The sequence below is a fragment of the Glycine max genome, chromosome 8 (assembly GCF_000004515.6).
Source record: "Glycine max cultivar Williams 82 chromosome 8, Glycine_max_v4.0, whole genome shotgun sequence".
In the NCBI taxonomy this organism is placed as follows: Eukaryota; Viridiplantae; Streptophyta; class Magnoliopsida; order Fabales; family Fabaceae; genus Glycine; species Glycine max.
Window position 1 is genome coordinate 39,443,653 of NC_038244.2, and position 72,089 is coordinate 39,515,741.

The 72,089-nt window shown below is 30.9% G+C and overlaps 4 protein-coding genes, 2 long non-coding RNA genes and 1 pseudogene across 15 annotated transcripts; 5 read left to right on the forward strand and 2 right to left on the reverse strand.

Moving 5' to 3' along the window:
• The first annotated feature begins 4,456 nt into the window (after positions 1–4,456).
• On the forward strand, positions 4,457–13,104 carry LOC100812978 (spermidine synthase 1). Of its 2 annotated transcripts, none has more exons than XM_003531964.5 (9): positions 4,457–4,698; positions 10,806–10,882; positions 10,983–11,105; positions 11,208–11,312; positions 11,539–11,611; positions 11,703–11,774; positions 11,860–12,055; positions 12,507–12,633; positions 12,737–13,104. In XM_003531964.5, exons 1-9 carry the CDS (start codon positions 4,530–4,532, stop codon positions 12,800–12,802), a joined length of 1,008 nt encoding a protein of 335 aa, XP_003532012.1. In that variant the 5' UTR covers positions 4,457–4,529; the 3' UTR covers positions 12,803–13,104. The 2 variants fall into 2 exon arrangements, with proteins under 2 accessions (XP_003532012.1, XP_040874437.1); XM_041018503.1 differs by lacking the exon at positions 4,457–4,698 and adding an exon at positions 10,686–10,715.
• A 5,737-nt stretch (positions 13,105–18,841) lies between these two features.
• On the reverse strand, positions 18,842–22,554 carry LOC100813882 (serine/arginine-rich splicing factor RSZ21). Of its 8 annotated transcripts, none has more exons than XR_005892688.1 (7): positions 22,380–22,532; positions 22,082–22,190; positions 21,640–21,728; positions 21,264–21,489; positions 20,550–20,669; positions 20,186–20,432; positions 18,842–20,050 (listed from the first exon to the last, which is right to left on the reverse strand). XR_005892688.1 is itself a non-coding variant. In XM_003531966.5 (6 exons), exons 2-6 carry the CDS (start codon positions 22,168–22,170, stop codon positions 20,426–20,428), a joined length of 531 nt encoding a protein of 176 aa, XP_003532014.1. In that variant the 5' UTR covers positions 22,171–22,190; positions 22,380–22,554; the 3' UTR covers positions 20,131–20,425. The 8 variants fall into 8 exon arrangements, 4 of the variants coding, with proteins under 4 accessions (XP_003532014.1, XP_014634806.1, XP_014634807.1 ...); XR_005892689.1 differs by having other exon boundaries at positions 18,842–20,083; XR_001389593.3 differs by having other exon boundaries at positions 20,509–20,669.
• A 1,652-nt stretch (positions 22,555–24,206) lies between these two features.
• LOC100814419 (putative potassium transporter 12) lies at positions 24,207–31,339 on the forward strand. The gene is made up of 9 exons (XM_003531967.5): positions 24,207–24,697; positions 25,315–25,543; positions 25,639–25,887; positions 26,156–26,206; positions 26,903–27,163; positions 28,120–28,172; positions 28,290–28,404; positions 28,535–28,789; positions 30,013–31,339. Exons 1-9 carry the CDS (start codon positions 24,443–24,445, stop codon positions 31,068–31,070), a joined length of 2,526 nt encoding a protein of 841 aa, XP_003532015.1. The 5' UTR covers positions 24,207–24,442; the 3' UTR covers positions 31,071–31,339.
• Positions 31,340–36,764: 5,425 nt separating this feature from the next.
• On the forward strand, positions 36,765–38,129 carry LOC121175333 (uncharacterized). Its single transcript, XR_005892690.1, has 3 exons — positions 36,765–37,060; positions 37,515–37,653; positions 37,754–38,129. It is a non-coding gene; the product is annotated as an uncharacterized lncRNA (long non-coding RNA).
• A 2,491-nt stretch (positions 38,130–40,620) lies between these two features.
• Positions 40,621–42,143, forward strand: LOC106799607 (CBL-interacting serine/threonine-protein kinase 12-like; annotated as a pseudogene).
• Positions 42,144–52,047: 9,904 nt separating this feature from the next.
• LOC100817411 (potassium transporter 6) lies at positions 52,048–58,967 on the forward strand. Of its 2 annotated transcripts, none has more exons than XM_006585893.4 (8): positions 52,048–52,457; positions 52,568–53,060; positions 53,152–53,205; positions 54,997–55,257; positions 55,346–55,398; positions 56,756–56,879; positions 57,067–57,321; positions 57,711–58,967. In XM_006585893.4, the coding sequence occupies exons 1-8, from the start codon at positions 52,419–52,421 to the stop codon at positions 58,784–58,786; spliced, it is 2,355 nt and encodes a 784-aa protein (XP_006585956.1). In that variant the 5' UTR covers positions 52,048–52,418; the 3' UTR covers positions 58,787–58,967. The 2 variants fall into 2 exon arrangements, with proteins under 2 accessions (XP_006585956.1, XP_025985535.1); XM_026129750.2 differs by having other exon boundaries at positions 52,052–52,457; positions 52,568–52,968; positions 53,123–53,205.
• Positions 58,968–69,183: 10,216 nt separating this feature from the next.
• Positions 69,184–71,880, reverse strand: LOC121175334 (uncharacterized). Its single transcript, XR_005892691.1, has 2 exons — positions 71,323–71,880; positions 69,184–69,450 (listed from the first exon to the last, which is right to left on the reverse strand). It is a non-coding gene; the product is annotated as an uncharacterized lncRNA (long non-coding RNA).
• Positions 71,881–72,089: the final 209 nt, after the last annotated feature.

Genomic DNA, 72,089 nt, shown 5'->3' on the forward strand with positions numbered 1-72,089 from the left:
AATAGAGGTTACTTTGGAAACATAATGGTTCAATCAATTTAATTAAAATTACAGGACACACAAATAAATGGAAAGGATCCGTAATGGTTAAATTTGCATCCAATTGTGATAGCAGTAAATGTTTGAAAAACTACATCATGGTAAACTAATTACGCACCCGAAACAAACATATCACGGTACTATCACAAATTTATACTAACCACATGAATAACATAAATTATCAGCTTGTCACCGTTTTAAAAAAAAAATAGTTGGCTAAAAAAAATTCATTCATATAAGACAAAAGACCATTGTCTTATTACTGATTCATATAAACAAAAAATATATATTTATGAAATTGTGTCATGTATTAAATGCCAATGCTGGATACGTAAAACCTTTATCCCAAATAGAATAAGATGCCAACAAACGCAATACAAACAAAAAAAATGTACAACCTCGTAAATCAAATGCATAGGCCTTTTATTAATTCTTAACAAGAGAAAAACTTTATGGCCATAACACATAAATTTAGGGGTTTTACAATTTTATTGATCAAAATAGTTTCTCCCCAAAATAAAATTAGGATTCATATAACCAAAAAAGATCCAGATATAATACATATCAAACAACAACTTTAAATCTCAATAATCTAACAGTAATGGTGGCTCTGATACCACTTGTTGGAATTTCTAATAAATCTTATAAAATATCAAATGAGCATCAAAACACATTACGTCAGATTATTAAGAGGTTTTAAGGAATACCTGGATCCATAGAGAGCTTGATCAACACGCAACGGAATCTGACAGCGGTCACGAACAATTGGTTTAATGACCTTTCTCAACCAAATCACCTTCTTCCTTATGAGACCTTCGTTTTCTCTTCAAATGGGAAGAAGAGAAACTGTTTATTGATTTGATGTATTGGAGACCATAACCATGACTTAGGTTTTAAACCTATTAGGATTTTCATTATCTCTTAATGGGTCAAATTGGTTTCCGCTCATTAAGCTCATATCAATTTTCTGGCAGTCTAATGGGCTCACTTAAATAGATCATTTTATATTGAACCCATTTAAATGTAAATAACTAATATAAATGTTATAATATAATATGTAGCCCATATTAATTAATTAGGAATTATAAAATTCCTAACACCCAACGAACACAAATTGCACTTCAAAGCACATGCTTACGGTATTCAAAATAGAACTAACAGGAAATTCAGTTCAGTGGATTGAGACGGTCGTTTTAGGGTGATTGAGTGAGAGAGGTAGAGAGACGAGTAAGGAAGCACGACGCCACAAACAACTTTTAGGTTTTAGGAATTAGCTATTAGGTTTTTAATATATATGGATTTTTTTAATGTTATATATAAAAATTCGAACTTGAATCTGTACCTGGTCAACTTAGGTATTTTTCATCAAAGTCGGAACAGAGTCGGGCGGGTACCCACAGTACAGGTTTTGTTGCCATGTCTAGTAAATCATTAAAAATGAATTGATGATGAGGCATTTAGATACTTTGAATTTTTTTTAGATTTAAATATATTTTTAGTTACTTTAATTTAGTTTTTAATCTTTAAAATACTTTAGATAATTCTTTTTTTTACTGTTCAAAATACTATTAAAACAAAAAAAACTATAATAATAAAAAAAATCTTTAAATTGCACGTAAAGAAAAATATTTGAGCCATTTATATATATATATATATATATATATATATATATATATATATATATATATATATAAGTGAAAGACTAATGTATAAAATAGAGAAATATCATATGAGGTTTCGTCAATTCTTTTCTGATATTCCTCCTTTTTTTATTCTTACATTAAACCACCTTAATTATTTAAAATATATTATACTTTTTTATAAAAAAAAATATTATACTTGTGTCCATTTTTTTAGGAACTTTTTTTATCTACGAAACGTATTATACCTTATACCTATATAGCTATAAGTTAACAATTTAAAAATATGGAGTCGCGTACAATCTCAGAAACCTCAGAAAATGTTTGATTTATAAAATATTAAAATAAGACAAAAGGTTAAAGTGAAAATGTGAACAATATTTATTTTGCATATAAATTAATTAAGATCGCATTACACTGAGTAACCAACACATACCGGTGAATGAGATCATAAGATTACATTTCAATACGTATGATTCTATGAAAGGGGGAATTTTTAGTTTCTATACCCAAATAACTTGGTGTTGTAGCTGGAGAATTATTCTCTCAACTTTTTAAGAAAACATTCAAGTTGATGATCTCTGAAAAAAATTACTCAACTCAATATAGTCTTTAAAGAAAAAAAGAAAGTTATTAAGTAGTCCCTTAAAAATTTTAATATGAAATATTTTAGTTATTTAGTTTATTTTTTTATATTTTAAATACTAATTATCTCTAAAAAAAATAGTAGCAATTTAGTTTGTTTAAAAAAATATTAATGATCCAAATTGATCCTTTAAAATATCAACTTAAATAAGTGAAGATTAAATTAAAAGATTATATACTACCAGTTTCCATTGTCATTGAATTATAATTCTTATAATAAGTTTATTGAATTTTATAATAATTAACTTAAAAATTATATCAATAATTATTTATAATTAAATGACAGTACAAAATTAATTTACAGGATGTGATGTGGTTAGTGGATGTGCATTCAATTCTTAAAATATCCTATATTTATAATATTTTTTGAATTGACTCTTTTTTTACCGAAATTAATGTTGACTCTAATTTTTTTTAGAAAAGCTGAACTTAAAATATTAAAATATTTTTCAATTAACTAAATCTTACATGTAAAGTTAAGTAATTATCATTCTTACTAAATTGTTTTGATAAATACCATTAGATAAGTTAGTTTCTAGGTAACTCGACAATACATACATATTATGAGTTATTCGTGTATCAACATAATCCATAAAAATATTTAATCTCAATTACAAATACTCAAATGTAATTCAGTTGATAACATATGTTGAGTTTATATGAAAAAAAAAAAGAATTTGAGTTTTATTTCAATGTGACTAGGACATCTCCAATGATCAAAGCTTAAGATACCTGCTTGTAAGATACCCATGCTAAAACTTAAATACCGGCAATGCCAATTAGACTTACTCCAACAATAATATTTTTAAAAAAAAACTCATGAAGCATCTTTCATTGGAGATGACCTAAGTCTTGAATCCGAATGACCGAATTTTGGGGATACATCGAGTCTCACCATAACTACAATGGTTAAAAAATATCTGAATTATAATAAATAAATCAACTGAGAAAGAAAACAAATTGATTTTGTTTTTTTTTCAAATGGCAACTTTTATAAAATAAGAAGAGGATACATAAAGCTTTAGGTTTGATTGAGAAAAACATCATAAAATAAATAAATAGCTTCATAAGATTTCTATTAAGTTTTGTCGTATTAAATGAATGGATAAGAATCAGGGTCGTCGAAACCATAAGGCCAATGAAACCTTTGTCTTAGGCCCCCAAGAGTTTCATTTTATTTTTTTTTATATTTTTAATATTTTTTGTCAATTTAAATTATTAAGTGGTAAATTTTGTTAAGATATAATTTATTATTTCTAATCATTTTTTCATTAATAAGACTACATAATCTTAAGTTATGAATGTAATGGTTATCATAAATCATTTATCTAAAAAGTCTGATATTGATGATCTTGATTTATTTTCAGAATTGAAAGTACTAAGAGAAGTGTTAAGAGAAGAAATTAACACACCAATAGAAGTATTGAGTTATATTAAAACTTTAGACTCTTTTTCAAATATTTACATTGCGTATAGAATTTTATTGACAATCCCTGTAACAGTTGCTACTGCTGAAAGAAGTTTTTCAAAATTAAAATTGCTTAAATCATATCTAAAATCAACAATGTTACAAGATAGATTGAATGTGTTAGTTATTTTATCTATTGAAAGTGAAGTGTTAGAATTGTTTGATTATAAAACTCGGATAAATGATTTTGCAGTTAAAAAAACTAGAAGATTAATATAAAAATTGATATTTTATATAATATACTAAGTCTCTTTAAAATTCTTGTAAAAAAAATCCTTTTAACATTTTCGTTTTAGATCCTAAAATGTTTGTACACGACCCTGATAAGAACTAAGGTGGGAAACAAGGTGGGAAACAAAGATATGGTGAAACTAGCATTATGCAAACCAGAAGAAGAGACTCACACAAAAAAGTACCCTAATTCCAAAGAAAACCTAAATTGTAACTCACATCCCTTTCACATGTACTTGACAAGAAAACACGTAACATGCATATCCTAAGGCAGCGTTTGGCAAGCTAATAACATTCCCTCAAAACACCAATCCCAAACCACAGCACCCCACAAACACACCCCTTAAAAGCAGATTCCTTTCTATATTCCCACGTGGCTCACACCCTTTTGCCCTTTATGCTATTCCGTTTCCCCAATAATATATCTCACGAAGCCGAGAATAGCCAAACAGAGTGCTATTTGAAAAATTGTTCTCTCACCGTGAAAGAGAGAGAGAGGTTAGGCTATGGCTGATGAGAGCGTTGTTGAGTCCCCAGTGAAGAGGCAGAGAGATGATGGTGAAGAAAATGGTGTCTCTGTTTCCATGGACGCGGAGGGTGGCAAAGACCCTCTTAGTAACGGTTTATCATCTGTGATTCCTGGGTGGTTCTCTGAAATCAGTGCAATGTGGCCTGGTTAGTTCTCTTTTTACCTTACCCTTTTGTTTGTTGCTTCCAAAAGTTGTGTCTTTTCCTTGTGGGTTTTGTTGCTGGAGAATAAATCATTTTTTTAACTTGTTAGTTTGTGAGTGTGTGGAAAACTAAACTTGTATCAATTTTATTTATTTTTTCTTCATCTTATGGGGTTTGTCTCTGTGTGAAGAGATTTGAATTTGATTATCTGTTTGGATTTTACGGTTCAGATGTCTTTTGTTGGTTTCTGACAAATTTGGGTGTATCATGTGTTCTGTTTTTACAATGAGCAATGGCCATGCTCATTAATATCTCTGCCATGTAGCAGCACATGTGCACATGTATATGTTGCAAGCTTCTTAAAATTTCTATCATGCAGCAATGATTTTTTTTTTTATGGTTGTTATTTGTAACTGACTATGTATAAATTATAACCCTGTTTTTTCCTACCCTTTATCTGCTGCATGCATGATTTGTAGAGTTCTGGTTTTGTTTGTTTTTTATTTTGACATATGAACATATGGTATTTTAGCTCACCATGGTGCTGAACCAACTCTGCTAGATGTTCTGGCGCTATTTTAAGACTACAAGTTGATCATCAGAGAGTGTTCTAATATGAAATTTACGGGAATATAAGAAATTTAACTTTCTAATATGTTGGAATGAATTCCCCTTAGAAGTTGAGTTGCTATTTATCTTCTTTCTCTTTATCAATGTTGTTGCCTTTGGGACTTGCTCTACTTAATGTCTATTATCCTCTGAGATCTTCAGGTATTTTTAAAAAAAAAAAAAAGTGAATGATGGTTGTATTAAAAGGTATTGATTCCTCTAAAGTAGCATGCACTTTAGAGGTTAAAGTAGAAAAAGTCATAACCATTATTGAAAAATCAATGGAGTTGATTTTAGCAGTTTCATTGTTTATTGTACTTGCATTATTTTATCACTGTATAAGTTGTTCCAATCTAACACTTTTTAACTTCATACTTTATCTTCCGAAGTGCATCTTTTGCTTTAAAAAGCTATATTCATGTAAAAAAAATTATTCTGATCTTTTTATCTTGATGCATGACTATTTTTATGAATGGGTGTCTAAATAGAAATGGATGTACAAAAATAAATACTTCATATATTTAAATAGGCAGGTATCATATGCCATCATAGAAAAGATCTAATCTCTGTCCTTTCAAGACTTTTTCCCCCTTTTAATCATACTTCATCAATTATCATTTCTGGGATTGATCCTTCCCAGTTGTTTGTTTTGTCCCAATTTCTCTTGAGTTCATGAGAAATCAGAACTTACTTTTAAATGACTGAGATGCAATTGCCACTAAAGAGCATGCTTGTGACATCTATCTCAACATCCATATGAATGAGAAAACGTATAAAATGTAAAATTTAATTAAATCATTTTTATTCAATAAAATTATAAGTAAATCCACATGGATAAAAGGTCTAGATTCATTTCACCGTTGTCAAATTAAACTTATAAGAAATATTTTCGGCTCAAACACAAGGTTGTTCAAATTTACAAAAGAACTCAAGTTAAACAACAGAATAAAGTAAAGTAAAATAACATGTTCGGAACATCATGTAATTTAAACAGAAACTCAGGCCCCAATGTCACATCCTATCAGAGCATTATGTCTCGGCGTCCTCCAGCACAAGGTTCCTTAAACCAATGCACCTAATCATCTTCTTTCACGAATACAAGGTTCGAGGTCATCACAGGATCCAAACACAAACAATACACATGGAGTAAGTTATCGCATTTCTAAATAAAGTACAGATAAACAAAGACATAAGCAAAATATATTACGAAAATATTTATTATATAGTTCAACTTAATACAATCCACTTCACTTCACCACTTTATCATTTAAAATTCATTTTTCAATATCAATCATATTACACATGAATCACACACTCAACTAAAGACGTAACAACATTTACCAATTTCATAATAAACAATTCATAGGCGTTATGTAACAATTATACTAAGACTCAAGCTTATGTGCAATGTGATATCATGTCAGAGAAAAACAACACCAGGACCCCCAGGAGTACATAACAAGACACGCCACACAATGAGTATGTCAGATCACTCTCACTAAGTGAAATCATAAGGCGACCAGTTAGGGTCACTTTGTTTTGCGAGAAAGCTCCAACCATATGCGATCAATATAGGCTTAAAGGAACACTCAAACCGAATGTATTTACTCCCAAGGCCTAGACTCCGAAGAATCCATTAGGGTCTTGCTTTCCTGATTCAGGTCCAAACACTGCTCATGAATTATACAATACCCACGACTTTGAATTTGTTTTCAGACACGTTTAATTCATTGCGCTATAATTTAACAACTCAAGTTTCTAACTTGAAATCCTACACTTTCCTTTTAACACATCACGTATAAACACTTTTCTCAAGGTAAACACTAGTCGGTTTATTGTATACTTCATAATTCATAACACAAGTAATATCACATCAAGTATTAACCAAATACTTATTCACAACCATATTCCATGTCCACAATTTAACATTTCACAACGTCACAATCCACCATCACATGTTTACGTGTATCTCACAAATTAACGCATGCTTAAATTGCCACTTATACTCAATCTCAATTACAATTTCATAATCTCAAAATGACATGTCATTATGTCTCATGAATCTTATACATATCACACAATAATAATATTTACATGACACAAAACATATATATATATATATATATATATATATATATATATATATATATATATATATATATATCATACAATAACAATTTTTCAATATTTAAGACATATAATCATTCACTTATTCATTCAATTAATAACAACCACATGCACATGTATAGTAAACAAGTATATCCTTACATTTCCTCCTAAGTTACTACAACCTTTGTAGCATAAAATTACAAGTACATGGGATGTACTGATCCTATTAAGTTCATACTTATCTTGTTTGAAAGCTAAGACAATTATCTACAACTATTATGTTGATCACAAAAACTGGTTTCACCGTTAACTATGTCTAAACCTAAGGTAAACATTGGATCATTGTTTAATCCTGGCAGCTCGACCTTTTCTCAGTAATTTGACTCTCTAGGGGTCTATACAGCTCCGAATTGGGTGAAATCAACGACATTTGTTAGCTAACATCCAAGAATACAACTTTCATGAATACCAAAAAACCTAATTCAATCATTTTCTTAGTCATTTTTAGGCTACAAGTTAGCTCACATTGTTAGGAAAATAGTACGGGCTTAAAACAACTGATTTTCACTAAGCACAGGCATGCTCTCATTAACGACGGTTGTGCTTCGCGAAAAATCTTCATTTTGTGAAGTAAAAGAGGCACAATTCAAAGCTCAAAACACACCCAAATTCAAAACAAATAACACAGAACATGTGATCACATCATAGGAAACAAAACACCTTAATTAATTTTAAGAAAACATGCAAGAATCAAGAATTCCCAAATTTCTAGGTTTCTAATATTCAAAGTCAAACACTCAATTAAACCATCCAATTCACATGAAGTCATCAATTGACCTGTCAAACATGAGCAATTTGTAGTTATCATTGTACAGGCAAAATTAAAACGCATAAAACACCCTAAAATCAACCCCAATTTGATCATCTAAGGATCCATGCACATGTTCTCTCTAACCCTAATTGTGATAAACTCATCCCTTATATCTAAGTTGGCTCATGTGTGTAGTCCGGTAGTGATAGCGACATCTCTAGAGTTTCTAGGCGTTAGAGATGAGAAGGGATTTTAACCTCAATTTCACTATTTCCTTATGAGGGACATTTCTCTCTCTACTGTCATTATTTTACAAATCTCAATAGTAAAAATGTGTGAAAATAAGTTCTGAAAGTGGTGTCTGAATTTCAAGATGATCAAACGGTTAATGAGTTCAAGATCATAGTTTTATAGGGATAAGTTTGGGTATATGCAGAAAAAATAAAGGATTTTGGGAGAGGAATAATGGAGAACGAATTTGGAAGGAAGAGAGAGCGTAAAATATATTGTAAATATAAAAACTGATCTAATATGTTTCTATTTATAACTAAGGTACTCTAAGCCGATTATTTACTCTATTTTCTTTATTTTATTATTTTATAAAAAAGAACTCTATTTTACTCTTTCATTAAATAAATAACCAATTAAAATATTCCTTTATTTTTAAAATATCATTTTACTCTATTTATTTTCTAATACCATGAAACTCTTATTTTAATTAATAAAAACTCTTTTCTCCCATTTATTTAATTTTAAAAACTCTATTAATTTTTAAATAAAACTCTTTTTATTTATTTTACGAAAAGCGGGATGTTACAATTCCTACCTAGGAAAACAAAAAGAATCTTCTTATTTTTCTAAGTGAAATATTATTTGTTCAACTAATTTTACAACTAAGAGAAAAGAGAGAGAAGTATGAGATGTAATAAATGATGTGATTAATAGAGATAGAAACTAATAGATGACTATCCAAGAGCATAAGGACCTAGAAGCACTTCATGAGTTGAATGGTCCCACGACAAGGTCCAAAGCCAAGCTTCTAGAATAAGAAATGACCAAGAGGATCAAGGATGGACTACTCATCAACGACAAGGAAGGAGAAAATCACAAGAAGCTGAATTGGAGTACATTGAAGATTGTTGAACAGCTCGCTTAGCCGCATCAGCTCACTAAGTGCAATTCCAACATTTAGGCTTAGCACAAATGTCTGGCTTAGTGCAATTCCAACCCAAGGAGAAATTAGGCTTAGTGTGAATGTCTTGCTTAGCGCAATTTTATCCTGAGGAGAAATTGGGCTTAGCGCGAATGTCTAGCTTAGCGCAAACCTTCAACGAAAATTTATGAAAACTCTTGTTTACCTGTGTAATGGGCTTGAACTTGATGTAAATAGGCCTTATAATGAGCATTTAAGGGGTTATTAGAGGTTTAATTATCTTCTTAAGCCTAATTTTATAAATACTCAGAAACTCTTATTTGTAAGAACTTTTGCATAATTGAAATTAAACTTATGCTTAGAGAGAGTTTTGCCTCTTTTTGGTTTTTGACTAAAAATCAAACTAATTCTTATCAAGGAAGCTATTCTTTTTTGGTGAATCCTCCTTCAGCTTATCGGTTCTTCGCGGATTGTGGTGTCGTTCTATTCATCTTCTCCATCTTTACTATTTTTCTGTTCTTGTGTTCTTAAAGGTCATCAATGGTGTTCTTGAATTTGCATCCGGAACGATCCGAATCAAGCATTCATGGATTTGATTGCAACATAAACATACAATATTGTTAATGTTATCAGAACCAGACCAGTTATTGAACTGGTGAAGGCATTGGTTCAAGGTTCAATGATTCAATTGGGGATGAACCAGTTTTAATAAAATACTATTTTTTTTTTAATTTTATATAATATATTATGTAATATTAAACAAAAAATAACATGGTATGCATAAATTTATAATATTAAAAATTAAACTTCACTTCAAAGTGTCATAAGTTATGTCATATAACAAAAGTAAGTTATATATGAAAATAAATCCAACACACCATAATATTTTAAGTAACAAATAAAATTAATTAGCAAAAAAAAGAATAAAAAAACTGTGATTTATGTCGAACCACCAAAACCTGTCCAACCACCAGTTTTTAGTGGTTTTTCCGGTTCATGACCGATTCAAATGCATACCGGTTTTGAGCTTTAAACCGGCTGTACAGGCCACTGGTTCCCGGTTCAACCAGCCGGTCTGGTCTGGTTCAGACAACCACTATGAGTAACAGTATAAGACAAATCATTTCTTTTTCTTATAATCTTTTGTCTTGGATGTCATGCTAATTTTACAACCATTGTGTTTGGTCTAAAATGCATCTTGTTACATATTGGCTGAAGATGCATCTTGTTTGTTAGATACAAAGGTAGCTCATCAAATTGTATTTAAGTACACATCTTATGGCATTATTTTTTTCTAAAATCAAAGCAATGCTAAAGTCCTAGAAATATTTGCACAAAGTAATCTCTCTTTGTTGGATAAACTCGGAATATTTGGGTTTGTCTTTTGTAATAATACTCGTGAATTAAAATATGGTTGTAATTTTGCAGGAGAGGCTCACTCCTTGAAGGTGGAAAAGATTTTGTTTCAAGGAAAGTCAGAATACCAAAATGTCATGGTCTTCCAGGTACATGAGGTTCCAGTAAATTGTGAAGTTACTGTTACAAATTTCTCTTTTTCGTGTTCCTATCTTTATTGTCAATGCTCTGCTGTGATGTCTTCTGCAGTCATCAACATATGGCAAGGTTCTTGTTTTGGATGGAGTAATTCAGCTAACAGAAAGGGATGAATGTGCCTACCAAGAAATGATCACTCATCTTCCTCTTTGCTCTATTCCAAACCCTAAAAAGGTTTTACTTTTGATATATGTCTAGATTACATGTTATGTGTCTGGATTGTATGTTTAGTCCTCAAACTTATATACTTTTTCTCCCTGTAATTTTCCTTTTTAGGTTTTGGTTATCGGTGGAGGTGATGGAGGGGTCATACGAGAAGTAGCACGCCATTCTTCAGTTGAAAAGATAGACATTTGTGAAATTGACAAGATGGTTGTTGATGTGAGTAAAGCACACCAAATTTTACTCTTCTTTCTTCTCTAACCAAAGCTAGATTATGTTGCTGGCAGGCTATTATGTTTCACATATAATAACTTCTTCTCTTTATCTACTTAAGTAAATTGCTTGTAGTTGTTCTGTTCTTTTTTAGTTGGCCTAAAAGGTCTACTTTCTAGTGCTCAGAGGTTTCAAGCAATTTATGCTCAATATCAAAATTTAATTCTTTTAGGTCTCCAAACAATACTTCCCTGATGTAGCTGTTGGGTATGATGATCCTCGTGTGACACTTCATATTGGTGATGGTATGATCAATTATTCTATTTTTTTTCCTAAAACATTTTGCTCTTTGTGGAAAAGTGTTGTCTCATGATGGGTTTTCTCACAATGGTCTAGGAGTTGCATTTTTGAAGGAAGTTCCAGAAGGAACTTATGATGCTGTTATAGTGGATTCATCCGACCCTATTGGTATACCATATTATAGTTTTTTTGTCTTCTGTGATATAAAAATAAAACTGTTTGATAAAGGGATGTTACATTTGGTATCCTTAAGGTCCTGCTCAGGAGCTTTTTGAAAAGCCCTTCTTTGCGTCAGTTGCAAAGGCTCTTTGTCCCGGTGGAGTTGTGTGTACTCAGGCAGAAAGCATTTGGCTTCATATGGATATAATTGAGGACATTGTGGCCAATTGTCGCCAGATTTTTAAAGGCTCTGTCAACTATGCTTGGACTACTGTTCCTACATACCCAAGGTATGTTTTTTGAATTTATTTTAATTCTATTTTCTTATATGAATTCATTACATGTTATAGGTTTATATTAATTCTTCCAGAAAATTATTATTTGAAATTAAAATCCACTCATAAACAAGACAGTTTAACTTTCTCTTTTTGCATCCTCTAGAAGGGAAGGTTGTTGGTTGTATATGACAATGAGTTCCACCAACACACTCTCTAACACACCCTAATTTATTAAAAAATGCAAAATATGAGAGGTAGTCATTAAATGAGAAGTGAGATCCGCCAAAATTTGTGATTTCCAATAAATTCCAACCTTTAATAAAGGGTGTGTTTAAAATAGTGAGTTAGATAGTGTGTTGCCATTTTTCATATGAGAATATTGTATGATGTGCTTTTGTGTCTAAGGATGTTGAATGTATATGATGACTATCCATGTTTAAGTTGCTTTTGTTTTTCATTTCAGTGGGATGATTGGTTTTATGCTTTGCTCAACTGAGGGACCACCTGTTGATTTCAAGCATCCAGTTAATCCCATAGATGAAAATGAGAGTCAGAAGTCAGTAAGACCACTGAAATTTTACAACTCTGAGGTGTGCTTCCCCAATCATCTTCTGTTTGAGATTTTGCATTCTTCCCTTTCTTTGCAGGACTGCTAATTCTTATCTAAATATCCTTTTTTGCCTTTAATTCCAGATTCATACAGCAGCTTTCTGTTTGCCGTCATTTGCAAAGAGGAAGATTAGTTCTAAAGCAAATTAAAAAGATTTTCAGAACCTTTGAAGGAGCTCAAGTGGCTGTTGTAGAAGTCCAACATTCATCCTTGCTGTATTGGTCCATCTATCAATGAGCCTTGGAATAAGTCAGATTAAATTTGGCATTGAATAGTTAAGTTTATTTCTGGAAATCAATTAGCAATCGGATTAAGAGTCTAGGCAATCCTAAACGGGGTTTAAAAGTGATGGCAATTATCATTATCAACCCAAGAATTACCTGTTTTATAATCTATCTTTATATTCTTATTAATAAGTTGGAGAGGGGACCAATCGATTGACATGATTAAATCAACTTTGAATGCCGATCACTATCAATTGGATGCCATAATTTTGAAGCCTTTTTGTCTAAATTTTATTAAAGGAAAGGAAGCACAGATAAACACTGTGGGATAAATAAAAATAACAAGGGTAACGCTTTGTTACCTTCATCCGTAGATGCAACCTTTCTTCTTAGAATATCATATATCTATGCTTACTTCCAGTTGTTCTCGTTAAAGAAAATGATGAAGGGAAAATGGGAATGTGGGGGACCGTGTAAATCACATACCCTTTTCAAATAAACTATTGTAATTTTAGTGGATTCCAAGGAAAACTTGCTTTTGTGGAATAATGCTAGTTTCTTCATATTGTCTGGATAATCTCAGCATTCATTCACCAGGAAGCGCCAATAAACCATGCTATATATATTACTTTGTAACTGACTAATCACAATGGAAAAGAAGAAAAAGCATAGTTAAGCTGATTGAAATAATACAGTCATAACAAAGTAGAAGATAACATTTATTGACTAATCATCTTAAAAGGCTGCTTAACCAGCTAGCCATCTTGATCCTTGTTCTGAACTCAAAGTGACTCCCTTATTTTTTGTGCACAGCAACGACTTCTCATTCACAAACCATTCTTAACATCTATGCCTGATTCCTCATCAGTTTTCTTTTTCAACTTCCTCTCCTTGCAATCATGGAAATAGATCATGCAGGCCACCCATTTCAGCGGATTTACCATGCAAAACAAGCCAACTTGTACAAAAATTGCATTCCCTTGCTCATAGCCTCCAACATGGTAGCATGGAAGCCTCAAAAGATGTCCCCAAGCAAAGAAAATCATCATCAAAAAGAGCCCCCTCCTGTGACATCCTCTGCTGAAATAAGTCGAACTGCTAAATGCATCAACACCGTATATCCCCTCCAACACCGAGATGACAAGACTCATGTTCCACATAGCACTCCACTCCAAATACATTCTTAGGACCTTAGCGAATGCCACGCTGCAATTACCGCGAACAACACGTAAAAACTCAAGTCCTTCAAGTAAACATGGTAATTTAGGACTATAAACCGTAATCCAAGCTGGTGAGTAGTTGTCAAGAAGAGAACATAGACAGAAGTGACAAATGAGCCTCTCAGTTTTGACAGGTCAAAGGGTTTCTGAACCATCTCCTTGAGAGTCATTTTCTTCTCTTTGGAATGCAACTTTGAAGCCAAAGTTATAGTAATAATTGCAGACACAAACTATAAGACAAAGAGTGGCACCATGTAAATGAATCCAATTAGAATCAACTTCAGGACATAATCCTTGTTGAATTTGTCGATAATAAGATCTGGCCTGTAGCTGTTGCGATAATCAATGAAGTCATAGTCAGCAAAGATTGTGAAATCATCATCATGTGATTCATGTGGCAGGTTAACAATATTGGAGGTTTTAACCAGGATTTCTTGGAGGTAAATTTCAAAGTAAACCATGACACAGAAGAGAGGAATAGAAGTGAGAAAGGTGAAGATGATGAAGTTGAGATTTTTGAAATAATCATAACAGATTCACTGAGGATATCAGATACTTCAAGCTTCTGCTTCTGCTTCTGCTTAGACTTGTTGCTTTCTCTCTCCATGTCTCTTCACTTCCAAGAACAATAGTGAAGTTTACAAGGTGAAGATGATAGCACTCCCTAAAGATCTATAGAAACCATTGTTTTCTTTTGTTTGTGCTCTATTGGAGAAAGAATAGAGAGAAAGTTGACTTATGACAATAGGAGAATGGAAAAAGATCCTCTCCAACTGGAAGAGACTTGACCATAATTTTAAAATTTAATAACTTTATTTTAATATATAAAAAAACACACATTAAATGGTGAGATGTGTAGACAGACACTCCAGTCTTTTTTTTCTTTATTAGGATGGTTCTTGATGCAATCTCATCCCGCAAGGACATTAGATAGAAGACTCCAAGAAGATTGGGCCAGAGATGCAAGAGAAGGCCTTAGGGTAGTATGAGTCTGCTTATCTTTGTACATATTAGATTAAGGTTTCATTATTTTTGGGCCTTGTATTTAGGGCTCCATAATATAGGTAAGGTACCCTAGAAATGTAGGATTTTTCAGTCCTTGCATTTTAGGGCACCTAGACTAGTTTTTGTATTAGGGGTAGTTTTGTAATTTCACATGCATTAAGTGAATATTTGATGTGTGTGGTTGAAAATAAATTTAATTGAATTGAGAGAAGTCCAATCAATTAAATTTTAGAAGGAGAGGGGAGCATTTATTTGCTACACCTCATTGTCACATCATATAGTCACACTTTGTGCATGTCCTTCATGCTTTACATGCCTCATGACACCTAAGCACACTTAGTAGAAAATCTTCAACTTGATCTTGGATTAGTGGGCTAAACCATAGCTAAAATTCACTAATCATAATTAGTGAAATTTTGGCTCCACAAATTCAATTTCAAATTCAAGTGAAATTTGAATAGAAATTCAAATTTCCCTCCAATTTTGTGTGACACTTAGGTTATAAATAGATGTCATATGTGTGCATTTTTTCAACTTTGATCATTTGAAAATTAAACTTTAGATTTCAGAGCTCTTTTAGAGAACAAAATTTTGTGCTCTTCTCTTCTTCTTTCTTCATTAATCTCCTTCTTCCTTCAAGCTCTTATCCATGACCTCCTATGGTGGTGAGTTTCTTCTAGACTCATCTTCTCCTTGAAGTGGCGTCTCCTCTCTCTCTTCCTTCTCCATTCTGCTGCCATTCATCTTCCAAGAAGCAAAGGAATCCATTGATGAAGAAGATCTTAGGCCTACAAGTTCCACATGGAGCTACATTAATTCTATGTGGTTACCCTCCAACTCCAAGGCAATTCTCTTGTTACATTGACTTTGTCCTATGAATGTTGACCATGTCTAAGAAAGTAGAAATATACTACCGAAAAGAAAAAAAATCCCCTTTACTGAAATTATCTTATTTGAATTTTCTCTTATTCTTGAATAGTGGGACATATTCCAGCTGTAGAGATAAAAATACAAAAGAAGAAAAGTATAATTAATTAGCTATATAATTAATCATACTAATTTTTGTTCTTGTGTCTTTTTCACCCAAACACGACCATTCTATTATGTTAAAATATTCAAATAAAAAATTATTTGTTGTTTAAAAGTTTTCCTTTATTTTAAAACTAGCATAATATATGTGTCTCTGCACAGGTGACTCAATTGTTTTCACAGGTTTTATAAGCAAGTAAATAATGTAATATATATTTAATTTCTTAAGATTATTGATATTGAATGAAATAGTATTTAAATGAATCAATGTTTATGTAATGAGAGCATATGATTTGCAAAATTCTAAACTATATTTTTGTGGTCAATAACAACATAACAATATGATGAAAACCTATGAATAGGAGCAAATATGAATACAAATTTATATATTTAAAAATACGATACCATGCAAAATAAGATGGAGTTCAAATTTAGTATATTACAATCAATAAAAAAACAGACATGATAAATTGTGTTGTATATAATAATATAATGGTATATGATAAATTTATGTAATTAGGACATGCGAATGGATCAATGTATTTTTTAATTTAGAAAAAAAAATAAAACCAAAAAATACAATAATTAAAAGATATTTTAATCTTATCCAAATATGTAACTATTTAAAATAAAAAAATGTATAAGCGATGATTATGAATAAACATAGCAATGAGATAAGACAGGAAAGAGTACATTCCCGTCCCCATCCTCACTCAATAAATTAAAATAATTAAAAAAACTAAAGGGTATTTTAAGATTATCCAAATCTATAATTATTTAACACTTAAAAAATATAAGTGATGATCATGAAAAGGCATGATAATGGGACAAGATGAGAATGAATATGTCTTTCCCATCTCCTTTTCTACTTTCCTTTCCATATAATTGTCAATGGTGAAATTTTATACCAACCATCATCCCCATCCGGGCTCTGTTACATGCACCTAGCGAAATTGCTGGTACACTCAGTAATTTCACAATTTTTCCATTTTTCCCTTCTGTGAAAGGATACGGATCAACTAATTCGTAAGTTTCATACCAATTACTTGATTCGTATGAGTCATATGAATTAACTCATACAGATTATGTAATCCGTATGTAATCCATATGACTCGTACAAATTACTTAATCCGTATGAGTTAATTCGTATGACTCATACGGATCATGTAATCCGTAAGTGTTTTTTTAAATTTTTTTAAAAATATTTTTTAAATTTATTGATATATTACATTTTTTAATAGTAAATATTTTTTATTTATAAAAAATATACGAATTAAATAATTCGTATGAATTATATCAAAATTAACTGTTACAAAATTTATTATTTAAATTTACATGCGCATTAAATATAATTAGATATTTTAGTATTATGTATAACAACATTATTTATTTTAAAACATAAGTGACTTATTAGCTCAGTTGATTAGAGCGTTGTGCTAATAATCTGAAAGTCAAATGTTTGATTCTTGCTTAGACCATTAATTTTAAATTAATTCGTAACACATATTTTTGAAAAAGAAATTAAAAAAAATTGGATTGGACCTCATACGGATCAACTAATCTGTGGGCTTCATACGGATCAATTAATCCGTCGACTTCATACAAATCGGTGAATCTATGGGCCTCGTATGGATCAACTAGTCCGTATGAGACTTACGGATTAGTTGATCCATATCCTTTCACAAAAGACCAAAATGAAAAAATTACAAAATTGTTGGATATACCAGCAATTTCGATGGGTGCATCTAGAAGTCCCCTCCCCATTCAGATTGGTTATATCTGCCCCGTCCTTCTTATCCACTAAAATTGTCTAAAACTTTAAGCACAAAATATCTGCAGACATCTTAAAAAATGCAAAAAGAATAAGAGTATTCACATGGAGGAAATATATTTGATCATAGTAGCAAAATTATTTCTTAGTTTAAATTATATATATTTAACAAATTAATTCTAAACATAGAGTAAAATTTATATAAAACATTGACTAGATTTAAGTTAATTCTTACTATAAAATCTCAACCTTATAATATAATTATTAATCAACAACATATTTATTTATAAAATTATTTAAATTTATTTTATACCATTTCTAAGTAAAAATAATCTGAGTTAAGTAAATTATAATTAATTTTATTAAGTAATAAGTAATTATACAAATTTAGATTGAATTAATATAATAATAACATTTTTATAAGCCAAATAACCTATTTAATTCTTTATCTATTAAAAAATTCATTTTGATCCTTTATATTAAAAAAATATCAAAATAATCATTTATCTATTAAAAAGTTTTTCTCTTCGGCTTCCGCCTTCTCTTGCTCCTGTTATTCCCTATTTTTCTTCTTCTTTGCCCACAACCGCAGTCAAGGCACCACCGACAAAAGCAAGGATGAATGATGATGGTGACGGGCAAGGATAATTTTTTAACATAAAGAATCAAAATGAACTTTTTAAAAAATAAAGGATCAAATTGAATAAAAATAAAATAAAATAAAGGACCAATCATTTGGCCTATTTTTATATAATATCAAGCATATTATTATATTAAATGTTTTAAAATAAATTAAACATAATTTCAACAAAACAATAATAATTTTTTTATGATCATACATACCAATATAAATCATCAATTATATTTTTTATAAATAAAAAACATAAAACAGTAATACAAACATTAAATAAATAAGTAGTTATCATAAAAATACCAAAATTAAAAATCAACACTCCAACAGATGCTCATTAAAGATAATCTTCACTCTATACAACAATAATTTAACAATTATAATTTTTACCCTAACAGGTGGAACATACAGTAAGAAATCTCTCATGAAACACATTTGACTGCACCTAAAAGTTCTGGACAAAGAGGCCTCACATCAAATTATATATATATATATATATATATATATATATATATATATATATATATATATATATATATACACACACACATTTTAGTATTCGCATTTAGTTCATGACAAGTCAATACTTTTTTTTTACAAAAAAGGTACTTAATACTTAAAACATAATTAACCAGATCAAAATCAACTAATCTTAATGGAGCTATACGCAAGTGGCAACACTAAACTCACATTCTAAGACAAGGACAAGAAGCAACGAATTCCTCAAATTCAAACATCTTAATGCAATCAATGCTTCCAATCAACCGGAGTTAATACACTTGATTAGGAGCGGACGATATTTAGCAAAACAAAACTGCAGATGGGAGACAAAGTGACAGATCCCAGTAGCTGAAGATGACACAAAATTCCATACAGAAGCATGCAAAAGTTAATCAGTCAAATGAGAAAGCTGTGGACACAGATCACAAAGAGCAGAGCAGCAAGTGGAGAATGAAAGACATTTGGCAAGTACTCATTTGGTTAAATGGAATCACTCTTTCTAGTCCCAGTCCTTAGAGATCATAGATCAACAGGTGATTTGCCGAAGGAGGATACACAATACAGTGTCCTACACAACCAAGATGATGACCATTGCTCCCAAACGGCAAGCATATATCAGAGACCACGGATGAAACAAGTAACATTCTAATCAAGATGCAGACAATTAGAAGCAGCAACCATCAATATGACCATATAGAATGGTGTGAAGCAGACACTATATGCAGTTACTCGCTAAATAATTCCTAATTTATCTTAATTTCATGAAGATACAGCAAGCCAATGACTACATTCTATCATCCACCTTTAGACTCCTCCAAATCCTAAGGGGGATGCATATGTAGCATTCCTTTCCTGAACAGTAAGCAAAAAGGTCATACACAACCAACTTGTTGACATTGAACTTTTAGTCAACTTAGATGCAGAAACAAGATGAGACGATTGAGGGGGCATGAAGCAGAGAAGCAGGCAAGACGTAGTAAGTGGCAAAATGGTGCTGTTTTGGCCGGTAATCACACCTCAAAACAAAGAAACGTGAACATTTTAGGCACCTTTAATGCAAAAATATATCAAAATTACCATAGTGGATTAGTAAGACTAAAAACAAACAATTAACATAACATGCTATATAAAGTAGGGAAGACTGAAGCAACCTTCAGGTTTCAGTAAGCTGAAGAGAGACAGCCAATGCAAAACAGTGTCCAACGCACCCTTTTGCCAGCTACAACCCTATGTAGTTCCATCAAAAGCCAAGTTCTTAACAATACCCATTGTCATGACATCAACATAACTAACATGTCTGTGGTATGCTCAACCAATCCTAGAGGAACTACACTATAGCAGAGAGAACATCCTAACAACTATTCAGCACTTGCTCCGTTCACATTCTGATTTTAATCTCTGTAAAAAGAAAAAGAAATCATAAGAATTTAAATTAATATGGGTACTAAGTTATGATGTCATTCATTTAACTCACACTCTCAGAGTAAAGAACAACTGAGTTGAACATAAACATACGCATTGGCATAAGGTGAATCACGGCGAGGACGATATGGAGGGGACCTGCTGTAGTTGCGACCCCAGGGAGGTGAAATGCTACGTCGTCTTGGAGATCTTCTCCCACGAGGGCTATAACTACTGATAAAATAAAGCAAATCCAAAAGGAGACGTGAGAAGATAAATAAACTATCAAAGGAATTGCTACTAGAAAGCGACATATGTCCAAGAGATCTAGCATGCATTTAGATAAATGTAGACTGAAATTTTATATACTATGAAAGTTAATTTGACCGGCTGTCACACCCATATTAAGATTGAGATCTCTGGTCACTCAAGTTTGAATTTATTTTAGCTTATGAATATTCTTTTCAGTCAGAATGCCATGACAAACTAACAATAATATCCTGCAGACCGAAGACAATTAGATAACTCCAACAAGAGAGAATTTTAAGTTGGGCAGATAATGCATATTATACATTATACATATTATATATAAAGTATAATTACAAAGAGAGTGAGTATCAATCCACATTTAAACAGAAACTACAGTAGAGGGTGGTTGTCCACATAATGGGAAAATCAATCGCAAGCCTCCCACAAAAGACCAAAGCACATTTCTATACTTAGGCATTCAATCCCAACAATAAACAAAGGGAAAAGCTAAAAAGGCTTGGATATTTTAAATGCATAATTTTTTAATTCATGTATAGCATGTGCATATAACAAACACACCTGCGATCATAACCATAACTCGGACTTCTACGACGCCGATAAGGACTTGGACTTCGCCTCCTTCCACTTCCAAGGCCACGTGATCCAATGCGCAATCGGCACTCCCGAGCAAAGTGTCCAGGTTCACCACATTCATAGCATTTTGTGTCTTCACCTCCACGCCCACGCCCTCCTCGGCCACCACCCTTGGAATTATGAGAAAGCTCTACACGCCAACCATTTTTTCCTGTATGACACCCAATTTAGCCAAACATTAATGCTAACCCAAAATTTAGATAATGCAATAAAAAAAAAGGCACAAGGACAAATGCTCAGCATGGACAGCAAACACAGAGATTAATAATGACAGATTGATAAAACAGTAATGCATACTTACCATCCAAGGCCTGAATTGCATCAAGTGCATCCCTCCTATCATCAAACTCAATAAATGCATATCCCGGTGGTCTTCGAGCAACCCAGACACTATATTTATAACCAAAGTACCAAACATCAAAATAAGACTGGTAACCAACAAACCATACATAGAACACAAGTGATGAAAATGATCAGCACAAACAAAATTCAATATTGTAAATTCCAATAACTGAAAATGTTCATTTTGTCAAATAGCAAAAGAAGGGACCTTGGCACCTACAGAATATATCATTGCCAACCAACAGAAGTACATGGATTCCTCATTTCAAATAAAAGGCTGTGAAATGATCATGCTTTTAGGAACAACTAATCACATAATTAAAATCAACAACTTGCAACTCACTAGCCAATATTTTAACAGTTATTTTCCTTTGGGAGAGAGAGAATGATGAAGAAATTACCTCCTAAGAACACCATATATACGAAATTCATCTTCGAGGTCCCTCTCACTGACTCGAGGGTCTAAATTCCCAACATAAACACGAGACATTGTCCAGAACCAAAATCACCCTAAACAAATTTAAAAAAAAAACAAAAAAAAATCAACAGTTATCTTTAAAAAAAATATTAAAAAATGAATCAATAAGTGAAAGAAAAAATAGTTAAAGTAGCGCGGAAAACCTCTTGAGATTTAAATTAAAAAAAAAATAGTATGGATGAAAAAGAGATTTGGAGGAATGAATAGCTCTGAATCCTTACGCTTACAGAGACAAGAGTGCGTGGCGAAGAAGAGAGAAATGAGTTCAATCGAAAGAAATCTCGAGGATTCGGGATGATCGGAAGGGAAATTGAAGAGTTCTTAAATCCTAAAAATTCTAATTTTTATAAGAGTAATTAGTGATTCGTCTAAAAAGATACTCACAAATTGATACATGTAAAATTCAAATATAATATTTTAGTATTTAAAATTTATAAAAAAGGTGATATATTAATCATCATATATAATTTAATAATGAAATAATTAGTAATATTTCTAACTTAATATTAAATTAATTATAAAAAATAGAACTTATTAAATTTGTTTTAAACCTTAGCTATAAGTATCACAATTTGCTTACTTTTTATATATTTAAGAATTAAATTTATATTTTGATTTTTTAGTGATCAATTTAGTATCATATCTTTGAACATCAATTTCACTATTTATCCATTTTATAATTTGTTCTTTGGGAGTTGCTCTTGGCCCAACAATATTGCTATTGCCCTTATCAACACTCAAAAATTCCAACAGAGACCCTTCCACATTTAACATATTTTCACTATAGTAGTGGGGATGTTAAAATATTGTGCAATAAAAGTTTGATTCTGTTATTATATTATACAACAAAATTATATTTTTATTGTATAATTTTTTCATATTCTCATAATATAATAGAAGTGTGATTTTGTTGGGTTGTCAGAAAATAAAATAAAAATTACATTGACAAACACTAAAAAAATATCATGAACTGATGAGACAAGGATGGAAGAGAGAGGGAAAGAGAAAGGTAGAAGGAATGAATGAAGAATGGGAAAAAGGAAAGGAAGGAAGAAAAGGTCGGTGTCAATAATTGGAGGAGGAAGGGTATTTTGGTCTTTTTCATGTGATGGTAGGGACAATAACAAATTTGGAGAGGCCAATATCAACTTCCTTTGCTTTTAGTTCCTAATAAATGTTTTTCTTAAGAACTAATTCAAAATGAAAAAATATTTTTAAGGACGAAGCAGTATATAATCATGTTTTAGTGATAAAAACATATTCAAACCTATTATTTTTGTGGGTTACTGTGACGGGTTTAGAAATAGTTTATAGCGTGTTTGACATTATTATTTTTATTTATTTATTAAACAAATTACTAGAATTAGTTTAATTAAAAAGAAGTCGGATAATTATTTTTAATCTATCATATTGTCTTATTATTATTATTATTATTATTTTTGACAAATTATTATGAAGATGAATCAATTTACTTCTAAAGTAATTCTTTTTTATTCTTAGTGTTTATTTTCTTAAAATCTAATAGATAAAATTAGTGATTTATTATAATAATTAAATTTTAAGAAAATAAATGATTAGACGAAAGTAATTCTAACAAAATTATTATTATTATTGTAAATACATAGTAAGGTCCACCATCAATTTTATGTAAAGATGCTTGTATATATATATATATATATATAAAGAGAATATTTTGCATAACATAACAACAAAAATCCCACGTAGTCAGTTTGTCATGTGATACACATACACTGATATGATATTCCACCGGGTCCCATATAAAATTCGTGAATTAACAATTAAATCATTATTTTGAAAATTTCCCATTGGATAGCTGTCTTGATTCGGACCAGAATTCCGTGTAGTTTAAAAGTAAGTGCGGGACCTACAGTTATGATCAAACGGTTCATGTTTTTCTGAGTTACATTTTTCTGTTATTTACTGTGTAATAATTATTTTTTATGGTCATGATTTCAGTGGTCACGGAAAAGTGACTGCAGAGAATCCACACTTGTCACTTGTTTCCATATATTTAATGATTGTGTCCCATGTCTTTGGCTAAACTGGCTCTTGGATTGGAATGCTTCAATAGAAAAACAACACGAGCCCTCAACTTCACACTCCTATGGTTTTCCAAGGTTTTGCAGTAGGAGGAAGAAAAGGATGAACTTTTATCTCAAGAATCATCAAAACCTGCTGATAAAGTTCCATTCTTTCAGAAGCTGATTCAATTTTGGGAAGTGGGTTTTTGATTTTGTGTGGGGTTGTTGTTGTTGGTGGGAAAATGAGGGAAGATAGGATTGAAGAGATCAGCACAAGGTTGTTGTTGGGTAGAAGCAGCAGTGGTGGGAGCAGTGAGTCAAGGTGGGTTGATGGAAGTGAAGTGGACTGGGATGAGGTTCCTATGTGGTCAAAGCATGATGATGGCAGAGAAGGGTATGGCTCAATCAGGAGGAGGCTTACCAAGAAGCCCAAGAGGGTTGACTCATTTGATGTTGAAGCCATGGAGATTGCTGGAACTCATGCTCATCACTCCAAGGTTAGTAAATTGCTGTGATTTTTTTATCGACCAATATTAATGGTTAATTGTTAGTATTTTGTTAATGAAGAAAATCGAATCCACAACCTTTTCCTTCGTCCCTTTTCCTTTTAGCATCAAGTTAACCTTATAACTCCTAGTCATTTGTTTTCATTTCTTTTTACACTTTTGCCTGGAATAATTTTTGAATGTTCTAGGTCTTGTTTAAATTCTTAATTTTTAATGTGTTATCAAATATTCATGACTTGTGTCTGTTGTGTTAATTTTTTTTAGGACAAAATATAGATACATTTTTTAGGTGCTTTTGGTGGTATCAGGACTGAAGTTTTACCTTGGTAATCTTTGTTGACCATTAAAGGAATCATTTTTATGCGGATTACTGAGGTGAAATGATTAGAGAACAACACTAAAAGCACTTAAGAAACTGCATCTAAATTTTGTGATTTTATTGTTGGTGTTAAGAGTTTTGTTTTATGTTCATTGTTGGAATGTTGGTTTTTCTGTCTTGGTGTTACCACTTTTAATAGACACTCAACTGAACTAACTTCTACTTCACCATGTATTCATACAAGAGAGCCACTTCCCTCTTCTTAATCTTTTGTGCTTATGTGAATCAGGACCTTTCCCTCTGGCCCACTATTGCATTGGCATTTAAGACTCTTGGTGTGGTATATGGTGACATGGGAACAAGTCCTCTATATGTTTTTGCTGATGTCTTCAGCAAGGTTCCAATTGGATCAGATGATGATATCTTGGGGGCATTATCATTAGTAATGTATACAATAGCACTTATTCCATTAGCGAAATATGTTTTTATAGTCCTCAAAGCAAATGACAGTGGAGAAGGTAAGAGATTCACTTTCCCCCTCAGTTATTTTGCTTTGGTTCATTTCAGACTTGCTGTAATTCACAATTTCCATACATTAATGGCTCAACTGTAGGAGGAACGTTTGCACTATACTCGCTGATTTGCAGGTATGCAAATGTGAGTCTGCTTCCAAATCGTCAACAAGCCGATGAACAAATCTCTAGTTTTAAGCTCAAACTGCCTACTCCAGAACTGGAAAGGGCCTTAAGAATAAAGGACACTTTAGAAAGGACACCATTTTTGAAGAACCTATTATTGGTGTTGGTTCTTCTGGGAGCTTCCATGGTTATTGGAGATGGTATTCTAACCCCAGCAATATCAGGTACATAAGCAAGCAACTTTTGACATGGACTTCTGCTGTAAGTTTTTTATTTTTATCATATGATCAATGCTGTAATGAAGTTTGATCATAAGCATTTGTCATACTCATGTATGAGTATAATAGAAGTCCCTCTCAGATAACATACAAACATTCCTCCTTGGAATTTTTATTCTTTGTTTATCTTTTTTCATGTCAAAGTAGAATTGATGTTAAGAGAAAATTTCTTGTGGTGTCACTTCTGTATAACCATGATGCTTCTTTGATGCAGTGATGTCTGCCATAAGTGGTCTGCAGGATCAAATAGATGAATTTGGTACTGGTAGGTATATTTTCCTTTGTTTTTTAAGGTTTTATTTTCGGGACAAAGAAAAGAAATAATAGATACATAATATCAATGAAGATGAGAAAACTCATAAAACTTGGGAGCATGTTTGTTATGAAATTCCAAGGCACATTCTGTTTCTTTCAGATATGGGAAATACAGGAAAATTCTTTCACATATTAGCTTTAGATCATTAGATGTATATTCTTTTGGTGGCTGCTTCTTTCTTTCAGGAAAATTATAACTTTATGATCGAAGTCTCCACATATCTCCAAAGAAAAGAACTTGTGGCATTTGATAAGAGTTGGTTCAGCTACTTAAAGTCTACATAATTAATAAACCATCAAAAAATTGCAAAATATGAATCCTTTTACGATATTCTGGAGTGAATGCAAGATTTCTCAACTTCAACTAATTAGCTTGGTGTACGTTGATCTAAGCAGTTCAAATATGGTTCTCTTATAAAACGCCTAGTTAACATCTTTTCTCTTATTTATTTGCTTTGGAAGAGAAGTCAAGTTTTTGCTTCCCTTTAAGCCTGTCGTTCAGGATGTTTAATTTGAACTATCAACCACTTGTATTTAGATTTTTTCAAGAATGTTGACATTTAGTTATCTTATGAAACTATGGAAATGAACAAATTCGCATTCCGCACACAAAGTTGAGATTTGTATTTCATTTTCTTGCTTGCAGGTGAAGTGGTTGGTATTTCTATTGTAGTCCTGGTGGCTTTGTTCAGCATACAACGGTTTGGTACCAGTAAAGTCGGTTTCATGTTTGCCCCTATACTTGCCTTATGGTTCTTTTCTCTGGGTGCTATTGGAATATACAATATACTTAAATATGATATCACTGTTCTAAGAGCATTCAATCCGGCTTATATTTATTATTTCTTCAAGAACAATGGCAAAGATGCATGGTCAGCTCTTGGTGGTTGTGTTCTGTGCATTACAGGTATAACTTTTTTGTCATTTTCATGCTTCAAGCTGTAAGTATTGGAATTGATTGGCATACGATTTGGGCTTATTTTGTTGTCAACGTAGACTTGAATGATCCTATGAACATGACCTTGACTTCTTTCCTGATCTCATTAGAGTGTTTGCAATAATGAACATATTGTTCATTTCTATCTTGGGTTAACTCTTCAAGTATAGCATTATGATTTATGAGCCATTAGATGAGATCATATATTTATGTGGTTCATTTATCCGTTAATGTTTTTGTATAACAGCTATGAGGATAAGCTCTTTTGTACAAGACACAAGTAACACTTAGTGTACACCCTCCTCCCCCTTCCCTTTTCCAAAACACTTGCACAGATATATATCACGTAAATGGGTTAAAAAGGGGGAGGATGGATATCATGTTTAATGAGTAATACAGTGATTATAGAAAATCAATAATAGTTAGTTTCATTTTATTTATAACATTTTGCCATTTCTGGGAATTATTTCCAAAGATGTTGAATTTCAACATAATTTACTCCGTATCAAGTTTTTTTTTTTTTTTTTTTCTGTTTCCTGTTGCTTGATGTGGTATGAAGCACCAAATAATATCATGCCTAATGAGAGTTGTAAACCAAACCTGGAAATTAATGATTGTTGGTCTCACTTAAGTTATACCATTTTTCCGTTTCTAGAATTGTTTATGAAGGCTAAGGTTCTGTTCTGTCGAGATAATTTACTCAAAAGTAGGCATTTCTGTATGTTCTTGCAATTTAAATCTGGCAGCAAAAACAACAGAAGCTATTTACATGATCCGGAAACTATCACAAATTTACCTCTGAAAGTCTTTTTACTCATTCAGAATTCAAGTGATGCATTCTTCTCCATCTTAATGAGAAGTTTATCCCTTTAGGACTAGTGTAAAAAAATTATATAACTTTCTTGTATTTGTATATTCCTCTACAGGTGCAGAAGCAATGTTTGCAGATCTGGGTCATTTTTCTGTACCAGCAATACAGGTTTGCGAATCCTCAACTTGTTTCTTTTCAAAGAGCAAACCATAAAGTTTGTGTTATTAAGTCTCATGCAATTATTTAAATTTCCTCTCTTAAACCTTTGTATAATTGCTTAAACAGATTGCCTTCACTTGTGTGGTATTTCCCTGTCTCCTCCTTGCTTATATGGGCCAAGCTGCTTTTTTGACGAAGAACCCAAATTCTTATGCAAGTGTATTCTACAAGTCTGTTCCAGGTGATATTTTCTGACACAATGACTGCTTGTGTTTATTCTTAAAGTCAATGTCCTTAAAACTATAAGTTTGTATATTTGTTATGCATAGTAATTGTGTTGGTACCTGCTGTTTGTGCCTTGTGTGAAACAGAGAGTCTCTTCTGGCCAATGTTTGTGATTGCCACACTTGCTGCAATGATTGCCAGCCAAGCAATGATATCTGCTACATTTTCATGCATAAAGCAATCTATGGCTTTGGGATGCTTCCCCAGGCTCAAGATAATTCACACCTCAAAAAGGTTCATTGGCCAAATTTACATCCCCATAATTAACTGGTTTCTGATGATCATGTGCATAGTTGTGGTTTCCATCTTCCAAAGCACAACTGATATTGCAAATGCATATGGTTAGTGTCCCTCTTCTCAATTTATTTCTTGCAGTATTCTTTTTTCTCATTTTCTCATTTTTGGCTCTGGGGTGACAACTGGGATGCTTATAGAAGTTTTATATGAAATGATCAACTATATCGAGATTTTATTTCATCAAATTTTTATATTCTGGATTTGCCTATTTCTGTGGTGTCCATGATTTCAGTTTTTAATGTGGCAAAAAATTATGTAACAACACCAACCAAACAGTGTATGCCTTGTGCATTGACTAACCTGTAAAGTATAACAGCACCAGTAAAATGGTAAGTGCTTGATTAGGTTAGGTTTGGTACTTAAGACTTTGACAGGTAAGCCTTTGGAGGCGGTGGACTCTATGATTCAAAGAAGGATTAACATCACGTGTCTTCAAGAAACTAAATGGGTTAGAAAAAAGCTAAAGTGCTAGACATTACAGGTTTTAAATTTTAGTGCACATGGAAAGTTCGAAAGAATGGAGTGAGTATTATTGTAGACAAGAATTGGAAGGAAAATGTTGTGGATGTAAAAAGGATTGGGAACGAGATTTTATCTTGAAAGTTATGGTTGTATGGGAGACTATCAATATCATCAATGCTTATGCACACTATAGGATTGCAAATACCTTTGAAAGATAAGGTGGTTGTTGTTGCATATCAAAAACCAACTTGCACTCCATTTGTGTATAAATGCATGTTTTATGTGTTGAAAAAATTTATCTCAATATTTTGATTCATAGTATTGTGAGCTTTTTTTTATAATTGATAGAGCCTAGTTCTTCACAAATATTTTGATGGCCATAATCCAAAGACATGAATATATAACCAAATGGTTTTGATATTGTTATGAACCAACTATTCCAAAAGCTTAAGCAGTTAAAGTGAAGACACATGAATGGTTTAATATTATATTTCCAACATGCCCCTTCATGTAAGAGCCTTTGGGCTTGGAGTGTGGACAATGTACAAACCCACCTACCTTATGCTTAAATTAAACATTTTTGTTAGAAAAATGGGGCTGGCAAGGAGCAAACTGTAGACCACTTCATCATAGAGATTCTGATGCCTTGTCATGATCCAACTATCTATATAGTTTAAGTTGTTGGGTGAAGACACATAAATGATTTTATATAATTTCTTAAAAATTTCATAAATCACATAAGCCCTATACTGAAGACAATTTGTAGTACATCTGTACTAAATGCGTTTCAATATCATTGTTGCAGGCATTGCTGAAGTTGGTGTCATGATGGTTAGCACCACCTTGGTGACCCTTGTGATGGTTTTAATTTGGCAGACCAACTTATTTTTGGCATTTTCTTTTGCTCTTGTATTTGGTACAGTGGAGTTAATTTACCTGTCTTCTGTGCTATCCAAAATCATTGAGGGTGGCTGGCTTCCACTTGCCTTTGCTACCTTTTTCCTCTCTGTGATGTACACATGGAACTATGGGAGCGTATTGAAGTACCGAAGTGAAGTTAGAGAGAAGGTTTCAGTGGACTCAATGCTTGAGCTTGGCTCCAATCTTGGAACAGTAAGGGTGCCAGGAATAGGATTGCTATATAATGAACTTGTCCAGGGCATTCCCTCCATTTTCTTGCAGTTCCTGCTCAACCTTCCAGCTCTTCACTCTACTATAGTTTTTGTCTGCATTAAATATGTTCCAGTCCCTGTGGTTCCTCAAGAGGAAAGATTTCTATTTCGACGAGTTTGCCCCAAAGATTACCACATATTCCGCTGTGTCGCCCGATATGGCTACAAAGATGTAAGGAAGGAAGATCACCATGCATTTGAACAGCTTCTTATTGAGAGTCTTGAGAAATTCTTGAGAAGGGAAGCTCTAGAAACAGCCTTGGAGTTGGAGGGCAACTTAAGTGATGAAATGGACAGTGTCTCAGTGAATACAAGAGTTTCAGATGTTCCTGTTGATACTACGGCTGAGGAGCTTAGGATTCCACTGGTGCATGATCAGAAATTGGAAGAAGCAGGAGCTTCTTCTGCCTCTCAGGAAGTTGCATCAGCATTGCCATCTAGTTACATGTCATCAGATGAAGATCCTGCTCTTGAATATGAGCTTTCAGCCCTTAGAGAAGCATTGGAATCAGGATTCACCTATTTGCTTGGACATGGGGATGTGAGGGCAAAGAAGAACTCTTTTTTCTTTAAGAAATTGATGATAAATTATTTCTATGCATTCCTCAGAAAGAACTGCAGAGGAGGTACAGCAAACATGAGAGTACCTCATACCAATATCATCCAAGTTGGGATGACATATATGGTTTGACTTGGCCATATTCTTTCTGATAATTATGCAATGCAATCTCAGTCTGGAACGCACATTGTTATTGGTATTTTTCTTTTCTGTGTACTGTGATTAATAAAATTTTCGTAGTATATGTTGGCTCATAATAGTAAATTGTCTTTAGAAAAACTCAGTTTGTATTGCCTGTTACAACAGTGATGGAGCCAACTTGGTTAATGTATGAAATTGTTTCAGATACTGTACTTAAAATTGTGATCAGAAAGGGATCTAAATTAGATTATTGGTTTTAATGTACATTAATGTATTTGGGCCAAGCTAGCGAAAGTTGTACTAGTCTCCTTGGGACATTACCTTTTGTATCACATTTTTTGGGTTAATTACAGAAGAGTGTTTAATATATTTTAGAATCTTTATTAGGCTAAGATATAATTTTGGTTGGTCTATTTTACTCGATCGACCTGTAATGTTGATTTTTTATTTTAAAATTAAGACATTTAATTTTAATTTTTAAAAATAATAGTTTCTGACATTCATTTTAAGATAATATTAATAAATGATTTAATTAATTAAAATGTAAGAAATAAAATAGGAGAATCAAAATTTTAATCTTTTTATCATGAAAGAGTCCAATACATTCTGAAGTAAAAATTTTGAAAGTGCATAAAAGGGAAGGGGGTGATGTGATTAGCAACAAGGGTGATGCAAAATATATGGAAAATATCAAATAAGATGTAGATTTTATTTAGCATAATTTAAAATATTTTCTTCTAGTTTCCGTATTTCTTAATATTTAATAATTTGCTTTTATTAAGATTATAATACAATATTTAATATTAGTATAATTTAGGATTAATGCTTATAACACACTATATCATATTGAGTATATCAATTTTAGTGTGTTTAATTTTTATTTATTTTTTTCATTTCCTTTTCCTCTTATAATTTCAACACAATAAAAGATCATTTAACCAGGCCTAAACAAAACAAAATAAAAAAGGTCCTAGTCTTTTTAGTTTTTGGCTTGTCGTGCTTTTAAATCTACTTTTCTACTCTCACTAGCGAGAAAAAGATAATTCAACACGCATTTAGGTTGCTTATTTGTCAAAAGAGCTTAGTGATCATTCCTAACTTTGGTATCTGATTTGGTTTTAGCAGTACGTAGCACACCCCAGCATTTACTCACTAAAATATAGCTTGAAACACTGAGCATGCTTGCCATTCAAAATTCGAAAAGGTAGGTCATTGAAAACATGAATGCATATCAATATGTACGGTCGTTTCATACACACAATGGATTTTGTATATTGATTAAATTAATTTTTTTCTTTTAATTTATTGTTTAGATTTGATCTGATCATTTAATTTTTTTTCAAGTTCAATTTGTTCTTTTATTTTTTTAAATTAATTTAATTAGGTCATATGTCTAAATTGGATCAACGCGGTTAAGAAATCACATTTTATGACGATTTAAAATCATCATAAAACATATTTTTTATCCGGTCAATTTAATTTAGATGAGGTAACCAAGTTAAATCGATTTTTAAAATTAGAGGATCAAATTAGATTCTAAAAAAGTAGAAGACTAAATCACATTTAAAAACTAATTTAACCTTATAAGTTTATGCCTTCGATAATCTTGTGCTCATACGAGTGTCTAATGTCCGTTAAACTATTTCGTCTATGGTTGAAAATATATTCTTTCTAAACAATTTTTATTATTAGTTAAAATTAATTGAGAGTTAGACTACTCATAATTTCAAAATTTTTAATAAATGATGATAAAACAAATATACTAATGAATTATGTTTTTGGTGGGTTTTGAATTTGAGTCTTCAACATATAATTATGTTAAATAATCAAAGAAAAAGAAAAAAAATTATCACCTATAATAATTTTATCAGATTCAAATGTGATTGTGTCTAATAGAAATTTAAAATATCCATATTCTAAAAAAACTCAACTGAGCAGCTAAGGATGTAGCATCCCCGATTTCACGCATTCGCGAGTTGAAGACGGTTTGTGAAAAGACATGATTTATCTCTGAGCTGCCTTCAAGTTGAATTAAATTTTTTAGCTCAAATCTCAACAAACCCCTACAGCCTACACTTGACATAAACAAATGAGGAACAAAATGGGAATAACCCTGAGAATTTGGTCCCTTTGTCTGCTATGCATGATGAAACGGATATGTTTTCCCTTTAAATTTGGTCTTGGGTTTGGTGTCTATGTCTCATAATTCATCATATGAAGCTGAACAAGGAATTGATGAAATGAATGTGATGTTAATGTCAATATGTATAAGGTGGGTGGGTGGGGAACAGAAGATGCATACAATATATAGGATAATTTATAAAAAAAATTGGCATAAAAAGTGTTAAAATAATTTTTATTTTTAATACATGAAATTGCAATTGCATATTTGAGGGCCATTTATTTAATTTTGCTTCTCCCCTCCCACCCAGTTGAAGTCCAAATGATTTCTCAGAAATTAATTGTCTAAAAGGAAAAAGAAAGTAACTTGATTTTATAACTAAATATATTTTTTATTTTAATGTTTATGTAAATATGTGGAGACTTTCTCTAAATTATGTCTGTCTATGCCTCTATGGTATGGTATCATATCATATCAAATATTCGTATAATAGAGCATGTTCTTCGTTAATAATTTATTTTCCAGAGAAACACAGGAAGTTTTGCCCCATCAAAAGGCTACGGTTTGTATGCAAAGCTACATATTTTTTTTATTTTGAATTAATTATTAATATAGGTCGGCTGAACAGCTACACATGCAAGGAAACAATGTCTGACTTTCAAAGATCTTGTGTTATAATGAACACTCGCGGCAGTACTACTAAACATAAGCCTTACAACTTGCTGGCTATATTTTTTATTAAGAAGGATGGTTCATTTTATCTTTTTTCAATTGTTAAACATCAACTTATTTAGGAGAAAGAAAAAAGATATATAGAGAGAGTTTTGTTTATAATATGTACATTTGTCTCATTTAATAAAAATATTGTATAATGCTTTTCGGCTAGCTAGTTTCTTCTTAGAATATCTTACAAATTAATGAATAAAAACTAATTTCTCGAGGTCTAACTTAAAGTCTTCTAATAATGTTTTTTATATACATCAATTTTAAGATTAAATTTGATTACATGCTTTAGGGATATAAAATCGTTACACTCTAATTAACACAAGTTGATAATTATTAATTTTTTTGAGCGGGATGCTTTACATTATCATTATTCAAGTATTTGTGATTTAAGTAATTTTTCAGGATTTTAAACAAATAACTAAGTACTGTTATCTGAAGACTTTTTTCTTTTTAATGTCATAGGTGTGCCTATAGCCTTACCAAATCAAAGAATCTCTTGGATAAGTATGGATTCCTTTTGCCTACTTTCACTTACACCAAAATGGTCATGATCTAGAGAAGAGAAAGGAGTATCTGAGTACAAAACTATACGACAACAAGAGTGAATGCTATCTTACGCAATATATTTACACGTAAGTAATACTCCCCAGTTCATAGTTTCAGTCTCAAAATGTCTCATAATAATAATTGTGTAAGAAGAAAAATATATTTCAAAATAATTATCATATTATTTTTTCAGCTATAAAAACACAAAATGAATTAATGATGGTAACATTAAGTTTATAAAATTGTTATTATTTTTCATGTATTAAGTAGTTTTTCTTAGTTTCTGTAAAATAACCTAAAATGATAATTATAATAGGATTGACAGAGTATTATATTTGCAATTGATATGATATTATGTGAAGTTGACTAATTAATTGTTACCCAATTTTGCAGGCTTTGGTAGAGGGGTAAGTGTTTATTGTTGAGGTCAAGTTTCTTATGAAATGGAATTTTAATGATAACAAACTACCAAGAAGCAAATTTTAAGTCTTCTAAATTTAAACTACTAATGGTTTTGTAGTAAGAAAAACACAACTAATGTGATTATAAGAACAAAACTTTATGATATATACATTGGAACAAATCACAAAGAACAAGGATCAAACTTGAAAAGCATCAATTTGATGTAAGCATCTAAAAACAAAGTGCAACAGGACCAAAAGTTATTTATGATTAAAATATGGATTTGACCAAAAAGGAAACACAATCAAAAGTTATATATGTATTAGAAGAAACAATCTAAACAAAGGATGGAATATATATGCATTATTCCAGAGGATACAACATTAGAAGTAGCATGCTAAGAACTAAATTGATAAGTGTGTTCAAAAGAAAAAAACTCACATGGACCTTTGAGTACTAATACAAACAAAGCAACTAGAAGATGAGAAGACTAATACACCAAGAAACATTCTGCATAAAATAGTCTTTAGAAGCAATATTCCTAAAAGTTTCTAAAAGTTGTCAAAGAATATGTTCTTGTAAATCCAACTCACACCAATTGTCATGAATTCAAAAATAGAAGTTGAGGATTTTGAAAAATAAAAAAGGAAACATAAAGAAAAGATTCCATAAGCTTTTGGTGAACAGTTGTCTAAAATGGACAACACATACAACTTTTGATGGTCATTTTCCTGAATTTGAATTTGTTTTTAATAGCCATTAATGACTAGTTTGAAGCTTGGGAGCCTATAAATACATTCTTAATTCAAAGATCTCAATGTAAGGAAGGAAAATTGTTGGTGTAAGTCCTAAAGGTCAATACTTTATTTGAATTTTTTGCATATTGCTTTATTTATTAATAATATGCATTTCATTTATTATGTGTTTATTTATTGGAATATAATAAAGTCTATAGAATAGTTTATTAGTTGTTATTCTTAAATATCCCTAGTAAAGTGTCATTGTTAATAAGGACAACAATAATGCATTGAGACTAGTATGTGTGTAAACTAATGCACTCATCTCATAATTCATGGATATGAGATATCAAATCTTTCTTTTTAAAAAATGATATCAAATCTTTACAATGGTACATGATTAGTTTAATGATGTATTGAAATAATTCATGATAGAGAATGTTACATAGAAGAGTTCTGAAAGTATTATAAGTTATTCTCAAAGTGATTATGGTGTTTATAGTTGTTAGACCTAAAGTCATGGCAATTGCTACAAAAGGAGTTGTATGTTTTCATTTCATCAAGTGTTTCCTGTAATAGGGTGATTATAAAGTTGGTAGTTGAACATACGATAAATCATGAAGAGGGATGTGATTGATCTAGATGAGATTTGTCCCTTCTTCGTAACAAGAGTAATACCTATGAGCTTTCTTTATAGAGTAAGTAAGAAATGCATAGTCATGCTAAAATGAACAAATATGGGATATTGAACTTATTTATTCTTATGCCTACTTTAGTATCAAGAAATAGATAAATTGAATTATACAAGGATGACACATTGTATGCCTTGTGTTCAATTATGATTTCAGGCCAAAGGGACTAAGTTATGCAAGAACATATGTCACATAACGGTTATGTCAAATCATGAATATTCTTTTTCTTTGGGTAAAATTGTCGTTCTGCTAGATACTAGTCATTGTTTATACATTAAAATAAGATTTAATATTATTATCAATGTAATAGGAACCTATAAGTTCAAACACATAAACCAAATTAAAGGAGAAAAAAGATGTTAAGTATGACTATGATATTTCTTAAGAGTTGTACTCATAATGTATAAGCCCACTTAAAGGAAGGCTAGAATAATGAGATAATTGTTATGTTTTTCATGGGTTAGACTATTAATGTAAAAATTCGGTGATACTAGGTTAAAATATTAAGGAGTTACTATATAAGGTAGTGTCTTAAGCCCTATGAGGCATGCCATTCTCTAAAGCCACATATTACACTCAAGTTGTGGAGAAAAACCAAGCTAATAACACACTCCAAGTAGCATAGCTAGCACTACTCACTCATCTATCCTTCCTTGATAGTGAGATAATTTAGGAGTTTGTTTGCATGGACTTCATAGAGGTTCAATCGTGATGTTGGACTACTAGTTTGTGAAAACAATTATCACGCTACAAAAGGTATTTTTCTTAACATAAAGCCCTCAACTATTTTGATTTAACAGACAAATAATTAAGTTTTTGAAGAAATGGATAAAACATGTGATTTATTGAGTAAGATGAAAGTTACACAAAAGAATAAATGATGTCAAAATGCAGTGTTTTTATCTTCTTTATCATTTGCATGTATGATATGATACTTTTATAAGGAAAAAGCTTTTCTATCATTTGTTTACTTATAAAGCATACAAGGGAAGCCTAAAGGAAAAGTAAATCTAGTACAACCTACCTATTTCCTCAAAAGATGAAAATTTGATCACAATAGTGTACTTTCTGATTGAGAGGCATATTTGCCTTCTACTACAAGATTTCAATACGAGAAAAACTAGATAAGTGGACTGCTTTATTTTATCATAATGACAAGTTGGTGAAAGATGCATTTAATTCCCTAACATACATTTTTCTCTCTCTAAAGACAAAACACAGATTTTACATGTTCTCAATAGATGCTTTTGGGAGCACGCCTATAAATACCAAAGTCCTCTATGACCAAGATAGAATTGCAGAATCTTGTAATCTTCTAGCTACCTTATGCTCAAAATTCTTCGAGTGTTGTAAGTTTTTTGGATATCAAAGTTCTAGGAATTAAACTTTGTACATTTTTCTTATACATATGATATAATCAATTAATCTTTTTTATTTCCTTTATCTAAGTGATTTAGGTTGAAGCCTGAAGAGACTTTGAGAGAAAGGATACTTGTTGAGTTACTTGAAAAGGCAAGTTAAAGACTACTTAGCTGTAAGCCCGAAGAGGCTTGGAGCAAAGAATACTTGAAATCTTGTTTGGTGTATAGTGGAAACTTGGTGACATGCCAAGAAATTGCAAATACTCTCAAAAAGAGATGAACCGGTAAACACCTTTGTGTTTGTGCTTTTGCTTATCCTTGGATTATATCATGTTTTTAGTTTGTGTTTCAAACATATTAATTTTTTATAAGCATTTCTGTTTTATAATTTTTACTTGGATCGTTTGTTTGAAACAAAATGTAACCCCTCTTTCTTGTGTTTTTACATAGTTTTATACATTGTTGTATGGATCCTTTAATGGGAAATTTTCTATTGTGATTATTTCCCATATGTGTTTCTTGACGAAAACAACATAACTAAGGGTTATTTTAGAAACCTATTCTTGTAGAGAAAGAAAAGTATGCTTTTGGGAAAGAATATTCATTTGCTAAACAATTTGTAACATATTAAATAGTGTTTTTTGGTCGTTGTGTATTACTATGTATCTAATAATTAAGTGATTAGAAATAGAGAAAATTAGGTTTGCCCAAGTGAAGAGAAAAATAAAGTAAGGAACTCAAAACATCAGATAGGTAGATTGGTGCTTCTACAATGTTTTTGTGTACACCACTGTGTTTGTTATGGGTTAGGACAATTGTTTTGTTATGAGTAGATCTTAGAGTGGAGTGGAAAGAATACTATGGTGGTATTAAGCTTGGAAAGCTTAGGAAAATAATACTTGGCGTTTGTTAAACCCTACAAAGGTTGAGAATACTATTGAGTAGGTAGCCTACAAAGGCTTGTAAAGAATACTATTACGAAAAATATGTGGAGGCTTGAGGAGAAAGAATATGTATGTATATTGGTGATATTCTAGCAAAATCCTACAAGAGGTAGGAATTGTGTTAACTCATTGGCAAGTGCACCAAATTGTCCTGAGTAGTAAAGTAAAACGAAAGTCTGAGTATCAAGTCCATAGGGACTTTGTTGTACTTAGATTGGTGTATTTCCAATTTTCAAGCAATTAATAAATTGAATTAAAGATTTGAGAGATGGAAAATTAAAAGTAAAATGACATAAAATTAAACTAATTATCTAAAACAAGAAAGAGTAAGAAAAACAAACACTTTAGGAGGTTGTGATGTGAAGGTTGATTTAGAATGCGAATATGTTGGGGCCTAGCTTATCAAAACTACTCTTGATGTAATGTTAATGATTTTTTTCTATTTAATATTATTCCAATTATTAACTACATCTACTCATTTACTCTAATCATGATCTCTCAAGTGAAAGTGCCTAATTTACCTAATCCCTCACTTAATCCCTTAAGAGAACAAACTAGTTAAATTGCATTATGAACAAAGATGCATAACAATATCATTCTATCCTTATATATGAATCATTTAGATGTCATTTCTCAATTCTTAAAAGATAAAAATTTCTCAATGTCTAAATCCTAAAACATACCATGAATATAGGTGCCACAATCAATAAAATTAAGTACAGGAAAATACAATAATAATTAAAATAACATTAAAAGGATAGTAGGAAAGAAATTGCATCACGAGTGAGGCTGTGGTCAGGTGCTTAGCGTGCGACTTACGCTAAGTGCGCCTTCACGTATCAAGCTTCTCCATGTGACTTCTTTGCGCTAAGCGAGTATTGTCCGCTGAGTTACTGCGTTGCGCTAAGTGCGTATGGTGCATTAAGCGAGATTCTTTAAATCTTCGACTTCTCTTTTAAGTTTTCTTTTGTGTTTTTGCAACAAATACACCATTAAAACAATATAAATTTACCAATTTAACACTTACTGGATAAAATTTCAGATGATGTTAAAATTCTAATTATTCGCATAAAAAATAGCAATAAAAGAAGGGAAATCTAATAATTTTTGTATGATTTAATCACAAAACATATCTATGCATAGTAGTTATCAGATTGGACATAGCTCAAAGTTGAAGGTAAATTAGTATCAAAATTCTTATGAGAAGTATCATCTCTTTTATGCTTCTAGTCTATTTCATTTTGATTTTGTTGTTTGATATTTAAAATCTATTATTTGATTTAGAAATCAAGAAACCTTAAGCAAAACTAAATTTTATTTTAGAAACACAACTTAATTAAGTGATTTAATTAAACCGGAAAGTTTCAAATAAATCTATATTAGAAAACAAGCTTTTGATGACCACCAAAAGTTAGAGCCGTTGAACCATGATATTATTATGAAAATGCTTAACTATGTTTTCCCCCAAGTCAAGGGGTCATTTCTTAGTCCTCCAAATAAAAATTTATATTTTTTAGTTTTTAAAATTCAAAAATATTCTTTTTAGTCCCTTCATTAGAATTCGAGGATTAAAAAAATATGAATTTTTATTTGAGTGGAAGGACTAAAAAGAATATAATTTTTTAATTTGAGTGACTAGAAAATATAAATTTTTATTTGGAAGACTAAATAAAGTTAAAACCCTAATTCCGAAAATGATGAAGTGGAATTGAAGAAAAGTTCAAGTAATATTTTTAAATGGGTTCAATCTTTATTTAGTGCATATGAAAAAATATTTATTAGAAGATGTTAACTTATTAAATGGATCTCAATACCTCGAGGGATTAGTCTTTAAATCTCCGTCAAGAGATATCTGGTTAAAAAAGCACAAACACTTCAATTTTTGTAAAGTTTAAATATGTTTTTCATATCGTGAAAATAGGTCATTTTCATTTTACTACCTAAAATTCATTATTTTCATCTAAGTACCTGACATTTTTTCACTTTAGTACTTGTCATTAGTCTCCTTTTGTAAAGTGATGACGTGAAAGACGGATTGTCACTTCATCAACGCCTAATCACTTCCATGTCCGCAAATTTTTCCCCTTCCTCCCTTTCTCCTTCCTCATCTCTCTCCCCTTCTCCCTTACTCTCTTCTTCTCCCACTTCTCACCCTCTTCCTTTGTTGATGCCAAGAGTCGCCGCAACCATCGCTCCACGAGCCTCTTCCCTCCCGTTTTCACCTACGAAGACTTAGCCCTCTCCACCAACAACTTCAATTCCAAACGTAAAATCGATGACGACGGCTTCGGCTCGATTTACCTAGCAAATCAAAACCACACCCTCCTTCCTCCCTCCATCCATTCGCCCCTCCCAACCACCTTCATTAGAGGCCAATCCAATCACTAATCACCACCCACCACATCCATTATTTTCTTTCTCCAAACAAAGCACAAAAAAAATCACAAAAAATTTAGCCTTCAAAACTTTGAAACCAGAGGCCATTAATGGCCGACATCGTTTCGAAGACCCCAACCAACAACCTCATAAGCCCCACAAGAAGGAAACATCAAACCTTTTATTCGGTTGTTTTGAGATTGGAAAGCTCCTCGGACATGGAACCTTTGCAAAGATGTACTATGCGTGGAACATCAAACTGGCGAAGGCGTTGCCATCAAGGTAATTGACAAGGAGAAGATCCTCAAAGGTGGTTTGTTGGCGCGCATCAAGCACAAGATCTCTATACTGCACCGTGTGCGTCACCCCAACATTGTTCAGAGAAAGGCTCACACCAAGAGCAAGATCTATTTCACCATGGAATACATTCGCAGTGTGTGAGCTTTTCAACAAGGTCACGAAAGAAAGGCTTAAAGAAGAGGTTGCGAGAAAGTACTTTCAGTAATTAATCTCCATGGTGGGGTTTTGGAATGCCAAAAGGGTGTACCACAGAGATATCAAGCCTAAAAATTTGTTGCTAAACGAGAATGGCAATCTCAAAGTCTCTGATTTTGGGTTGAGTGTGATGTCTGATCAAATCCAACAGGACAGTCTGTTCCACACTTTTTGTGGGACACCTATGTATGTTGCTCTTGAGGTTTTTGCGAGAAAAAGATACAATGGTGCTAAGGTGGATCTCTAGTCTTGTGGGGTGTTGTTGTTTGTGTTGATGGCAAGGTACTAACCCTTTCATGACCAGAATGTGATGGCTATGTATAAGAAGAGTCCACAACGACAACGTTTCGCTCGCACTTCTTGTTCTTCTACTTCTGCCTCCACTTCTAAAGCTTTTTGCTGAAAATCGAAGTGGCGGACCAGAAGCTGCCCTTCAAGTCGTGGTCGCCAAAGGGTTTCTCTATTTGGGAGTCCATATCCATGTGATCCTTCATCGCCTTCAATGTGTCTACCTCTTTTTCTTCTTCTTCCACATCGGCTTTGGGTTCTGACACTATCTCCACTGATATTAGTGATTAGACTTGATGACGTGACACTCTGTATGTCACGTCATCACTTAACACAATTATAATAATGACCGGTATTATAATGAAACATAAAAAAAATCACGGTATTTAAATGAAAAAAAAGAATTTTAGGTAGTAAAATGAAAATGATCGATTTTTCAAGTATGAAAAACATATTTAAGTCTTTTATAATTATAAATAAAATTTTCATTTAACTAATATTTTAATATTGAATTAGTCATTAAGTGCATAACAATACTAAATCTCAATTCAAATAGCTTATGTAAAAAAAAAAATTAAATAGCTGAACTAGAGTCTGTGTGTGCAAAAATAACATATCCTATATAATTTCCACATAGGCAGAAATTTGCTTCTTTCGGGATTAAGTCTTCCAAATATGTTTAATATTTTTTCTAGAATATAAAGTTAATAAATCTAACCGTTAAATTATATAATATCATTTTAATGATTCTATGTCAAATTTTTTATTAAATAAATTAAATATTAATAAATGTATAATCTTATAGTTAGTATTTACTTATAGATTCGTAACTATATATAATATATTAAAATAGAATAATTAATTGATAAAATATTAAACAATTTTAAATTATGTAAACAAATTATCAATTTAATTCGTTCAAAAATATTTAATTTAACGGTTAAATTAATAAAAAGAAATATCTAAAGGGAATTATGTGTGTATGTATGAATGAATAAATAAATGAATGAAGGAGCCAACTCCATTGGTGGTAACTGGTAAAATTGCTTTTTTCAGATTGACCTGGACACTGCAGTTGCAGAGTGCGTATACTTTTCAATATTTTACAATTTAATTTTTAGGAAAACTGATTAGGAATTAATCAATGGAGTATGGAGAGTGAGTTTTTGAAGGTACAATTTTTGAGTGGCTTGACTTAACCCCAACTAGTCCACTTCACTGTTGAATACGTAGCTTTGTTAGATGCATCCAACAATATTGTTTGTGCACTCAACAATTTAAGTGAAGTGACAAAAATATCCTTCACTTAAATTTTAAAAAACCTCCATCATGCTCCTCTTCTTCGTTTGTACGTCGCGTCGTTGCTTCTTTCTTCGTCTCATCTTCTTTCTTCGTCTTCTTGCTTCCTCTTCCTTGGTTCGTGCCGCACCGCCGCTGTTGGCTGCTTCCATTGTCGGCTTTAAGGACGTCTCCATTGTCGTCGTGCCGTTTCCGCCGTTGGGGTAAGGCTTCTTGTTCTTCGTTAATGGCTACTTCGTCTTCTTTGGAATCCATATAACTCATACAGATTACATAATCCATATGAGTTATACGGATTAAGTAATTCGTATAATGCTTACGAATTATGTAATCCGTATGTGTTATACGGATTAAGTAATCTGTATAACACATTCAAATTACCTCCTAATCTGTATAACTCATACAGGTTACTTATACAAATTATCAATCCATATATATAACTCATTCTGATTAGGTAATACAAATGTGTTATACAGATTACTTAATCCATATAATTTATATGAATTATTAAATCGTATATTTTTTTTATTATTAATAAACTAATTTTATTTATTTTTTAATAGTAAATCTTTTTTATTATAAAATTTATTATTTTGATTTTTGTTTTTAAATATTTTTTTTATGAAATATAAATATATTATTTTGTTTTTTTGAAAATAGTTATTGTCTATTTTTCAAATAAAAATAGATTATTTTGAATTATGTTTTTAAATAGTAATTATTTTTTAAAAATTGTAAACATATTATTTTTATTTTTTAAAATATTTATTGTTTAATTTTTAAATAAAAATAATTTATTTTGAATTATGTTATTAAATAGTGAATTTTTAAAATTGTAAATATATTAATTTGTTTTTTTTAAATAAAAATAGTTTGTTTTGAATTATGTTTTTCAATGGTTATTTTTTCTAATTGTAAATATTATTTTTTTGTTTTTAAATAGCTATTGTTTGTTTTTTAAATAAAAATAGTTTTTTTTAATTGTTTTTTTAAATTTTAAATATATTAATTTTATTTTTGTTTTTAAATAGGTATTGTTTGTTTTTAAATAAAAATAGTTTATTTTGAATTATTTTCTTAAATAGTTATTTTTTTAATTGTAAAAATATTAATTTTATTTTTTGTTTTTAAATAGCTATTGTTTGTTTTATAAATAAAAATAGATTATTTTGAATTATGTTTTTAAATAGTTATGGTATTTTTTTAATTATAAATATATTATTTAGAATGTTGTTTTGAAATAGTTAATATATTTTAATAAAAAATACATTATTTTCATTTTTTTTGAAAAAGCTATTGTTTTATTTTCAATTATAAATATATTTATAATTATTATATATATGTTTTTTATGTAATTAATTAATTATAGTGTTTTTAAGTTGCTTTTTAATAAAGAAGTTAATTCACTATATAAAATTAATTAAAAAAAATACGTATATAAAATATATTTTTTTATTTATGAATGATTGTATTGTAATTGATTGAAGTATTGTTTGAATTTTGACATAAATGTGTATGTATATTCAAATTTGCAGATTATAGTTAGAACTAGAGGTTTAGGTCGTGTTTTAGGCAGAGTTATAGGAAAAGTCATAGGGAGAGAAGATAATCGTGATTTAGATGAAACTCCCCAGCGGCAAAGGCCCAAAGCATCCGCACGTAGGCAACGGAAAGTTGCCACTTTTGCTAAGGATGTTCCTCACGTGGATGACGCAGTTGAAGAGGTCTTCCAACAGCTTGAAGAAGCAGCTGTTGATGATCAGGATTTTCCATGCGGACCGTGTGACACATCAGTTCTGACTGCCTATGCTGATCATGTTGCAGTCATTGTTTGGAATTAAGAGGTATTTATAGTTTTAAATAAATTATATTTCAATAAGTATTTGTTATTATTTTTAAAATTGTTAAAATTATTTAAATTTTTTTTAGAAACATCCTAAATTGAAGCTATCCTCCCATGGAAGGAAGGTTCAGAAATTTGGGAGGCCTGCTGCTGAGATTAAAGGGTTAGTTGTTGTCATAGGATTAAGTCCTTTGATTGCATGTTTATTGGACACTAGCAATCGGGACTTATATCGGCTTTTGCGGAGAGGTGGCATAAGGAAACTAGCAGTTTCCATCTTCCAATAGGAGAGGTCACCATCACCCTTGATGATGTGGCCTCTTTGTTTCATTTTTCCATCACATGTGCATTCCACAGCTTTGAGACTCTTCATGTCGACGAAGCAGTGTTGATGTTAGTGGAATTACTTGAAGTTAGTTGAAATCTTTGAGGTTTGATCATCGGTTTCTTCTGAGCACCTTTGATGTTGAACTTTTCTGGAGGAGGACATATAGAGTTTAGAATAGGGTAGGTAATTTCCTAGAGTTTACTCTTTAGAGTAACTTTGCCATAAATATCAAGCTCTTCAAATCGCTTGGATATTGTTTTCATCTCTTCGGTTATGGTCACTTGGGGCTCAGATAACCCTTAGTCTAAAAAACTTAGTCTCCGCCAAAACATATGGATTGTCTCAAGTGGTATGGTACCAACAACATATTTGGATAGCTCACATGCACATGGAAGACCGTGAGTAGTTCTCATGACACATCCACAAAGAGAAGAGTTTTTGCCAACATAATGTATACGTTCAAACTCAGCAACAATCTGATTTAAAGCATACCTTGATACTGTGCCAAGTAGCCTCTTGTATAAGGTAACTTTAAAAACATGCTCAACCACATATGTATTTGTCTCAAAGGATGGCTTAATTTCAGTGATCATGTTGTTCATGGCTTCCCAAACACTACATATGTCTCTAAGACTATTATGTAATAGTCTTTTTAAAGCCCAATAAGCAGATTCAACCCTGCATTTGAAATACACAAAAAATAATAAACAAATATAAGAATTAAAATCCATTAATTCCTAAACCCTAATAAAAAAATGACAATTTTCATACCTGTTTGTTGTTGTGTTTCCTAAGTGCATCACCTTATTCGTCAAAGCTTTAACAAATTTTTCTTTGTGGGGAATTATCCATGTTTGGTTGACATAGTCAACAAACATTGGCCATAGTGAACAAGTAATTTCAAACTTCTTAAGACAATCATCCAACTGATGCTCGGAAGGACAATCAACCAAACTCCCCCAAGCATCTATGACATAATCCCATGCATTTTTTTGGCCAATTAGGGATTTACATTTTGCCTTGATATTCTTATCGATGTGAAACCTACACAACAAGTTGGGGCACTCAAGGAATACAGTTTTCACTGCATTCATCAATGTTAGGTCTTTGTCGGTAACAATAACTTCAGGAAGGGCATCACATCTTACAAAAAGACCTCGAAACTGTTCTAGAGCCCAGATCATATTATTTACATGCTCTCCCTCCAAATAAGCAAAACCAGCAGAGAATGTCATCCATGTTGGTGTCACACCAACAAAGTCAAGTAACGGGAGTCTGTACCTGTTTGTTTTGTAGGTACTATCTATCAAAAATACCAAATTACAAGCATTGCATAACTTCATTGCATCAGGATGACACCAGAAGATATCACGTATAACATCTTCATCCTTTAATCTATGCCAATGAATATACTGATCTCATTCAAGAAGTTTCATTAGTTGTTGCATTTCAGTATTACTGCCTCTTATGGAAGAACGATATGCATTTCTTGCATTGTATATTTGTTTGATTGTTGTATAAATATTGACATTGTGCTCCTTCTGTGTTAGCAGAATATTTCTTGGTTTCACCATTGACCTTGTCATATCAACAATAATTGTCTTTTCATCCTTAGTCAATCAACCAGCGTATGGATGTCCAACTAATGACTTTGTTGTTTCATGATTGTGACTCTCACACATTAACTTCACCATCCATCCTTGGCCTCCAACCACTGGTTTCCCACGAAGCTTAAAAGGACACTCACATTTCCTACTACCAGTGTCTCTTCTTACAAAATCTTTCTTCCTAGACCTATATTGACCACTCCTTTCATAATCAATTAAGACAAATGAAGTAATTCCTCTCATACCAGTGTTTGTGTCTGACCTCATAATCACCGCCATAAATTCAATTTCATAAGCAACAGATCGAGCCCACTACAAAATATCATCTTAGGTAGCAAACACCTACAATGCAATCCACACAAGTTTAGTCTTCAAAGGGACATTCATTTTATTAATTTAATAACAATAAATCACATTAATACCTGAGAAGTATTGAACGTATCAGAACAATCAACATGTTCTTCATTCACACTAGCTTTGTCTTCATTTTGTTCATTCATCTCAACTTCTTCAAACATTATACTGTCATGCATCCATTGATCTTCGTCCATCTTAAGAAGACATTCAAAAAATTCAACATAACAAACGAACAACCCCTAATCACACCATACATAACTATCACAAAAAACCCTACATAATTTTTTACTACATATAATATTATAAAACATTAAAATTGACAATCCTATATATTAAAAACCAATAACATCAGCTTTTTCTACTTACATTTATAACCATATAATACATAAAAAATTATAACCAAACCATATGTAGTAAAATAAATTATTTTATTCAACTTAATTCTAATTCATGAAATTATGACCACACAAGACAATCAATTTTAGACCACAACAACTCAAATAAATTATACATAAATTACAAGTGTAAATTATCTTACAATTAATATCATTTCCAAAATATAAAAATAAATAATTACAAATTAATTATCAATCTACACTTATTTAAAAATATTTAAAACAATAATTCAAATTACATTTCAAATAAAAAAATAAACAAATAAATTTTTTATACACATTAATTTAATTTTTTTAGCAATCATACGAACATATTTATAATTTTAAAAAATTAAAAAATTAATATTTCTTTTAATTTAAAAAAATTAAAAATCTGTATAATTCATACGGATTAACTAATCCTTATGACTTATACGACTTAGGTAATCCGTATAAGTTAATTCGTATGAGTTATAAAATTACGTAATCCATGTAACTCATACAGATTAACTAATCCGTAAGTTATAAAAAAACTTACGGATTAATCAATCCGTAATTTTTATATAACTTAGGGATTCTTTAATCCATATTTTACGCAAAAAATGTAGAATGTCAACGTAACCAACCATTGAAGTACCTCCGTTATCAACCAAATCAACCACCGCCACAATCACCACCAACATACCTCCATAAAACTTTTACCTAGACAGAAGCGGCACAATACACCTCTCACGACAATGAAAAAACAGAAGAAACAGAGACAAGGAACGAATGAGTGGACTACCGTAAAAAAATTTAATTAAAAGCAACCAGAAAACAGTAAAGGGCATTTTGGAAATTTTATTTTAATGTTGGGTGTACAAGCAATATGCCTGGTGCACCTAGCATTGCCCTTGAATCCATGTGTCTGTTGGTTGGTCCATCTAATTTTTATAAACACTATAGAACAATCTTTTTATAATACCATCTAGGAATTTACAAATTTATTTTCAGTTATATTTTTGATTATGATTATCATAATTGACGATAAATTAATTATTAACTAGTAAAATACGTTAATTATCATATGACTTATGTATTTACATTTGTCAATATATTACTAATTATAATAAATATAATTAAAATACACTTAGATATAGGTGACAAACTTCTTTCTAAGACATTTAAGGTAACTGTATATTCAAAACAAATTTTAAATTAGTAGTTAAAATGAAACAAATTTATACCAATTCACGTGAGGATAGTTATTTATAAAGGTTAATTAAGTTGGTAAAAAATAAACTCATATCTCACAAAAATTTGAATTTAATTTTAATCATAAATATAAGGATCTTCTCGTGAATAATTTATAAGTATCTATCCTAATTTAAGTAAGCCACTAAGACTCAACTCACCTAAAACTTTTCAATCAAAAAAAGATATAAAATATCATATGCAACAAAATTAGTAACTTTATTTTAAAATACATATTTATGATTACTTTTAATTATACTAGCAGTATTGGAAATTAAACAGAACACATTAATAATTTCATACACTTAATTAATATCAAATAGATTTAACTCAGTTGATTGAGTATCATAAATGAAAAATCATTTGATATTATCTTTGATTCCTATCTATAAAAAAATATACTTAATTAATTATTAAATCATTTCAATTAATAATATAAAAAAATTAAGGAATTTGTGCAATACTAATTTTCCAAGCCCAAAGGCGAAAGCTGCACAAGCAAGCAAGCAAGGCAGCAAAAGCTCCCACCAGGCACCCACTTAGCCACATAATTTAAAAAATTTCTTTCTCTTTCTCTCTTTCTTTCTTTCTGTCTTGTTACACTGTATGTAGTTTGGTCTGTATCTATCACTTTCTCTCACCGAAGGTTTCAGTATCTCTCTACAAGAAAATAAAAGGACCAAAATATATAATAGTCATAATGTCTCCCGTACAAATGAACGTATAATTTTTAGAACATACATCTCAATTGAAGTTACATTTGTTGCTATTTTATAAAAATATTATTAAAATAGTTTCTTGAATTATTCTTGGTTTAACTGCGAGACAAAAACTTCGAACTCAAATTATAAGTCTTTTTTTTTAGTTTAAGGGTAAATAGTCATTTTTATCTCTTAATGTGTAATTTATTGACAAATGCGTCCCTGAAAAATGAAAATATAAAATTTAGTCCATCTAACTTCCTCCGTTACCGTTAATAAAATAGCTTACGTGACATGGAGAACAAATTTGTCGCTGAAATGACTGCTAACATGGATTGTCAGCATAGGGGCATATTTATTATAATATTTTTTTGACTTTTTGTCTTCTCACCGCGCTAACAAATAACTTAAGGATGAAAATATAAAATTTAGTCCCTGAAAGTATAAAAAGTACGACAAATATATAAGGACGTTAATAATAGATTGTGACTAATTATAATTATAATTATAATTATTATTATTATTATTATTATTATTATTACTATTATTATTATTATTATTTGTTTATAATTTACTCCTCTTATTCGTTTAATATTTATGTAATATACTTTTTTAATTTTATTTTAATATATATATTTTTATTATATTGATTTTCTTCTCAAACTTTAATCTTTGCTGTTAAAAAAAACTTTATCTTATACCTCATATTTAGATTGAAAATAATATGTCAAGAATTTTGAGTAGAAAAAACACAATTGGCCACAAGATCAAATTTATTTATTTATTTATTTTAAAAAGATAATTTAATCAGCTATTTTTATATAAAAAAAACAAATCTCACAAAATTTAAACTAGATAAAGCTAAAGTGAAATTATAAGTCTTTTTTTTAATATATATATATATATATATATATATATATATATATATATATATATATATATATTATATATATATATATATATATATATATATATATAGACCTCAAATATGAAAGAATCCCTTGGATAAATCTTATGTGCTTCCATTCGAGACAACACTTATTATACATAATATGGATGAAATGAAAACAGTTATTAACAAATAAAGAATCCAAATAAACTTAAATAAAAAAAATATAATAATGTTTAAACTAATACAGAGGTTAACTCTAAAACAAAACAAAAAAACTAATACATATGTTTATTCTTTGCCTTTGGAACGTAGAGTTGTATCTCTCGCTGATTTAGGGGTTATAGCGACCTTACATTTCATTTGACATACTATGACAAAGTACGTAATAAAGATTAATAATTAATTGAAGAAATAAAATATTTCAAGAAAAAGCCTTATATATATATATATATATATATATATATATATATATATATTATTGATTAAGGAAAAAGATTTATAATTTCACTTTAGTTTTATCTAGTTTAAATTTTGTGAGATTTGTTTTTTTTTTTTAAAAAAAAAAGTTGATTAAATTCTCTTTTTAAAATAAATAAATTTGATTCTGTGGCCGGTTGTATTTTTTCTACTCAAAATTCTTGACATATTATTTTTAATCTAAATATGAGATATAAGATAAAGTTTTTTTTAACAGCAAAGATTAAGGTTTGATAAGGAAATCAAAATAATAAAAATATATATATTAAAAGAAAATTTAAAAAATATATCATATAAGTACTAAACAAATAGGAGTAATAAATTATAAACACATAATAATAATAATAATAATAATAATAATAATAATAATAATAATAATAATAATTAGTCACAATCTATCATTAACGTCCGGATATATTTGTCGCACTTTTTATACTTTCATACTTTCAGGGATTAAATTTTGCATTTTCATCTTTCAGGGACCCATTTGTCAGCGGAGTGGGAAGATGAAAAGTCAAAAAAATATTATGATAAATATGCCCCTATACTGGCAATCCATGTTGACAATCATTTCAACGACAAATTTGTCTCTTCATGCCACGTAGACTATTTTACCAATGGTAACGGAAGGAAGTTAACGGCAGAACATATCTATCGCACTTTTTACATTTTGAGGACTAAATTTTGTATTTTTATTTTTCAGGGACACATTTGTCAGCGAATTACACATTGAGAGACAAAAGTGGTTATTTAGTATTTACCTTCAATTTAATTAGTGAGTTTAAGTTTTTGATATCTACTTCCATTAAATACTAGTAAAGGGTAAAAGGGATAATTTTATTATGTATGATAGTCCTATCCTGACTATTCAACTTGAAGAGGATTGAATCAAGAAAAAAAAATAATGTTTTCCCAAAAAAAAAAAACATTACACCGTACAATTCTGTCAAATACCGTTACACGTGAGAAATGTGTGGCATGCAAATATACAGCTAGCATTATTTATTTTTTTCTTCGAATATTTATTTCTATCTATGTCTCACAATTAATTTTGATTCCAAGTTCAGCCTCTAATTAATTTGTGACTTTGTTCCCTACTAAGGCCTACTTGTCGCCATTGATGGCAATTAAACTTCTGTATAGGATTGCTCCTATGCTTATTAGAAAGTAACTTTTTTTCACTCATTAAAATAATCAGCACGATGTTTCGTGTGTATCTTCCTAATTCTTAAAACACATGCACAACTGGGACCTCCTTGAATCCTTGAATGTGTTCAAAAACTCCATCATGGATCTGAAAAGTTGAATTAAGTAGTATAAAATAGAGACAGCTTTATTTTATTTTTAAGAATTATTCTGTCAAGGTGTCACACTTATGAACATATATTAATTCCTTTATATGTCCTTGTGTTTTTTTTCCTATCTGCTAGTTCCTAACTTGGGAAAGAGCTTTTGCAGCAAAAGGGTATTGTCCAAAGCCTTTGGTTTTCAGTTTGATAGCTTAAAAATGGTTCTTTTAGATTTCTAATAGCACATGTCATGGATCTGGAACGTGCAATTGTTCAAAACTCTGATAAGGTGATTTGGGCATGCTAAAAAATGTGCAATGTTTTTCTTTTAGTATTTTCCTTTTTTTTTGTTATTGTTGTTGTTGTTGATTTGAACCAGAATGTTGGTGTTTTTTGTAGAGGAAAGAATCATGGAAAACGGTGCTAACTCTGGCATATCAGAGTCTTGGAGTAGTGTATGGAGAGATTAGCACTTCACCACTTTACGTGTACAGAAACACATTTGCTGAAGACATTGGTCACTCAGAGACCAATGAGGAGATTTATGGTGTTTTGTCTTTGGTTTTCTGGACTCTCACATTGGTGCCTTTGGTTAAGTATGTGTTCATAGTGCTGAAAGCTGATGACAATGGCGAAGGTGGCACGTTCGCACTGTACTCTTTGCTGTGCCGCCATGCCAGGGTTGGCTTGTTGCCTAATTGTCAATTGGCAGATGAGGAGCTCTCGGAGTACAGGAGGAACGACTGCGGCGTGGCACCAGAGAGAAGCCTTGCCTTCAGGCTCAGGTCCTTGTTGGAGAGGTACAAGGTCTTGCAGAGGATTTTGCTGGTTCTTGCTTTGTTAGGGACTTGCATGGTGATTGGTGTTGGAGTCCTTAAACCTGCTATTTCTGGTGATTATGAAAAGTTTTCTTTTCTTTTTTTGATTTGAAATATGCACTTTTGGTGTCTGTAGGTTACAAGCCTTGTTTGATTTGAATGCAGTTTTCTCAGCTGTGTCTGGCCTTGAGCTTTCAATGTCCAAGGAGCATCACAGATGTAAGTTCATCATCAAGACTTTTTGTGTTTGATCAATGGTCATGGCATGTTTTTGTTCATTGAGGACTTGGAGATGGGTCACCATTGCTTAATTTTTCTTGTTTAGTGGTCAAAAGGAGGTTTATTTTGATTACAAAATTTTTTCCTTTCCAATTATTTATTAGTGATTTTATCTTCTTGGTGTTTATGTTCTCATTTTCTCTGCTTGCTGGTGTTTCTTAATACTCAAGTTTGGAAGGTTTGCAATCGAAGTTATAAAAGGATATGTCTGTGCTCTTTGAAGGTGACCTTTTTTTGTACCTTGAAAGTAAAAATCAGATGGATAATCACATAAAAGGACCTCATGTAATCTGGCCTGCATGCTTGTATTGAACCCTTTTACAATGCATTTAGCATGCAAGTTAACAAGGAGTTTGATAATTGGTTGGATCATTCAATGATGATTTTAACTTCTAAGTTATTCATGGTGACTTTGTGAATTTTGATACCGGTATAGATCATTTCTGACATAGCCTGAGATGTAGCTTGGTTGCTGTTGCAAGAATGAAGCTTAATGCAAATTATTAGTTTTCTTCTAGACTTTGACTAGTGAAATTTTTATGGTGTCAGAAGAAACTGAAGTGAATCATTGTCTATAGGTTATTCCAGTTTTAAGGCAAAAGCTTATTAGATTGGGTTTTCCTTACTGGCAATCCTCCAATATTAGAACTTGGTGAGTTTATAGTTTTATTTAAACTAAATTTCTCGGAGGTAGGTAGGAGGGAGAGGGAGAACTGCTTTGATTTTTAGTGATTAATTTCAGACATTCATTGAAAATTAAATTATGTGGGGGGGAAAATTCTCATATTGACAAAGATCTATGGGGATCTTCACCTTTTCTGCATTATCACTCTAATACTGTTAGAATATCAAGCTATATTGGTACTAAACTCAGGAACAATTTCAGTTGATGTGAGAGTTGGAGAGATTGATTGTCTGATATTGTTGTAGATATGGCTAGATTTAAGCATATACACCGACACGGCTCTTTTTTAGTGATTAGTTGATTCAGCATCTATGTATTTTATCTGCCAAAGGAAATTGCTTTTGTCACATTGCTATTGCTTCCCACCTTGGGAATTAGGACTACCACCAGACTAAAGTGGACTCGCATGTCCATCACAAATTTTATGTTCTGTTTGAAAACCGGTTTGTGTAAAGATCTTGTGGGAAAGGATAAGTTCGTAAGAGAATAAAAGAAATTAAGAAATATAAAAGTTGCTACTCCACTATAAGCTTGTGAAGTACCACTTAGCACTATGGATTAACTGGTATGGAGTCGCTCAAGCTTAATAAATGATTTTGTATGTAACTGTATTAAATACTTGAAATGACAATTTTGTTTGTTACCTTTAGTGATTCTATCATGCTTGAGCAAGATTGCGTCCATTAAAAAATACTTGTAATATCAAACCAAAAAATATTAAGCTTGTGAAATGATTTTTTATATTGGCAAATGTTAATTATTATTTTTTGTTAGTGGAGAATTGAACCCGCAACTTTTCGTTCCCTCTCTCCTCCTTTTACCACCAACCAACCTTATAACTCTTAAAATTCTAAAATGTGAATTGTTTCCATTGGAGGATAACTGTGATCTCAAACCAAAAAAAAAATTAAGCTTGTGAAATGTGAATTGACTTGATTTATGTTTGCTCACTGTATATCTAGTTGTGCTTTTCTTTGCATTTGGAATTTTGATACCACTCTCCTATATGGAACAGACTCGCTAATAGCACTTGTAAAACATGACAGATGTAGAAGTTCCAGGTGCATGCATCATATTAATAGGCTTGTTTGCTCTTCAACGTTATGGCACACACAGGGTTGGGTTCTTGTTTGCTCCCATAGTTTGTATATGGCTCTTCTGCATCAGTGCCATTGGTATATATAATATCTTTTACTGGAACCCTCATGTGTACCAAGCACTCTCTCCATATTATGTTTTCCAATTTTTGAAGAAGACTAGGAGAGGAGGTTGGATGGCCCTTTGTGGAATTTTGCTGTGCATAACAGGTTCATTTAATTTGTTTACTTGGTGATTGATAAACTTAAATTTTATGCCAACTTTCCTGTTTTCTAATGCATTCTTTCAATTTTACAGGATCAGAAGCCATGTTTGCTGGTCTTGGACACTTTTCCCAGCTATCACTCAAGGTATGCTATTTTAAACTTGGTTTCTGTTGATATAGGGTAGGTGGTTGATCTACCTCACTATAGAAACAGTAATATACCATGAATTGATTTAAAGCTTGATGACATGTTGAAATTTAACTCCAGTTGGGTCACTCCAAAAATTGTAGCTAGTCTTAACTGTTGTTTTGACATGATATATGAATGCTAGCAACTGTGTCACCCACGTTCCTTAACTTTGATAGATACATGATCAATGTACAGTATGTCTTTCTATCTTCTTTTTGTCAAGCTTGGTTCCCTTCGACTCGGCTTGTTAATATTTAGTTCAATTCGAAGTTTGATTCAAGCTCAACAATAGTTTTTTTTTAAGCTCAAACTTGACTCGATTCATGTCTGCGAGTAGTTCAGTTCAACTCATTAGCTCAAATTTTCAATTTATTAGTAGATTTTAGATAAAATGATTGTTTAATTTTTTTTTAAAAGGAAAAAAATAAATTTATGCTATTAACTTTTTATGGGGCCACAACGTATGACAAAAAAAATATAATTATAATCAAAGTCCGCATAAATAAAAATTACCCCACACTATATATATAAGATAACAGAAAATCCAATCAATATATAACGAGATCATTTGTATAAAAAGTTGATTCATGGTCTAAAGAGGTCAAACTCTATATCACTCAAGTTCAACTCATTTGATTCATAAACCAAATTCAATGAGTTGATTAATTAAATTTCAAATTATTTTGGAGTTGATTTAAAGCATACTCTTTGCATGCTATTTACTTATTACTACTAAATTTGTGTATTATAGCCAGAAATTAATTGCTGGACTTCAGCCATAATTTACCTATACTCTAGACCCATTATTTTATGTCCTACTCTTTTAAATTAACTTTGGCTATCTAATATTTTGCTTTCTAATATTTTCTGAGTATTTCAAACTGTTGTACATTGACATAACTAATTTTATAGGCATTAGATGTTGGTGAATTTATGTGAATGTCTTTTTAGCTAAGAATCTAGGTCTAGAAGTTAAGCAAAATCTACCGGTGTGTCCTTGTTCTCTAGTCTGCATCATTTTTCTTCTTGTCCCTATCTTACTTTTCTACTTTATTCCTCAAATATTTCCTTCATTTATTTTGCTGGTTCCACCTGAACTTTATTCCATTCCCCACATTCAATTTCAAAACTCTTTTATGATAGACGTTTTTATACGTCTCATTGCTTGGTATTTGTCAATAATTTGATGGCTTCAGGGAAAAAGAAAACACGATTCAACATTAGTATTTTGATTTGTCTAGTTCTTTAATTAAATAGACTTTGAAGATACATATTTTGCATTTTATCTGATAAATGTTTCAAATTTCTGCAGATTGCTTTCACGTCTTTGGTTTATCCATCATTAATCCTAGCGTATATGGGGCAAGCTGCGTATTTTTCTAGACATCATGATGTTGAGCAAGAGTACCACTTTGGCTTTTATGTATCTGTACCAGGTAGGTAGTTTAATTTGTTCTTTCTGAGAAGGGAGGGTGGAAAAGATTGTGGGTTTGATTTACTAACTAACAATTAATAATTAACATTTGCTGATAAAAAAAAAAATTTCTTTCTAAGAAGGGGTAGATGAAAAAATGATGGACAAGTTCTCCAATAATTGAAAAAACTGACTGTTTTGTCTTCCAGAGAAGTTGAGATGGCCTGTTCTGGTGATAGCAATACTTGCTGCAGTTGTGGGAAGCCAATCCATCATCACTGGAACTTTCTCAATCATCAGGCAATGCTCTGCATTAAGTTGCTTCCCTAGAGTGAAAGTAGTTCACACTTCATCCAAAGTTCATGGACAAGTATATATACCTGAGATCAACTGGTTGTTGATGCTCTTGTGTTTGGCTGTAACTATTGGCTTCAGAGACACAAAGCTTATGGGCAATGCATCAGGTATGATCACTTGTTACATCAAATAATGAAACAATACTAAAAGGAACCACCTTAATTTAGAGGATGGCATGATATTTTCTGGAAGAGTAATAACAACACACTCTGTAACACACTGCTTCTAACATACTCTATGATTGGAAACTACACAAATGAGAGTGAGGCTCATTAAATAAGAAGCAAGACCGACAATTTTTTTTTAATTTCCAATAAATTTTAGCTAATAATAAACAGTATGTTCGAACCAGTGTGTTAGAGATTATGTTGCTAGCATTTCTCTTTTCCGGAATATGTAATCACTAATTAGTATCTCTTTATCATTATTTGAGTTGGATCTCAACTAAGGAGAGAGCAGCATAGTGGTCTTAGCATATGCTTTCTTATGACAACAGGTTTGGCAGTAGTCTCAGTGATGCTGGTGACCTCATGTTTGATGTCACTTGTTATTGTAATCTGCTGGCACAAGAATGTTATGCTTGCAATTGGGTTTGTTCTCTTCTTTGGCACCATTGAGGCTCTGTTCTTCTCAGCTTCTGTGATGAAGTTCTTGGAAGGAGCGTGGGTGCCGGTTGCTTTGGCATTTGTGTTTTTGTCAGTCATGTGTGTGTGGCACTACGGCACTCTCAAGAAGTATGAATTTGATGTCCAAAACAAGGTTTCACTCAGCTGGTTACTCAGCCTTGGCCATACTTTAGGCTTTGCAAGAGTACGAGGAATTGGCCTTGTGCATACTGAGCTAGTGTCTGGAATCCCTGCTATTTTCTCCCACTTTGTGACCAACCTACCAGCATTCCACCAAGTCCTGGTCTTCCTATGCATCAAGCATGTTCCAGTTCCACATGTTAGACCTGAGGAAAGGTTCCTAGTTGGTCGCGTCGGTCCAAGAGAATTCAGAGTCTATAGGTGCATAGTGAGGTATGGATACCATGATGTCCACAAAGATGATGATGAGTTTGAGAAAGACCTTGTATGCAGCATAGCAAAGTTCATTCAAGCAGGAAGTGGATGCAATAAGAACTCTTCAAATTCAAATGATGAGCCTGAAAAGGGAGGTGGCAAAATGACAGTTGTTGGAACATGTTCTTGTACTATCCACCACACCATTTTGGTTAGTGAGAATAATAATTATGCTCATGAGGTTGATCATGTGGACTTAGCTGAGACATCATCAGAGTCACATAAAATTATTAAACCAAAGAAAAAGGTTAGGTTTGTTGTGCCTGAGAGTCCTAAGATTGACACCGGTGCAATGGAGGAGTTGAAGGAATTAATGGAAGCCAGGGAAATTGGAGTGGCCTACATTATAGGACAGTCCTACATGAGAGCCAAACCAGGGTCCAGCATGCTGAAGAAGTTGGTCATTAATTTAGGGTATGAATTCTTAAGGAAGAATAGTAGAGAGCCCTCCTATGAACTTAGTGCTCCTCATGCATCCTCTTTGGAGGTTGGGATGATGTACCAAGTTTAATTTTGGTTAAACAATGTAGAGTAAGTAATCATCATGTACATGTTATCATCTTGTATGCATAGTCAAACCCAAAGAGCCATCACCACTTACCAAGTGGATGTAGGGTAAGTAATTGGTAGTGTAGAAATCTTGTCATTTGCTCGTTTTCGTTATACTAGATCATTTGCACATTTCTTCTTCATTTTCATCATGAACATTAGGAACAAAAATAAATTAGGTAGTGAGCCAGGAGCTTATAACTTCTCATAAAACCAATTTACAAAATAAGTCAAACTAAGATTTTAAAAAAATACTTAATTGAAAAGTCAAACTTTTTTACAATTAAAAACATTTATTGTCCAATAGGCTAACCAATTTATTATTATTATTATTACTAATTAAAATTTGCTAACATATGTTGGTTTATTTATGAGTACAATAATAAATTAAATTACAATTATGACTATCTTGAAATACACTTAACGTGTAATTTACTAATGTATTTCTTTCTTGAGTAGATTAGGGGTGTTCGTAGGCCGGTTCAGATTCAAGATTTAACCCAATCAAATTTGATCGATTTGGTTCAGTTCGATTTTTACAATTTGTTTTTTGAAATCCAACCCAACTCATTCATGAACAGTTTGGTTCAGTTCAGGCCAATATGTTACCCATTTAAATTTGATTTTTTTTTCTTAAAACTACTATTTTATATCATGATTCATCCAAATATTCAATACAATTAACACAATATTACTAAATGTCTGAAACTAGTAAAATTGATTCATTTAATACCATCAACATAATATTATAAAATCAACTAATACAAATGAAAATAATATTATTCAACAAGATTTACTATAATAGTCTAAATCACAACTATTTTCTACAAACTAATTTCTTGCAATAAACTTTGTTGCAACCAAATTTGCTACAATCAGATTTGTTGCAATCGGATTTGCTGAAGCAAATAAACAAACTATGATCCATTAATATTATAAACATGACAAAAAAAAAATATGAAAAAAAGTGAAACAAATAACAATGTACTTGAAAGTAATACCATAAGAAGTTTCAACACTTGTCATTCCAACACTTAAACTCTCAATATCAACACTATTTAAAGTCAGACCAAATAACTCTAAAACATTTGATCGGTTCGGTTCGGTTTTGATCGGATCTATAAATCTAAACTGTGACTCAACCCGTACATGAACAATTTTATTTGATTTTATTCTATTTGGTTTTGACCCAAATACATAAATCACCTGACCCAAACAATTCAGATTAGTTTAGATTAATTTGCGGGTGACCTGTATCCATGAACATCCTTAGAATAGATATACATTAATAAATATCAAAAGTGTTATATATTAACAAATTTTATTTATTTAAAAAAAAATCTTATTGTTATATAAAGACTTAAACCCATTGGGTTACATATAAGTTGAGGCCTATTAGGAATTAGCTTATTTAGAAATAGGTTTATAAAATTATTTAAAAAAAAGCTTTACTACTATTTTATATATTTAGAAATAGGTTTATAAAATTATTTATACGGGTACATAATAATTCGATATAGGATCGTGTTTATATGTGTTGTTTTTTTATCATTTATTTTTAATTTAAATATATAAAAATATTCAAAATTAGTTTTTTAAAATTAAAAAAAAAACTATTTTTACTTTTTCCAAGTTATGGTTGGCCATAAACTCGTAAGCTGAAATAAAATGAGTGACTTAATGTTAGGCTTAAGCCCAAATTTGCAAGCCCTTGTGAGTCAACCTATGGGTCAAAGTCTATATGCTTAACTTTACCAACCGCTGGACGGAAACTCGTAAAGAATAAAAAGTATTTATATCTCTGTCAAAAAAAATATTTATATCAAGTAAATAAGTTAGATTTGGGATCTATATATTTAAGGCATGTTTGTATTGTAATTTTTTTTTTAGTGTTTGTATTGTAATTGGAATTGCATTAAGATAAATTCCAATGCTATCGTAGAAGTAACAAGAAAGATACTTTTAGTAAAATAGATCGGAATTTTTTAAACGATAATCCAATCATGCATTTACTAAATAGTTCAACTTCATACTATAAAACTTTAAGTTTGTCTAGTTATAACTTATGATTTTTTCTTATCTTTTTAAAAATTTATTGTAATGTTATGATTGTAATTATTATAAAAAAAAATAAAGATAAAAATTAAATTATATTTTAGATAAATAATTATTTTTGTTCTCAATATATAGAATGTAGATAATTTTATCTTTAGATATGTCACATAAATTTTTTTATTAACAGTAAAAGAAGTTAAAGAATAAATGAATTTATTGTATTTTTTTCACTTTTAAAAATTAAAATTAAAATTTTTAATTTTTGATGACAAATTTATCTGTAATTTACACATATAAAAACAAAAATAATTAATTTAATTGACAGATGGTATAATGATCAGAATGTGAATTATTCCCATTTGTCTACTGGGCCGGCAGATGTATATGGATCTTCACTACTTTTGACTGAATATAAAAAGGTTTTCGTCATTAACATTTTTTATATTAATAAAAAGTAGGGGGAAAAAACTGCATTCAGCATACAGCACGATGCGGCACATTGGCATCAAGTTCTTCACATGAGGAACATTCCGTGAATTCCCATCCTATCCTTCCTTCACCACATATTAGAAATTTACAGATGGTTTGAATTAATTACGCATTTTAGCATGCAATTTTTTATTTAAGAAATATGCTATATATATGACATTATTTTTGCAAAAAATTGTTATTGGAATAAGCAGCCATTACTAATGACCATTGGATCGGTATAATTTTTACTTACTTTAATTTTTTATTTAACTACTATTCTTAAGCCTTATAAAAAAACATCTAGATATACTTTAAATTTGACAAATTCTTATTGAATTTTATTAATCTTTTTTAACGAATAACATTAGTTTCATTAATTAAACGAAGTCTTTTTCTTCACTTATTTAAAAAAAACTTTCATTTTAATTTCTTTGGTCAATTTCAGATTTAACTATGCATTTTTTTAATTTTTTTTTAATAAATTAAGTTTCTTAACAATTAAATAATTTTTAAAAAATATTTATCATGTGGATAATAAATAGACACCGTCAATTAATATTTACAAAGTACATAGGCACTATTAGAAAAAGTTAATTTTACAACGTTGATTTTAAGTTGATTGATAGAAAATCGTCTTAAAAAGAAACATGGTAACATTTTTATAAATAAATACAATTATTCTAAGACGATTTTGCAAAAACCGTCTTAAAAATTACCATTCTAAGATGATTTTGAAAAAATCGTCTTAAAACAAGTATATGTTTCTTTTATAAATAAATAAATAGAATAGAATCTAGGGTTTCAAAGTGGTGAAGTGGACAGAAGAGAGCATCATAGTTGCAACCATAATAAGAAGAAACGTAACTTCAAGTGAGTGACAGTCACCAGCCATTGGTCGTATGCGCAATTGCAACCCTAGATCAACATTTGTAATTGATCACAAGGACTAAAATTATGGATTTTTTAAAAATAGGAGACAAAATGTCTTAATTAAAAAAATGAGAGACTAAAATTGTGAAAATTTTAAAACTAGGAGATGAAATGTTTTAATTAAAAATAGAGGGACTAAAATACATATGTGACAAAATAGGGAGATTTTAGTCTATATATAATAGTTAAGGTAATTCTAATATATTAAATGTTTTTTAATAATATAAAAACACAATTATTTATCTATTAAAAGGAAAGAAACTGATATTTAGTGAGAGTAATAGGATTGCTAGTGCAATTTTAAAGAGAGTGATGAATGATTTTGAAAGCAATTAAATTAAAATATATTTCCTTTATCATTAGTATACATTAATTATTATTATTATTATACATGCAATTTAATTATGAGACTTGTTTTTTTCTCTAAAATATTTTCTTAAAAATTATTCTGAGGTCTTGCATGCTAATGTGTTTTAAAAATATTAATTAAGAAACATTTAGTATATTATACTAAACCTTTTTAAATTATTTTAAAATTAAATATTAAATAATTTTATATGTTAAATATAATAAATATTTTTTTGTTTTTTATTTTCTTAGGTCTTGTTTTAAAGAGACTTGTTAGTATTTGACTTATTCGAATTATGATATGAACTTAGACATGTACTTGAAAATACACTCACTTTATATCACAAATTAATTCTCATTGGTGCATGGGAAAGCTATTTCAATGTGATCGTCTTTAAATTATTCACAAAAACAAAAATAAAACAAAGTTATTTTCCTTCCCTTCACATGCAGAATGATTATTTAAGTGTAAACTATGACTGCCACTCAGAATCCGATTCTTTTTTTTTTAAATGTTTTTTCAATGAAGAAGAAAATTAAAATCCATTCATTTGCCATATAGATGTTAACGTATGTTGATTGAATGTACTGAATTTTGTTCCGCTTCGTATTCTCAAGTCAATGGAATCACTTATGTGTGTTTTAAATTTCTTCTACTAATAAAAAAATCTCAACAACGAATATAATCATATATAAGAGATCTTTTTTTGGTACAACAATCATAAGAGATCAATTATTTACACAACAAACTTATATAATTTTATTTTATAAGAAATTTAGGGTTGTATCTAACAGTAACGAGGGTTGTATCTAGTAAAAGAAATTAATCTTCTACAACATGACAAATTTAATTATGTTTGAATTCCCCTTAGAAGATATATCAATATTAACTAACAAAAATTAGTTCTATTGAAAGATATTAATTTCCTATATCTTGATAAACTAAAATTTGAATTTTCAAAAAAAAAAATACCTACATTTAATATTTGACTATGCCTTAATCAGGATTACCTTCAAAAAAAAGTAAGCTTGCCAACATTAATATAATATTTAATTAGACTTTGAACAAGATTACTTTTAAAAGAAGGATCTATATAGGAAAAAAAAATCGCAATGATCACGGGGAGCAGAGTAGAGGTTGGGTGTTGGAAGTGGTTGAAAAACATTACTTTTGCTAGCTCTGGTTGAAAAACATTACTTTTGCTAGCTCTTTTATTCTAGGCTATTGCAATATTATTCCTTGGTCATTATTTGCATATACTTTCCCACATTCAACTTCAACTTATCCCTGTTCCGATCCATTTCTAAAGTGTGTCAGGTTTCCATTGCTTGACGCAAAGAGAGACATATATAGGTTGTCTCTCACATCTCACATATAATAATAATGTGATGCCAACAACAACATCAAACAAAATCAAATACTGGAATGCGTATGGTCTTACTCACATAAGAGTACTTTGCCTTTAGTTATTGGTTTGTGCACTTATCCCAACCAACCATATCTTTGGAATGAATAATAATAGAATAGAACATCACAAAACACACACATAAACTAATCAAAGGAATAGGGGAAAAAAATTAAAAAGGATATATAGATGATACACATACATGGGTCATGTCCTTTTCAGGTATCTTACCCAGAATAATATGAACGCTATAAGCAGAAAGGTGGCATAGAAACTATCTATAGAAAGTAGAATAGATTTGCTGTGGCCGCCGTATCTATTTTCCACTTTGCCAGATTCATTTAATTGACAATTTAAATGGTGTCAAGTGGACAAAATAAAGGAGCTGGCATTGGCAATATCACAACACTGTTTAATTAGGGCAGAGAGCAAAGGCACATCTTCTACTACTACCTGTCCCTTTCAGATATTTGTGATATTTCACAAGTTATTGCTTTTCCTCTAATTCACTTCCTTACCAGAATCATAGTCAACGGGACAAAGATTTGGATTTTCTTTTCACTGAGTTAGTCTTCTTCTACAGTGCTGCAACCTAGCTTTGTAGGGTAGGGTTTAATTTGGATGCTTTATGTTTGTTTTCTTCTCACATCAACAACCAAACAAATTCCTTATGACAACGATGAAAAAATATATTGTTGGTCAGGATAGGGTTTGAATTTCTCCTGTTATGTAACTGAGGACTGACAGAGACAAATAAATTCAGAGGGATTTCTAAGATCTTTTAATTTATTACTGTTTATTATGTTATAAGAGGAAAGTATTTATCACTTGACCAATAATTAATTTAAGTAAGAGAATTTAACTAGTCTCTTTGGGTAGAGTTTCTCTTCTTAACTAAGTTTTTTTCATCCATAAAATTCAATCCCCAAACTATGTTCAAGGGATTTGAACTCATTTGTAATCAAACCAGATGTAATATTGATAGGGGGATATCTATTATCTAAAATAGGGTTAACGTTTTATATCTTAATTCTTATACAAAGTAATTAACAATATTTCTTTACCAGTAAAACAATATATTTCTGTGAAGCTTAAAAAAAATAAGTGGAGGCATTGGTATAGAAGACAAGAAAGTGGATGGTTGAGAGCAATGTTTATTTAGATGTTTGTTTGTTAGATATTTTTCTTAATATATTTAAAATAGAGGACATGACATGTGTAATTCAGTGGTTTTAAAGTTACATAACCCAATTTGAGGGACTGGTTATGGATAATGATATGGACTATTGACGTGCATGCTAAGGTTTACAGCACTACAAGAAAATTCAGATTAGTGAGGGAAATTTGTGAAGGAAAAAATCCATATCTAATCCTTCGAAACTTTTATAGCAACAAATTAGAGACGCCAACTTGTCCCTCCCTGATTAACAAGGATTGGAGAGAGATTATTTTACTCGCCGATTTGTCTCTAATTAGCAAAGGGTTAGTGAAAGTTGTTTTTCCCTCTCTAATCTGTCTCTAATTAGTGAGGGATTAGCAATTGAATTATAGTCCCTCGCAAATCGCATAGAGAAAATTTCTCGCAAATATCTTTTTAATCTATGACAAATTAGTGAGAGAATATTTTCTTTATCACTCCCTCACAAACTCTTAATTTTAATTTAGCAAGGAAACACTTCCCCTCACAAAGTAGTAAACTTAGATAAGGAGGGACTATGTTCCTCACTCTTCCTTTGCAAATTTAAATTTAATTTGTTAAATAATAAAAAATTAAAATAAATATTTTTAATGAAATAAAATTAATTTCTTTTATATATAAACTAATACTATTTTCAAAATTATTATACTGCTAATATTTAATAATATAGATTAAGATATTAAATAAATGAAAAACTTAGTTTATGTATTATATTAAATATAATGGTTTAATTAACTTATTATTCTCTATATAATAGGATTCTCTAGTGGTCCCTCAATTTTTTATTTTTTTTTGTTCATGTTAGTTTTCTTCTTGATTTAGTTCATGTGATTGAGTGAAATTACAAGGTTGGTTTGATAGTTGAAGGAAAATGGAGGATGAAGAGACTGAGTTTAAATCTTTTTTATTAATAAACTAAAAGAAAGTTATAGTCGTTAAATATAAGGGGAATAACATCATTATGTGTGACATCATGAAAAGCGTCATGTTAGCAAATGATGATATCATCAAAAGTTCCATGTTATCATGATTACATTATTTGGGACTAAAATTGAAAAGGAACATGTTTGTGGGACTAAAATAATAAAAAAGACTTAATTGAAAATTTTATTACTAAATTTTTATTATTTTGTAAATCTTACCACTCAAATCTTATTTTTTTCAAATTTTTATGAATTTTATCATCCAACTTTCAACATTCACAAATATTAGTATCTAATTTTTTTGTTTTTATGCATTTTATCATCACATTAGTAACAAAATGTGGTCGTTTTGTTTTCATCTTGAACTTTTTTTGTGACACATCAACGGTGATGAAATGCGTAAAAGTTAAAAACTTGAATGTTAAAATTCACAAAAATAAAACTTGGGTGATAAAATTTATAAAATAATAAAAGTTGAGTGGTAGAATTTATAGTTAAGCCTAAAAATTACTACATTTATTTCTGTTTATAAGACCCAACTTTTTAAACTTGTTTGTTCCTTTATATAAGATCTAATCCATATTGTCTCATGCATTAATTATTTTTATACTAAAAATACCTCTAATTAAATATGAGAAGTTATATTAACATGCATTTAGAGTTTGTTTTTATTAATAAGCTAGGTAGACAACACTAGTGAAAGCATAGTCCCAAAGCTTTAAAACTAAGGAGGCATGACTAGGAAAGGTGAGGCCAAGCTTAGTAATGTGTCTATGTTTCCTCTCAACTATGTCATTTTGATGGTGTGTGTGAGGACAAATTAACCTATCTTGAATGCACAAATCAACAAGAAATTCTAATAATTAATTTTTTATTTATTCCAACCATGAATTTTAAAGTATAAAATATTTATGTAATTATTTAAAACTTTTAAAATGAAATAATAGTGAAACATAATAGAACAAAAATGATATTTAGCCTATATTTTTTTATATGTATGAATCAAATACAAGTATCAAGAATTTTACAATAACTTATACACACTACTCAACTAACATAGTTAGATTCTGCACATTAGTATGTAAATGAATATATGAAAACAAATAAAAAGGTATGACAAATACTAGTAGTATCTTTTGGCCATTAATTAAAAACTTAAAGAATCAAAATTATTTTTTAAATTATATATTTATATTATGATTTTTAATGTATTTAAATTTTTAAGTTATTCTTTAATCAATAACTTAAAGAAACTAGTTAGTATTTTTTAGGAAAAAGAAACTGGTTAATAAGATTAATAACTAATTTTTTTTCTTAAAAAATCAATAACTAATATAACTATTTTGCTAACATAACCCAATTTGTTAATGCAGTTGTCACAATAAAACGTGGTTATTAAATAAAAAAAATATATTATTAAGATTATGTTTGGAAATCATTTAATTAGTTTCTAGTTGAAAATTTTGTTTGACTATTTGATAAATAAATTTTTTAAGTAGTTTCTAACGTTTTTTAAAGCGTTACTTGAAGTAGCATTTTTTAAAGCATTAGTTTTTATCTTCTAACTTTGTATATTATATTCCATTTTTATCCTTAAAATATTCATTCAATTTCCTTATATCTTTTTTAAATGTGTTATTTGTTCCATTTTATATTTTTTAGCTACTTCAACAGTTAGTTAGTTTGACTGAACACTTATAATTTAATAAGTCAACTTATAAGTTGAAATTTCAACTTCCAACTAATTTTATCAAACATAGCCTAAATTATAAGTTTTTAATGTTTTCATTTTAATAATTAATAGGCTAAATATTCCTTAACTAGCTAGTATTTTGTGTTATTATTCTTTAACAAAATTGTATATATAATACATGTTAATGAACATTTTTCATTTTTAAATTACCAATTAACCACTAAGTAGGTGGGCAGCTAAAGTAAAACAGTGTTACAGATTAACCTTATGAAGATTGACTATTAGCTTAAAAGGTGTTTTTTCATGTTTCTTCTTCTACACCAAGATACATATATTTGTAATATTTTTTAAATACGTATGTAGCAAATTTTAAATAAAAGTATGTATCGACTTTTTAATAAAAAAACACTTATTTAATGGTAAGAGTATTACATGTTAAATGTTTGTAAACTTAAAGAAAATAAATTAATAAACAATGTAACTTCATGTTAAACAAATCTTGGCGCTCCAAAGTCCATACAAATCATATTAAATAAAATATGATGAAAAGTTACTTATTAATTCAATCATTAGATAAATAAATAAAACATGTGTCCCAATGTTACATTGTTTCATAGCATTCATAGCCCTAAAATTAATAGTAATATAAAGTGGAGACTTAAATCTCTCATGTAGTATCATTGTCATAACCTTACACAGACTCACCTGCAAGGATAACATTTAGTCTAAACAAAAAGAAGACAAACAAACGGGGAGTGAGATACATCTCACAATAAATTTAAAACATTAAGGAAGTCATAAATATATAAAATTCATTTATAAATAATTGTGTTCCATAACACAAGCATTCCTGATCCAAATTAAACATTTCATACACAAATTCACACACGAAATGCGATGCAGATTAGACCTGTAGACTTGTATGCATGTGGTACCATCTTGGAAAATACTGTGAATGTAGTTCGGGAGTCCATGTAGTTGACGAATTGCTACAAATGGACAACCCGATATTATCGCTCTCACCGAGATGACACCGCTAGCGACGCGTTAGGGTGTTCCGCCCTTGCAAGGATATACCAACACATGTAATCAACATGAGCTTAAAGGAGATTCTAAACTGTTGCACCCCTAAGGTCAGAGTCATACGTCAACTCATTCATGAGCTCCCTGCTTAGGTTCATAAATGTCCTTCACTTCAAAACACATATGCACAACATGATGCATGGTTCATAAACAATATGCACATGGTTTATTTTTGAATTCCCTTGGATAATCATATCCCATGAGGATGGGTTCTGTGACACCCTCTACCCCTCATCTATATACTAACAAAGGAATGAAAATTCAAATATTAATTAAAAGCATTTTTTTAAAACATTTTTAAATACAAGCCTTTCAAAGGGATAAAAGGTTCACAATCATTTCCTTCTACATCATTTTTAAACTTGTCCAAATAAATAATAAAGTCATCGGCTCAAACAAGGTCGTCTGAGACTTCATAGAATTAATATAAAACCCTATACCCCAATGTCACATCCTATCAGAGCGTTGTGTCTCGATGTCCTTTAGCACAATATTCCTTAACGCAGTTCACCTAGTCATCTGCTCCCCCGAACACAAAGTTCAAGATCATCACAGGATCCAAACACAAACAACAAACCAAGAGTGAGTTATCACATTCCTAACTAATAGAGAAACAAGACAACTAGATATACATATCATATAAACCAAATAAAACTTACTTACACGTAATTCATGTAATTCCACCACTTTTTCATTCAGGGTTCACTTTTCATCCATCAATCACACTTTTCAATCATCAATCACATTACACAAGAATCACACACTCTGATCAAAACATAATAACACCTCAATTTCATAATAAACAATTAGCAAGTGCATGGGACAGTTATGCTAAGACTCAAGCCTATATGCAATGTGGTACCATGTCAGTGAAAAACCACCCTGGGGCGCTTAGAAGTACATAACAAGACACACCACACAATGGGTTTGTCAGGTCACTCTCACTAAGTAAGATCATAGGGAGACCAGTCAGGATCACGATGTTTTGCGAGAATGCTCCAACCATATGGGATCAACATAAGCTTAAAGGAGCACTCAAACCCGGTGACCCCCAAGGCCTACACTCCGAAGAGTCCGTTAGGGCCTCTCCCTCCTGATTCAGGTCCAACCCCTAAAATCATTTTATCACACAGACACTGTTTGTGAATTATACAATACCCACGACCTCACACTCGTGTTTTAAACACGTACAACATATTGCGCTACAATTTAACACTGGTTCCTAAATAGGAAACCTACACTTTCTCTTTAACACTGGTTCCTAAATATGAAACCTACGCTTTCTCTTTAACACTGCGCATTTACACTTTTCTCAAGATAACACTGGTCGGGTTATTATACAATTCACAGCTTACAACACAAATAATGTCACATCAAGAGTTAATCACACACTTATTTATAACCAAAACTCATTCATAATTTCACATCTCATAATGTCACAATCCACCATCACATATTTCATTTATAAGCACTACTCATGAATTATACAATACCCCCGATCTCACACTCGTGTTTCAAACACGTTTAACACATTGTGCTACAATTTAACACTAGTTCCTGAATATGAAACCTACATTTTCTCTTAAACACTACGCATCAACGTTTTTCTCAAGATAACACTGATCGGGTTATTGTATAATTCATAGCTCACAACATAATTATTGTCACATCAAGTGTCAAACACACACACTTATTCACAATCAGATATCATGCTCACAATTTAACATCTCATAATATCACATCAATCATCTCATTTTTACATGTATCTCGCAAATTGGCACATTCAACTTTGTACTACTCAATCTTCACTATAATATTATAATACCATTATAATAACTTATTACACTTTATAACTTATACACATCACACAATAATAATATTTGCATGATACAAAACATATATATGTATATGTATATAGTAAATTAAACTACATTGTTTTTAATCAAAGAATTTCTTTAACAATCAATTTAATATTACATCAAAAGAAATTACCACTAGACATTAACCTTACAATTTTCTTTAATTTATTATTTTAGTATTACAATAATTATATACACATAACATGTTGATCATCGTCGTAGAAAAATTAGAACAAGATAATAATTTGTATAAAATAAGTCATTGAATAATATTATTTAAAATATAATTTACGTTAATAAAAAGAGCTTAATTTTTCTAAGGGGTTCACACTCAACAGAAGAACACATTAATTTCATAGCAATTTCTCATTGGGACATCAACTGATTCATCAAACATATATAATTCACTGTAATAATTAAAAGGATAAAATAAAAATTGCAAGAACACCCCAAAACTCATTCCAATTGATATCTCTAAGGATCCTTACATATATTCTCACTAATCCCCAATTGTGAATAACTCATCCCTTACCTCTAAGTAGACTCACGTGTCTTCAGCCAACGATAGCAGCATCTCTGGCGGTTCCATGAGATTCCTCCAGTTATTCCTCCGACTGCTCCGATAGAATTCTCAAACGTCAGAGAGACGGAGAAGAGATTGAAGCCTCCACTTGTACTGTCTTCATGCGATTCCTTTTTCTCCCTTCACGAACATTATCTCACAAATCCCAACGGTGAAAGTGTGAGAAATTGAATTTCGAACAACATATCCAAATTTCATGAAAATCCAACGGTTAACGAAACCGGGATCGTAATTTTACTGAGACCGTTTTGGGTTTCTGCGGGAAATGAAAAGACTACAATGCGAAAGGTATTTCTCTCAGCTCAAACATGATATCAAAATTTCCAACGGTGAGAATTCTCGGAATTGAGCTGCGAACGTAGTACTCAAATTTCACGACGATCCAACGGTGAACAAGTCTAAGATCGTCATTTTTCTGAGACAAGTTAGGTGGCCTGCGGGAAAAAGAGAGGGTTTTGGGAGAAGAGAGAAGAAACGAAATTGTGAGGCAGAGGAGACTGAGGAGTCAGTCTGAAAACTGACCTAGCATGTTGTTATTTATAGCTAGGGGCATTTACGACCTATTATTTACTCTAGAGTCTGTAGTTATATAAATCCTTTTTGAGTTAAATTAAATCCATTAACAAGATAACATCCAACGCTACAACTTTTATGAATAACACAAAGTCTAATTTTGTCATTTAAGTACCTGTTTTGGTGTTCAAATTAACATTTTT

Coding starts and splice junctions, on each gene's coding strand:
- LOC100814419 (XM_003531967.5), top strand. CDS start 24,443: ATGAGGGAAGATAGGATTGAAGAGATCAGCACAAGGTTGTTGTTGGGT. Junction 25,544..25,638: donor AGCAAATGACAGTGGAGAAG/GTAAGAGATTCA, acceptor GCTCAACTGTAG/GAGGAACGTTTGCACTATAC. Junction 25,888..26,155: donor TCTAACCCCAGCAATATCAG/GTACATAAGCAA, acceptor TCTTTGATGCAG/TGATGTCTGCCATAAGTGGT.
- LOC100817411 (XM_006585893.4), top strand. CDS start 52,419: ATGGATCTGGAACGTGCAATTGTTCAAAACTCTGATAAG. Junction 53,206..54,996: donor GTCCAAGGAGCATCACAGAT/GTAAGTTCATCA, acceptor AAAACATGACAG/ATGTAGAAGTTCCAGGTGCA. Junction 57,322..57,710: donor GCTTATGGGCAATGCATCAG/GTATGATCACTT, acceptor TTATGACAACAG/GTTTGGCAGTAGTCTCAGTG.
- LOC100812978 (XM_003531964.5), top strand. CDS start 4,530: ATGGCTGATGAGAGCGTTGTTGAGTCCCCAGTGAAGAGGCAGAGAGAT. Junction 11,612..11,702: donor GACACTTCATATTGGTGATG/GTATGATCAATT, acceptor ACAATGGTCTAG/GAGTTGCATTTTTGAAGGAA. Junction 12,056..12,506: donor ACTGTTCCTACATACCCAAG/GTATGTTTTTTG, acceptor TTTTCATTTCAG/TGGGATGATTGGTTTTATGC.
- LOC100813882 (XM_014779320.3), bottom strand. CDS start 22,170: ATGTCTCGTGTTTATGTTGGGAATTTAGACCCTCGAGTCAGTGAGAGG. Junction 21,729..22,081: donor ATATATGGTGTTCTTAGGAG/GTAATTTCTTCA, acceptor TTATAAATATAG/TGTCTGGGTTGCTCGAAGAC. Junction 20,670..21,263: donor AGTTATGGTTATGATCGCAG/GTGTGTTTGTTA, acceptor TTATTTTATCAG/TAGTTATAGCCCTCGTGGGA.